This window comes from Nicotiana tabacum, chromosome 3, assembly GCF_000715075.1.
Source record: "Nicotiana tabacum cultivar K326 chromosome 3, ASM71507v2, whole genome shotgun sequence".
NCBI classification, from domain to species: Eukaryota; Viridiplantae; Streptophyta; class Magnoliopsida; order Solanales; family Solanaceae; genus Nicotiana; species Nicotiana tabacum.
The window spans coordinates 41,705,293-41,777,381 of NC_134082.1; the positions used below are offsets into that span (position 1 = coordinate 41,705,293).

The following is a 72,089-nucleotide window of genomic DNA, read 5'->3' on the forward strand; positions in this document are numbered from 1 at the left end:
GTAACGACCCGACCGGTCGTTTTGAACTTTTGAACTTTGATCGCCAGTTCCCGGGCATGACTTGCCTCGTGTAACGTATTATAACTGATGTAGATCGTTGGTTTTGGTTTTCAGGAAAAATCAGTATGAATTTGAAGGAACAGTCTCAGTTGAAAGCTTTGAATTTGAAAGGTTGACTAAGAGTTGACTTATTTGTATATGAGCCCGGATCGGAAATTTTATGATTTGTATAGTTTCGTTGGGTGATTTATGACTTAGCAGCGCGATCAGAATACATTTTGGAAGTCCGTGGAAGGATTTGGCTTGAATTGGCAAAGTTAATATTTTGGCGAATTCCGGTTGATAGGTGAGATTTTGATCCGAGGGTCGGAATGGAATTCCGAGAGTTGATGTAGCTTCGTTATGTCATTTGTGATGTGTGTGCAAACTTTCAGGTCATTTGGACGTCGTTTGGTCGACTTTTTGATCGAATTCAGATTTCGGATGTTTTGGAATTTTTAGGCTTGAATCCGATGGTGATTTGATATTTTGATGTTGTTTTGAGCGTTCCGAAGGTTGGAACAAGTTTGAATTATGTTATGGGGTGTGTTGGCATGTTTGGTCGGTGTCTCATGAGGCTCGGATATGTTTTGGAAGAGTTTTTGGAAGATTTTACCGTTTTGAGCATAAGCATGTAATGATCCAAAGGTCCATTTTTAGTTCTAGAGATCAAAATTTGATTTTGAGACTTCCAAAATTTTGATAATGAATTATAGGACTGATATGGAAAGTTTGGTCTAATTTCATCAAGTCGCGATTGGGTTTTTGACACGAAACATGAGTTAATTGTTTAACGAGCGAAATGGGTAATAGAATTAGCAAATGAGACCCGAATTGAGTTTCGACTGAAGGGCTATGTTCGTATTATTATTTGTGACTCATAGGAACAAGAATCATCGAATTCTGAGTTCGTATGATGGAGTTAGAGCCTTTTTAGTGAAAAGAAAAGCTGCTGTAATTTTCTGGGCAGTTTCTACATTTTTTGCACGTGTGAACAGTGACCGCACCTGCGTGAACAGTACCCATGTACAGTACACGTGAACAGTACGTGAACACTACACGTGAACAGTAAAAACGAATGAACAATACCCCTGAAATTCTGGACAGTTTTAAGTCTAGCAGTCCGGTTTTTTGTCATTTTTTTTGGCTGCCAAGCTCGGGTTTTGGGCAATTTTGAGCGAGAAATCACGGGAATTCTTGGGGTAAGTGTTCTTGAATCCCTTTTGATTATATTTCATGAATAAATCTTCATTTTTGGCGTTAGATTATTCATATTTGAAGAGAAATGGAGGAATTTTCTAAAATTCCATAAAGATGAATTTTTAAGATTTGAAAGCCAATCCGATGTCGGATTTTGGTAAAATTTGTTTGGTTGGACTCGTGGTTGGATGGGGGTTCATATTCCGTGGCTTTTGTCATATTCCGAGATGTGGGCCCCACGGGCGAATTTTGAGTGCAATTTCGGATTTTTAATGGAAAATGTAGAATTTCATATGGAATTAATTCCTACAATTTTTATTAACTGAATCGAATTATTGTGGCTAGATTCGAGGCATTCAGAGGTCGACTTGAGAGACAAAGGCATCGCCAGCTAGAGGATTAGCCGGTTCGAGGTGAGTAATGATTGTAAATGATGTCTTGAGGGTTTGAAACTCCGGATTTGCACATCGTAGTGCTATATTGAGGTGAGACACGCGCTGGATGATGAGCGCGGGGTCTTTTAGTACCAGGGATTGTGACTTGGTCCATCCCGATTGATGATTTTACCGCATATTTGATTGAAACTTATTTGTTATCATTATGATTTGGGCTAATTGCCATACTTGGGCTTCGTGCCAATTATTTGAATCCTTTGGGAATTTTTATCACTATTTCCTCACTGTTTTGGTTTATATTTAAACTCAGTTCTGCTGATAATTATTGTTTTACAAACTCAGCCGCTTTTATGCAGATTTGAAAACTGAAATGATATTTCTAAATGGTATTTTGGGCTAAGAACTACTGTTTTACAAATGCCCGAGGGGCTTATGATGATTTTCGGACTGAGTGAGACCGTGGGCCATATGTGAGGATATGTTGAGTGATATGAGGCCGAGGGTCTGAGATACTATTTATGCCACGCGGTGGCTTGAGTGATGTGAGGCCGAGTGATATGAGGCCGAGGGTCTGAGATACTTTATATGCCACGCGGTGGCTTGAGTGATGTGAGGATATACTGAGTGATGATGCTACGAGGTGGCTTAATATAGCAGTTGGGCCGTAAGGGGCCCCTCCGGAGTCTGCACACCCACAGAGCGCGGGTACCCATTGTTCTGAGTGATTGATACTATGCCCAAAGGACTGATATGAGTGATTGTGAGGTAGCCCAAGGGGGTGATATTATTCTGAGAGTGAGCCCGAGGGGCTGTTACTGAACAGATATTGAGCGCAAGGGGCTGTTACTGTTCTGATATTGAGCCTGAGGGGCTAGCACTGTTCTGATATTGAGCCCGAGGGGTTGGCACTGTTTTGATATTGAGCCCGAGGGGATGGTTCTGTTGATATTATGCCCGAGGGGCGGTTTGTTGTACATGTTTTGCCCGAGGGGCTGTTTACATTTCTATCATTTTTGTTACTCACTTGTAAACTACTTGCTTTACTTGTTGGAAAAAGGGAGATTTTCACTTGATTTCTCACTTCTTTACTGTTTAAAGTGATTTTACTACTTCAATATGGAATACCTTGCGTTTTTACGTGATTTCTTGCCTTCAGTCTTTATTTATTATTATTACTCACTGAGTCGGAGTACTTACATTACTCCTTGCACCTTGTGTGTAGATTCAGGTATATTTTGGCTGATCGGAGGCAGAATCATCAGAGTTTAGCAAGGTAGCTGCCGGCGTTCGCAGCACTGCTTTTCTCTCTCCTCATTTCATTAGTCTGTATTTGTACACTCCAGACTTTCAATTGTATTTATACCCTAGTAGATGTTCGTGACTTGTGACACTCCGGTTAGGGATGTGTCGGGTTGTGCTTCCGTTAATTATATCATTAAATCATATTTAAACTGTTTATTAATGTTTAACTATTTTTGAAAAGGCGATATGGGTTTGTTGGCTGGCCTTGTCTTCACGAGAGGCGTCATCACGACCGGAGCGGGGTTTGGGTCGTGACAATGTCAAACTCATACAATTCAATTGAAGAATTTATAGCATCCATAAAAATCAGGTCAGTGATCATATTGTCAAATTGAGAGACCCTTCTAAAGAAATGATTGAAGCACTCCAAAACAAACAAGAGGCAAATGTTTCTTCCCACCAAGACTCTAAAAACACTAGATGTTACTAACTTACTATATATGGTTTGGCAACCCATTAGCACATTACACAACTTTGCAAGATGAAAACCTAAAATGCATAATAAGTATTATTTGTTAAATTAATTAGAACTAGTAGCTCTTTCTTCACTGATTCATACTCTTCCCTTTTCCATTCCTTGAAATGGGAAGTGTTGGGATACTCTGTTCATGCAAGAAGTAGTTCTTCGGATCCACCTTAGTTTTCACTTTCACTAGCCTATTGAAATTGTCCTTGAAATACTTGTTTCCCCAAATACTAGCTTGTATAAAACTAGAACTCCCATTCTTGTTCATCCCTAAATCAAGATCTCTATAATTCACATAAGCTTGTCTAGGAAACATAGAAGCATAAGGGGTCATGTAATTATAAAGTCTTCTGATCCAATCAAAATGTTTTGTGGCTAATTCTTTATCAGGGTCATTCCAAAGTGTTAAGTATTGAACCATGTAAATGACACCTTTTCTATGAGGAAAAGGGGTTTCAGATTCTGAGATTTTAGCCATCATTCCACCATATGGATTCCATATCATTAATGGTGAGTCTTCTTCCAATAGCCTTTTCCATAACCCTTCAAGACCATCTTCAGGAATTGGCTCTTTCACAAAATCTGATTTTGCTTTGAAGTAATTCTTGAACAAAGATTTCCCTTGAAGGAGTACTTCTGGTGGGGTGTTACTTGGATAACCAGCAATGTACAAAATGGACTTAATCCAACTCATTTCTGTACAATCTTTTTGTGTCAATCCCAGTTCAGGAAAATTCTCATTCATTATTTCTAAAAGTCTGTCACTTCTACCAAGAAATAATGAATTATAAGCCATTTGGATAGTCTTTTCACCTTTTTTATCTTTCTTGTCAACCACATTCATGATCACCCTAATGAAGAGATCTTCATAAATCTTGTCAGCAACTTGTTGCCATTTGTAAATAATCTTTGTCCCATTTTGTTCTAGTGTTTTTGAGACAGTAAAAACTGTTACAATTGATGGAACAGGGACTAACCTTAACTTCCAAGAAAGTATAATCCCAAAACTAGCTCCTCCACCTCCTCTAATAGCCCAAAACAAGTCTTCCCCCATACTCTGCCTATCAAGAATTCTACCATTTGCATCAACAATTCTAGCATCCTCAACATTATCTGCTCCTAACCCATATTTTCTCATCATAGTACCATATGCTCCACCTGTTATGTGTCCACCAATTCCCAAACTAGTACAAAGACCAGCTGGAAATCCATGAGTCTTGCTCTTTTCAGAAATCCTATAGTATACTTCACCAACAGTTGCCCCAGCTTGAGCCCAAACAGAGTTGTCCTCTATGTTCACCTCGATTCCTCGGAGTTTTGAGAGATCAAGAATAATGAAAGGAGACTCCATTTCAGAAATGTAAGAGAGACCTGTTTTAAAAAATAGTAAGAGTATTGAGTTAAAAGAAGGTCGTTCAAAATCTTCATCTTATTTCATGAAAGACATGTTCGTTTAAATTTAAAACTTAAATTTAGATTCAAGATTAAATAAAAGTGAAAATATCAAGTCTTCTAATTTATGCATGAAACCTTCAAACTCATTTTCGTCTTTCAATGTGGGATAATCCCACTTTATATATATTTAGGGCGGGAGGTAGAGTTTAGGTTACAGGTTCGACCGAATTTAGTAATTTTGATCTAAATCTTGTATTTACCTTAAGAAATTTATTAAATATATGCAAATTATTGATTTAGAACCCAACAACATTACTGAATCCGTAAGCTTCAAATCCAGACTCTACAGCCAAAGGCGAAGCTAGAATTTAAACTTTATGGGTTCTAAATTCTAAGATAGCAACATTAGGTGTTAGTAATTGGGTTTTGAATTTAATTTTTGTACATATTTAATAAATTTTTTAATACAATATATAGGGTTTGCAGTTATTGGGTTTGGTCTAACCCATACTTTGGCTTCTACCTCTGCATATATTACAATATATAACGTACCTTCGTAATCATGGCCTCCACTTCTAACTCTAAGCTGAAGACCAAGCTGTTTTGAGCAAATGACAGCAGCTTGGACATGGGATTCTGCCATTGGTGTAAAAATAAGCTGAGGTTTAGGAACAGAAGGCACTAACAATCTGAGATTTTGTGCTGTGGATTGTAAGATTGTGGTGAACGAAGCATTGGCTGGGGTGACGAAAGCTGTGGAAAAAGGGACACAGTAATCAGAATTCTGGCAAACACATTGGTAGAACTTTTCGTTGGTTGTATCTGAAAGAACATTTGAGGAAAATGGCAATAAGACTACTAACAATGAAAGAAAAACAAAGTTTAATGATGTCATAGTTGAGGTTCTTGAATGCTTTAGCATTGTGCTTTGGATTGGTTATGAAAATTTGAGGAGGGTGATGGTATTTATATATTGATGAAGTAAAGTTAATGTGCGATGATGACTCTATATGACATAATGCAAGTGTCAGGTTTCAAGGTTTGAATAATGTATTCTAGGTTATCAGGATTTAAGAATGGATGGTACCAAGTAATTGAAGATGAATTTGAATTATATACACTGGTAGCGTAAATATTGTTTTTATATGATTAGTGAATTTTAACATGTGATAATAAGTTAATTACCATTTTAACAAGATTACCAGTAATGTTATCAAAAAAATTACATGTAATTACCTAATAAATGAACGCCATGCTAGAATTAACATGTGACAATAAGATATGAGCTTCTGTACTTCTGAAGATGTTTAGGAATGTCCCACGAAGCTCACAATTAATATAGGATTTGAAAAGATACTAATTATGTATAATAATCAGAACTTATCTTATACAAATTACAGACAGTACATACGAGACAAGACACCTACAAGAACAAAAAACAAAGCATGGCGTTCAAGATGGAGAAGCTCAGACTTAACGTAAGAGCAACCATTTCTTGCTACTCAAAGAAAGAGAAAACAGGAAGAGGATTACACTTTAAGCAAATAAACAAATAGATAAAGAGATAGAGGAAAAAATTAAGACATGTTTATCACTGCTAAAGATTGTGATGGAATAGTTAGGAACCCTCCACTCTTATACAAGTATTGGACACTTAATTAGAAAAAAACATGTTTATCATTTTATTGTTCTAATTGGCATCATTTTAATCTTATTATTCTTATGAAATCATGAATTGGTGCCTTCTACGCATTTCCTTTCTACAATGATCTTAAGTTAATGCACAATAATAATTGAGTTAATATTCAAATATTTATAGATATTTAATATATATATATATATATATATATATATATATATATATATATATATATATATATATATATATATATATATATATATATATATATATATATATATATATATATATATATATATATATATACCTCTTCTATGTTATTTGTGGTTACTTGACTTGTTGGGGTGGTTGGAATGGTTTTGAGGAAGTTTCAAAGTGAATTGGCCGGGACACCTAGTCCCAAGGTTGGAGGCTTAAGTTGAAAGAGTTGACCGAAGTTTGACTTTTGCGTAGACGACTCCATAATTGTGTTTGGATGATTCCGATAGCTTCATATGGTAATTCTAGACATAGGCGTATGTCCGCATGTTGATTTTGAGATCCGTAGGTTGATTTGGTGGTTTTGGTGAAAGTTAAAATTTTGGAAGGTTATGAAGTTTGACATGAAGTTGACTTTGTTGATATCGAGTTCGGGTTTTCGTTCCGTGAGTATGAATAGGTATGTTGTATCATTTGGGACTTGCATGCAAAATGTGAGGTAATTTGGAGTTGATTTGATATAGTTCGGCATGAATTTTGGAAGTTGAAAATTCATTAGTTCACTCGCACCTGCTATGGATTGGCCGCAGGTGCAAGGCCGCATAAGCGACAGCTTGATTGGAGAAGTGAAGGTGGAGTTTGCTGAGGGAGTCCGCAGATGCGGACAGCTGGTCACAGGTGTGCATTGAGTCCGCAAAAGCGGCTAGAATCCCACAGAAGCGAATGAGCGGGGAGTTAGTGGTTTCCGCATCTACGAAGTAAATTCCGAAGATGCGATGTCGCAGGTACGCTCTATTTGACGTAGGTGCAGTTTTGCTGGACATATTTTATAATCAAGGGTTTCATTAATTTTCTCATTTTGGAAGTTGTGGAGCTTGGCTAATGACGATTTTGTGAGACATTTTGCTGCAATTGAAGAGGTGAGTAAAGATAATTCAATTTTGTTGATAAATATTGATTGCCCATTGATTATTACACCTAGTTTATGTGAATTTAAGGTGAAATTTGGGGATTTTAGGCTATGTTACTGGAGAGTGAGATTTGGTGATTTGAGTGTCGATTTGTGGTTAGAATTGGATGAAATTAGTATGGCTGGACTCATCTTTGAATGGGTATTCGGAATTTACAAATTTTATCGGGTTTCGGGGTGCAAGCCCGAGGTTAAATATTTGGGTTGACTTTGCATATTTGATTCAAGACCTTAACTTTATCATTTGGAATTATTTCTGATCGCTTTTATTGACGATATTAAGTTGCTTTGACTAGATTCGAGTCACTGGGAGGCCGATTCGTGTGGTAAGGACTTTTTGGAGTATTGATTTGCGCATTTTGAGGTATGTAACATATCTAAACTTGGATTTGAGGGTAATTACCCATGGGAACCATGCTATATGAGGTGTATTGGGGTGACGCACATGCTAGGTGGCAGGCGTATGAGCGGGCATCATAGTAATCATGATCCGAGTTGACTTTTAGACTATTACCGAACTTGTTTTGCTAGCATATCTTGTTATATTCGTATTTTTCCTACTTGTTTGATTATCTGAGCCTTGATTCATGTTAGAAATCATGTTTAAGCTACATAATTATTCGGTTGAGATTTAATGAGGACTATTTCTATTGTTTTGAGCTATCTATCTTAACTGTAGTTATACACACTGTCATGGTTCTTCATTTGTATATCATATCTCAATTTCTGCTTATTATTCGCAGTTACATGGCACATTGTTGTGGCTTTCCATATGTATAAAACACCCCATATTTTCATACGTAAGAGTACGTCGTAAGTCAATTGATGTAAGTTCAGAAATAAGATTATATTTGAAAGTATATAAAGTAAGTTAATCCTATTACCTTGGAAGTTACAAATATTTAAGATCAAGAATAACAAGTACCAAGAGGGTTGGAAGGCTTAGAAGCTAAACGAATTGAAAAAAATAAGTTTCGTCGAAAGTCGACAAGTTGGGAATGTTATGACATGTACTTTTGGGGTGAGACTAGAGTGTTTAACATGATAAGGAGGTTATATTATGAGTTAATATAGTCGTATGTTGAGTTTTGAAGTGAAGCGAGTTGTGGAAGAAAAGTTGGCGAAGGTCATCATATGTTACATTCATAAATGTGCTAAAAATTAGGTCAAATATAGCAGTGCTTTTCTCTAATATAACAAGTATTATAGTTCTATTAACCTATCAAATTTAAGATCTATGAGTCTAGTTTCCAACGTAATATACCGTTCATCGATACAACATCGTAGTATAGAGATATTCGCGTTTTCGCAAAACTGCGCAAACAGCTCCCTATAGGATCTGCTTAGGCAGTTGAGATATCTTGATATATATGGTACGCCTAAAGCCCGTTTTAACTCATTATTATTTACTCTCATCAGACCCTAGACACTAAAAAACTTTCTCTCAAAGTTCTCTCATGATCCAAGACCCAAACCAAAGGCATACAACACAAATAAAGTGTTGGGATCTCGTGTCACTAGTGAGTTTCTTGACCTTCTTGTGGTTGCTGATTTGGATGTGGTTACAGCTTGTGTGAGGATTTGTTTAAGTCCTGTGAAATACTCTCTGAAGGTTTTCATATCAATCCTATGTGATTTGAAGTCTTCCAAAGTGATTCTAGTGTCGAGAAACCCGAATTGATTTATAGTTTCGCTTCCTTGTTCTTATGGCTGCGTTGGAAGGATATTTCGTGGTGAAGTAAGCTCAAATTGGAGTTGTTATATCTGTTTAAAAGTAAGGAACCTCTTAATCTACATGTATTTAAGCTTATCCAAGTTACGGTTAAGTCGTTGAAGCTATAACTTGTGATCGATCGAAAGGCTTATTAGTAATGTTGTTAATTGTTGGACTGTTTGGGAGGTGTTCTTGCAGCGTTTTACGGCTGGAAAATTTATGGAATAACCTGAGTATATTGTGTTGTTATTATCAATATTTTCTTGTATATAAATAAGAGGGAAAGAGTTCAAAATATAGTGTTATTAGACATGAACCGAGCTTGCCTCTCGACGTGTTATTGTGCTAGTCGTGTTCCATATAGCTATTGGTTGTTGTTTGGGCTGTTTGGTGACTTTTAGTAACTTATGGAATTTAGTACAAATAGGAAAGATGCTTTCCATTTTCTTGTAGAATATGGTTTTGACATATGAGAGTAACAACGCTTATGTGATGACGACGAAGTCGGCTTACACATTGGAGACGTAAGAAGACCATAATGAGCTTGGTTGACAATCGGAAAGAATATTGCAAAGGTATGTTAAGGAACATCCTTCTTTCTTTTGGCATGATCTAAAGTAAAATGAACGTAAACAATATGCTATTTCATAACGGGTCTACTCTTAGCAACTACCGAGCCACGCTATAGTTGGCCGGGTACGACACCTATTATGCAACCACTAATTAGTTGGGTTTTAACGAGTTCCACGTGTCCAGGTACAATTCCACCGAGCCTTATGATAGTCTGGTACGTTTTTACCGAGTTGTCTTCGATACCGGGTACGACATGATGGTGATGATTCCTAAAGAGGCGTATGTTTTTAAAAGTTTATGTATATATATGTATCATGATTTTCATGTTAGTAGCCCTCAGAGGCACTCAGATGCTACAGGTTGTATCTCATATATCTCTCGTTACATTATAGTTCTTATTTATATTTTCCTGCCTTACATACTCGATACTTTATTCGTACTGATGTCCTTTTTGCTTGAGACGCTGCATTTCAAGCACACAGGTCCTGGTAGATAAGGTAACAATCCTCCTAGTAGGCTGTTAGCTCAGCGGAAGGTGTTGGTGCACTCCACTTGTTCCAAAGTTGCCTATTTGGTCGGTATGCTTTGGACATATAATGATTGATGTGGCGGCGACCTATCCCGACTTTATGACACTTATGTACTCTTATATGCTTGTAGATAGATGTCATGTATACTTGTATGGCCTTGTCGGCCTATGGTTTGAGTGTAAAAATGATAATGTCGGCCTTATAGGCTGGTATGTCACATGTATCAGTTTTTATATCATGTTGTGTCGTCCTATGTCGAGTATTCCTCTAGGTTTTATTCTAGTTATCTCATGATGGCCTTTCCGGTTTACTTACCCATGATAGTACGATAATAAAGATATGTTACGTTGGTACTCAATTGAATAAGGCACCGGGCATCCGTTGCGGCCCTTCGGTTTAGGTCATACAAACTTGGTATCAGAGCAGTTCTGTCCTAGGTAGTCTACAAGCCGTGTCTAGTAGAGTCTTGTTTATGAGTGTGTTGTGAACTACACTTATAAGAAGGAAGCTATAGGGCATTTAGGACCGTCACTCTTTCTTCTTACTCTAGATCATGTGGTAGAGCTTAGTTATAAGAATTCAAACTCCTAAATTCTATTTAATTTGTAATTATCTAGAAAGATAATTGGTAAGAGAATGAAGGTGGTTGTGGAATAGTTTGGTTAGAGGAACTCAATTTTTCATCATGCTTGTGATGAGTATATGTAAGGTCTTCAGTAGATCATGCATGTACCAAGACGTATGAGTTTCTTGATAAGGAGACCTAAGGCATGAATATCTATCTACCCATATGGTAAAAAGCAACGAGAGAATCAGAAGGTAGATACAAGTGTCAAAAGCAAAAGAAGCAAGGTGAAGAAGGGTACAAGATACCAAGTTAGTGAAGATTATGAGTATTTACAATTCAGGCAGATAAATATAAGCATTCTGAGTTACTTTTCAACAGTAATAGAGATATGTACACTTGACAACACCCATCTCAGTTATCCCCTGTTGGAGCTAACAGATATAGTTTAAGAGAAGGATGAGGTATCAGGATCCAGATAGGGTTAGAGTAACCCAAAATGGTTGATGAGTTTCTAGTGTTAGCTGACATTTCCGAAAGATATTGCAAGCATGATAATAGTTCTCCTAGTGAGACACCCATATAGTGCACTCTAGAATAATGTATTTAGATATGAATACTAGAATGTCAAAACAAATTAGAAGATTGGTACTGGAATCCTAGAAGGAATGAATTTTTACCTTTGTATGGCTCCCGTCCCTAGTAAAGAGAGAATGTTAGGCGACCCAAAGAGGCAATGGATGGATCAAATGGATCTGAAAGAGAAAAAATATTTTGTTGAAGTTTTCATAATAAGGCGATAGATAGAAATATTAGCAGGAACATAAAAAGAGAGTAAATGAAGAATTATGAGTAAGATGGGATAAATGGGTGATAACGGTAAATCAAAATATGATAGGATGACAGAGTCTATAGTCAAGTGAAGGAAAAGACAAGAGGTGACAGGCCTTGAGGCAATAAAAGAGTATAGGACAAAATTAATATCCTCAATTAGAGAAATGAGTTGGTGACTCCAACGTGATTACTAGAATGAAAAGTTAGACCTCGGAGTAATAAAAATCAGTATGGTCTAGTGAATAAGATAAACTGAAAATGAATTAGGGACCTAAGGATTTGATAATAGTCGATATCGTGAGAATTTTAGGGACCGCATTCTGACGATAATAGAATGGACAACAGAAGAATAACCTTTAAAGGTCATTCAGGAAGACGCTACCCTAAATCAAACACTGTGAGCAGAGTTAAGCTTAAGGGACTAATGGTTCCAACTACACTAGGTGTCACCCTCATGCGTAAGGAATTCAGTTATCCTTGGTACAGAAAGGTTATCGCAAGGTGAGTAAGATGTCAGTGAAGATGTGAAAAGAAAAATGCCAAAGATGAAGAGGTAACTGTGGAATAGTAAAGGAAGAATATGGTAAAAAGGAGAAAGGAATGAGATTCCATTTATTCAGATCTTACACATATGTTACGACTCTAGAACATTATCCAAACACGACGCCGGTAAGAGGCAGTAAGGTTTCCCGTCAAGGATGTTAATTGGTAAATAAGTGTGAATGGACACTTGATACTTAAGGAGCTAGTGCGAGGGGTAAGTTAAGACCAAAAAATAAAAACCATAACCCAATAGGGGTACATAGAATATAGATATGAGAATGGATCAATGAGTAGTCTGTAGTTGATTCAGGAAAAGTCTAGTTATGGATAGATAAGAGGTCATATATATGTCAACAGATCATGTAAGATAAACACATTGAACCCCATCATAGGGAATTCAGTCTCACTGATACGAGATCGCAATCATTGAAAATTTTTCAGAGAGAAGTTGGGGTACTTAAATGTACTGATTAAGTTTTACGAAAATAAGAGAGAGTGACACTAAGGAGACAATAAAAATTTGAGTTCAGTACTAACCTTACGAGCACAATGGCACGGAGGTATGTAAATAAGGATATTTATAGGCGAGTAAGAACATCAAAAATTCTATTACGTATACGATGTAATAAGCTCGCAGCTTTACAAGGGTCAGAGGGTCTCCCCTAAGTACTACAATAAAAGACTAGTTGAGGAAACAAGAAAGTAGGCTTCAACCTAAGCTTAGTGACCTAAAGAATAAATGATCTTATAACAAAAGTTTCACTAAAACATCGTATGCACTCTATAAGAAAGCGGCACCTACTGTGACTAATGAACGGGAAGTAAAATCAAAGGAAATATTCGAGATCATATGGGTTGCATGGAATTCCAATATGTGCGGGAACTAAAATAAGCCATGTATTCATGCAAAAAGTGGTATAACAACTAGGATAAGTAATAGCTTACATTTAAAGACAGCTGAGTGATGAGTGGTGATTCTACCACTCAATCTAGTCTCTTTCCTTAGCATTTATGTCCTTTAACTTTAATATGAGGTCATTTACGGTATGTATTGTTAGATTTTCAAGTAAATAATTTTATGAAGTGATTTGAATTGAATTGAAGTGGAATTGAGCAAAAGAGGGTGAAAATAATGCAAAAACTCCCCTGTGATTCTGCATCTGCGGAAGAATGGTCGCAGAAGCGACCCCGCTTCTGCGGTAGAGTCTAAGCTTCAAAGAAATCGCATATGCGAGTCATTTTTTGCTTTTGCAGTAGCGCATCTGCGCTTTTGGAGTCCGCATCTACGGTGTCAAGCATATTTCAACATTCCGCTTCTGTGATAAGCTATCCGCATCTACGAGAATTTATCCGCATATGCGGTCAACGAGCATCAGACCTGGACAAATTAGGAATTTCACATTTTCTCCTTCCCAAACCATTTTTATACTCATCCAAGCAGATCTTTGGGATATCTTTTTGGCTTATTTTTAGTTCCATAAAATAGATAAGAACAAGTCTTGAAGCTAGAATTTGCACACACTTGGGTTTTGAAGATTTCAAGCTTGTGGTTAAGGATTTCTTACCCATTTATGTTTATTTCTTCATTTTCTTGCTTTGTATTGTATATCTAAGTGTGTATTATTTATTTCCAACACTTGAATTTTGTTTATGGAAATATTCATGTTTAAACTGTGGATTAAATACCTTGTTGTGCTTATGTATTGAATGATTTTTATCCTTTTATGAAGTGAGTTATTGTTTCTTTAATAATTCTTGTTCTTTAATGTTTCCAAAGGGATTAGCTAACCCCAGGACTCGCCCATTAACTCCGAATTAATTGTGGAAAAGATAATTTGGGGTTGGAAAAGATTAATTAACAAGAACTTGAGGCTTTAACCCTCATTTTATAGATTCTACCTAGGGGTAGGATTAAACTACTTGTAGCCATTCCGGGTGTGCTTAATCTCTTAATTGTTTTAGGGATAATTCAATTAGGAAGTCTTGTTGGTCTTCGGAAGAAGCTAATTGAGAATTATTATCCGTGGCTAATTAACATAAACTCGCTCATATTTGTAAAACCATGAAATACATTGGATCGTTACTTGAGTGTAATTCCCGATGCATCCTTACTTGTAGCCATTGATTATTTTACTTGCTTTCTAGGTTATTTTACATTTCCGCATTTAGATATAAAACATTTTCAAAACCAATTCTAAGTGTTTGACATTGCGCGATAAATGATAATTTTTTTACATTCCTAATCGGCTACACATTGTTCTCTATAGGATTCGACCCCGACTCATAGTTGGGTAAATTATATTGCATGTGACCATGTACATTTACTTTTTAGTAGTGGATTTGGATGCCATCAAAATTGGCGCCGTTGCCGGGGAACAGTTTGGCGTAATTTAGGTTGTTTGAGAAATAAGCGTAAGTGCTTTGGTCCAAACTTGTGAATATTTGTGTAATTATTTTTCTTACCTAGGTCTATTTTTCTTGTTTGTTTCTTGTTTATTTTCTTAGTTTTGAAAAATGACATCATTAAATGAAATTTGGTCGAATGATAGTTGTTCTTACTTTGATGACCCTTGTCCTTATTGTGGAGGACCACACTCGTGGCAAAATTATTTAAATTCTCCTGGGGGTGGATTGTGCACACAATCTCAAACCCATGAGTTGAGTATTTGTGCTAAGTGTGGTTTTTAAAATGGTCATTGGGATGATTGTGCATATTTGTCCTTCCCTTCCCCAAGCCCCCGCTATGATGATTCTACTTTTTGTGATGAAAATTATAGGGCTATGGAAGTGGAAGAAGTTGAGCATGGCCGAAATGAAGAGTTCAAGATCATGTTGGAATACCTACTTGAAGGAGGAAACAAAGAACAAAGTGCCTTGGAGGAGCTTTGGGAGAATAGTCTCCAAAATGACTTGGCACTTTGAAGGTTGCACTCACAAATGGGAGAAATGCTTGAAGCTTTAGAGGTCCAAAAAGCCTTGGAAGCTAATGAGAGCCAAGAATTTTTCTTAGATGTGTAAGCCGAGAATCCTTCCTTGGCACTTGATCAAAACCAAGAAAAACTCTCAAATGCTAAAGATGAGAAGATGATGCTCATGTTGGAGACCATTCTTGAAAATGAGGAGAAACACAACTTTGCACTCGAGGACTTGAAACAAGGCTTGTCTTACAATGATGAACATATTCACACTTTGGAAGAGCAAATGAAAATATTGGTTGAGGCTCACTATGCCCACCAACTTGAGAGTGTGGGATAAAGCCAAGAAGAGTCCAATTCTGAGGAAGAAAGTGAGCTTTACTTTGAGGATTCAAGAATTGAACATCCGCCAACCGACTCCATAAGTATTAATGATGCCGAGAAAATATGGAATTAGAGTCATTCGGTGTAAATGAAAAATTGGTTGAAATTGACTCTAATTCGGGGGAAAAGCAGGATGTCAAAATCCGAGAAAAATTGCAAGTTGGAGGTTTGAAGTCACATTCCAAGCATTTTTCAACATTGGAAGTCTGTGGTGATATGGAAGTTGAACTACACGGATCAATGAAGGATTGTGAGGAGGAAAAACTCATATCATACATCCTGCAATTTGAGGGAACAAGAAAGGAAAATGACATTCCTCACATAAGAGCCAAGAAGAGCAAAATGAAGAATTTAAGGCTTGGCTTAATCATCGACTTACCACCACCCATCGCTCATGGTCACAAGCTTGATTCCAAGATAGTTGTCCAGTTCATATCATCCAAGTGGCGAGAAAAATGATAAAGTTGAGTTGCATCGCGCCACGACGTTAAATGCGGCGCTTAGTGGGAGGCAACCCATCGGTTTTTCAAAATGTTTAGTAATTTTTGAAATTTTCTTTTTTAGAATAAATTAGTATATTATTTTTGACTAATATGCCAAGTTTCAGATTTTTTAGAGCTAAATTAAGGAGTTCGGGATGTAGGAAGTGCACAAAAACAACAACTACAATTCTGGGCACCAGTTATTTGGTGTAACCGCATCTGCTGAAGTTTCCTTGCAGATGCGGTCACGTAGAAGCACACTTTGCACCATAGAAGCGGTCCATTACGCAGAAGTGGGTCCCTGGCCGCATACGTATCTTCGCAGAAGCGGTATAAAAACTGCAGATGCGAAAATCGAGTAGTGTTAAAAAAAATTAGAAGTCTGTATACTCTGCATACTGCTCTTTGCCCAGGTATCCTCTGCATCTATTCCCCCAGCCCTAACTCCCCCAAGCTCTTACACTCTCCAAAACATCCACTACTCCAGATTTCTACTGCACTCACACGAGACTCAAGTATTTTCTTTTAAGTCTCATCTACTTCTCTTATCTTTTCTCTCTTTCTCTCTTCTTCTTCATTGCCAACATACCTACATATTTTTTATTTTATTTTATTTGATTTTTTTATTTTCTATTTAATTGCTGTTAGTTTTAGGAAGTGAGGGAAATTGGTTGAGAGATTCATATGTGTGTGCTGCACTTGTTGAAACAAATTTGTGGGAAATATGAGTAACCAAATTGTGTGAAGAAGAGGCTATGTTAAGCTGCTTGCAAGATGTTCAACAAAATGCTTAAAAGAAAGTTTCTTGCTAAATACCGTAAAATCGGTCTCAATAGAATCATAATATCATGTAGTGCGACTAATTTAGAAGACTTGAGTATAAATTAGGTGCCAAAATCGAGTTAAGAATTGAAAGATATGAAAAAATCTTGGCGTTTCAACCATTGCCTGAGAACCACAGATGCGGTTTCGCACCTGCGTCGACTGTTTCGCAGGTGCGATTTCTAGAAACTTGGGCAAAACTGCAAATGCAGTGAACTTTTCGCAGAAGCGAAACCGCTCCTACGGTTACTGTTCCGCATATGCGAAAATTGGGCAGATTGCACAATTCCAATAGCTTTGCAATAAGGCCTTCCCGGGCCCGTTCAACCTGATTCTTTGGTCTAATTGCAGTGTTTTGAATTGCTTAACATGATTCTATTTCCCGACTGACTTTGTTTTGATTTTATGAAGGTACTTTGAGCTAAAATGGACCCGAACATAAGTGAAAATGCCCCACAACAACATGAAATTGAGGAAGAGGTTGAGGAACCGTTTGATGAATCACGCTTCATGTCGGCTGACTGTCAGCGTAGATATTTGGACAACCTCGTCAACCAAAGGATAGTGCTTGAAAAGGGGATCAACGAAGAAAAATTGGCCGAGAAGCTCCCGGATTTCTATGCCCGTCTTCATACCTCCGGATGGTCATGCTTCATTCCCACTACATGCAAAGCTAATGAGGAGTGGTTCGCGAATTCTATGCTAACCTTAAGCGCACAGACTTTGCCAGCCCACAACTCATCATTCGAGGAAAATTGGTAAGGTTTGGGATAGAACATATAAATGACACTCTGGGGATTCACAACTATCCAATGGAGTCGGTGCAAGAGAAAGATCAACGTGACAATGGGGAATGGCTTGTCTCCAAACTCTACCCTCCAAGCATGAGAGCCAAATGGGGAAACAAGAGAAAAGTCTCGAGGTCAATTGACTTCACAGTTGAAGCAAAAATGTGGTTTTACATCTTATGCAACAGGGTGTCTCCTTGTGGAAACGTCTCAGATGTCTCCTATACCAGGGCTTTGATTATTGCATGCCTCTTGGACGACATTCCTGTGAATGTCGGTTACTATGTTCTGTGGGAGCTGAGGGAGTATTTGCGGGACAAGGATGCAGGGATGATGTTCCCTTCATTGATCACACAACTCTTTCATCCTTCCCGGGTAAAGAGGGGCAGCTGTTGGTACCCAATATTTCTGTGTATATTTTTATATGAAAAATACTTTCAAAATAGCATATGTATGCATATATAAGTATTTACAAATATTTTTATTATTTTTCCTTAATTTTAAAGGCTTTTAAAATCAATTATATTGCTTTATTTTATCAAGAAAAATCCAATAAGTGTCCAAAATTATCATTTTTGGTGATTCACTTGTTGAATTCTCATATTTATGCTAAACTACAGCTCAGATAATTTTTGCATATTTTTACAAATTTATTTAGTTTTTTTTAAGATCAACTGCATGTAATTGCAATATTAGCTTCATTTATGATTTGATTGCATTTATATTTATAAAAATTAAGTCCAACATTTTTTAACTGATAATTATATGTTATTAATTATTTCAATACTTTCAATTTATTTCGAGAATTTAATTTGCTATTTTTTATAAAATAAATAGGAAAAATGGCTATCTAAAATCTAGCCAGATTTTATTTCAATTGTAGCCCAAATTCTACCCCAATTAAACCCAATTGAACCCCAGCCCAATTCCTAAAATTACCCGACCTACAGCCCGTTTGAATGACCCGCCCGCCCCCCTTTTAATCTAGGCCATTGATCGAAATGATCAACGGCCACATTTCAACCTTAGCTTTTTTAATTCACCAACACCCCAACCCTAATCATTTCCACCTACCAGCCGCCTCTGAACCCTCCCCCCCCCAATTCTCTCAAACTCTCTCGAAGCTTCTCAAACCCTAGCCGCCTTCCACCGCTTTCGCCCTGAAAGCCACCGGAATTCATTACTTCCAAGGCTATGGAAACCCAACACCGGCCTCCTATGGCTCCCACGCACCTGATTTCTGAAGATTTCAAGCCTGACCATGAAGAGTCGTACCCAGACCTCTGTCGATTTGAAGTTTCATGGTTATCTCCGGCTTTGCTCCGGCGTACCATGGTTGTTTGGGCCTGATTCTGACCTCTCCGACTCAGATCAGTGACTTTTCAAAGCCTTTCTCATTTCTAGGGTTCCTTTGAAACCCTAACCCTTCGAGGTTTTCTCCGATTCTTTTAGATCTGTTGTGTATCTATGCTTTCCCTAAGTTTTTCAAATAATTTCTCTGGCTTTTCTTTCAAAATTACTTTCGGAACCATTTCTTTTCCGATCTAGGGTTTTCTGGAAAAATGTTTAAGTGTTTCTCTGACTTTCTTTCTTTTTTCTTTTGTGTGCATCTGCCTCTACTATGTTCTTATATTTTTTCTTCTACCATGTTCTTATATGCTTCTTCTATTGTGTTTTCTATATCCTGTTCTTGTATGCTTCTTCTACTGTGTTTTCTATATCTTGTTCTTGTATGCATCTCCTACTATGTTTTCCTATACTATGTTCTAATATGCTTTACTGCTGTGTTCTGGTACTTCCTTCCACCATGTTCTGATATGTTTCTCCTACTATATTTTTCTACTGTGTTTTTAAGTGTTTTACTATTTTCCTTATACTAAGTTCTGTTTAAGTTTCTTCTAAAAAAAATTCTCAGCATGTTTCTGCTACTGATCTTATCAGTCTTTTCCATTATGTTTCGTGTTAGCTTCTTCTACTATATTTTCTTTGAATTCTTCTGTTATGCTTTGCATGTTACTTTTCTATCATGTTTCTCATGAGTTTTAGTTGCTGAGAGGAACATGGTAGAGGTTTTAGTTCTTTCTGAGACCTCTGAACATATTTTGAATCTCTAAAATGAGTTTCAAAACATTTGTTCTTCATATGATTCCAGCTCTTGCTAAGCTCTTCTGACTGGAACTTCTACTGATTTTACAATGACACCACAGTCTTTTTCATGCTTAACATGTTCGTATGCTCCTTATATATGATGAGTTTCCCTTTAAAATGGTTTTCAAATTTGCAATTAGTTCAAACCTCCTTCTGAATATGGCTTGATTGATTTCTTTCCATTGTTTGTTGATTTTCTCTATGATCGGCCTAAGTTAAAACCCTTCTTCATCTTTTCTGACTCGGTTCATTCATGCAAAATCTCAGACCCTTTTGATTTATTACTTGTTAATTGATTTGCTTACCTTATTTGCAAAAACTGTGTATTTCAAAATCTTGTCCTTAAATAACCTTTTATGTACTTGCCCCTAATTGCATGTTTTGCACAAAGTGTTTATTCAATTTCTTTCCTTAAATGGTTTTTACCCGTTTTGAATCTGAATCCCTTAATTAAAGGGAGTCTTGTGTAATTGATTGACAATCAGTTCCTCAACTATTTTCTTACCTTATTTCTGCCTGATTTTACACTATAAAAGGCATGACCCTCTTCACAAACAATAAGACACTTTCACAATCCTTCTGAACTCTTACTTACACATAATAGTATTCTCTCTTCTTGTCTGCACTGTGGCTTTTACAAGACTCATGCGTTTTCTCTATTTGTTTCTTTGAAATTGGTATGTCCTAATTTAAGCTTCAGCATCATCACGATGTGTTCATTTACAACTTTTATATCCATGTCTACTTTACAGTTTCTGCTGTGCATCCTTGCTCCCTATCCCCATTACCCCTATGTGTTTGAGAGTTGTGACTTAAAGCATGACAATGTGAGTTGTTGCCCATGAATAATGTTTGAACCAATGGGGTCTTAACCTCTAAGCAAACAGGCTGGAGGGTGTGCCGGAATCTCCCATTGCTGGTTATGCCCATCCCTGCTTTTCTTTTGCTCTTGCGAATTCCCCCATTCCCCTACACCCTTATGTGTACTGATTTTAAGTTATTCCCCTTTTCCCTTTCCCCTTTCAGAATGCTACTTTCGCACTTGCACTCCCTCTTAGTTCCTAAGTTCTTCCCCCTCTTGTGAGCCTTGCCTTGGGACCTTGAGTTCCCTCTAAACTTGGACACCTGAGGGCTGGCCCTTCCACACTGCACTATGGCTTAATCTGGTGATACATTTGGGTGTAAGCACTGCTTGGAGTTCTTATGAAACTCTCAGGGAACTCTGACACATCCAAATGAGAGAAAGGCTTTGAAATAAGATCTTTGGAGTTAGTTTACTTCATACTTTAGACAGGATGTCTGAATCAGGCTCTCCTTGGTTGTACTTTTTTTCTTTACTTTACTCTTTCTGGGCTGTAATAACTTTGTAATAAGACTCTCAGGGATGGCTAGTGAAAAGGGAAGGGTAACTATGTATGCAAAAAGGGGTAGATAACCTAACTATAGGAGTTTATGAATTCCTGCATTCTCATATAAACACCATGTCTATAGGAATCTTGCATTCTCATATAGATACCATGTCTCTAAGAATTTCTGCATTCTCATGTATAAATACCATGTCTATAGGAATCTTGCATTCCCATATAGATACCATGCCTATAGGTTATTTCTGAATTTCTGCATATCATATAGATATCTTACCTATAGGAATTTCTGAGTTTTCTGTGTATCATATAGATATCCTGCCTATAGGTTCTTTCTGAATCTTGTATATGCATTCCTCATTAGGCAAACATGTTTAGAGGTCTTAAATAATCAACCACAATTAGATATCATGTTCATAGGCTTTAAATGAAATTTAGCATCTAGATGGCATGCCTATAGGATTTCTGCATTTTTTACCATGTTTACAAAAGTGCCCAAAATCGACAACACATAGAAAGCATGCCTATAGGAATTTTAATCGAATCTGAACCACTTCACTCGCTTATAAGTCTAAAACTAGTAACAGTGACGCATGATCTTTTGCTAAAGCTCACCTTTCTTTAATAACAGACGGTTTTTTCTTAAATCAGTATGTATTCATGTTTACTTCATTGTTTTTGGAATCAGTAGATATCATGCCTATAGGGTCTTCATCTAACACTTAGGCAAACCATAGGGTGATAGTTTATAAACTGAATCAGATTTTATATGCTACAACCAGCAGGCAGGCCTGATTCGGGCTTCTTATCTGAACTATGTAATAAATCAGTCTGCCTCAACCTTATAAGTTTTAATCAGACCCTAAACAATACATGCAAGTCATACTACATTATGTGCTTTTTTTGGTTTAAAAAAGGTCCGTTTGAGCCCTTTTATTTGTTCATATGCTTCCCCAAACTTGCTATATGTGTTTTTTTTGTCGCCTTAGTGTTTTACATTTTGAAACCACAAATAAGCCCAATACCTCCTCCCTTAAGGATTAGTAGTCCCAAGTGCCTTTGGGGCTAAAAGGATTGGAGCGAGTAATAGCATGCAATAAGTAAACGAGACCATTCCGCACTTTAATACTTTAACGGGGTGGGAAAGGGTAGATATGGATATGATGACCATGCGATAATATCACGTGTAGCCCCTCATTGAGGAGTGATTACCGGATGTTATGTGGAGTGATCCATATTATTAATAAACCTAGGACCCCCTTCCCTTTGTATTCTTTGTTTCTTTTAAATCTTTTTTTAAACCATTTCTTTTAAGAAAACCAACTCTTTTAAGTTCCTTTTTCTTACTTTTGTTTATTTGTAACCATTACGTGAAAATTCCCTCTTATTTGAAGCCTTTATTTGCCTATGTGTTATTTGCACTTAAGTCACAACAATAGTTTGGCCGGGAACCACACTAGTGGATCCTGAGGGGTGCCTAACACCTTCCCTTTGGGATAATTTCAAGCCCTTACCCAATCTCTGGTTACTCAAAAGAAACCCCTCCTAGTGTCCTAATGGACTTTAATCATTAGGTGACGACTCTTCAATTCAAAACCCAATTCCCGAAAGGGAACGAGTTGTCTCCCAAATGTCATAAACCCGATTTCATGAGAAAAAGGGGGCGCAACACCGATGGCTAATGCCACACCTCCTTTTTTTACCTACACCCCTGGGAAGGGTGTATAAAGGGAGTTTTTTTCCAACTTAAACTGAAAATCGAAACGGGATTATTTTTATTTAAAATTCAGAGTCGCCACTTGGGATAATTTATGGTGTTACAAATTACCGATTCAAATCCCGAATCGAGGAAAAGATTGACTCTGTATTACAGTCCGCGAACCAGAAATCCGAGTAAGGAATTCTGTTAACCCGGGAGAAGGTGTTAGGCATTCCCGAGTTCCGTGGTTCTAGCACGGTCGCTCAACTATTATATTCGGCTTAATTATCTGATTTTAAACAATTATGAACCTATGTGCAAATTTTAGTTTTAATCGCTTTTATTTATTTTTTAAAGAAAATTGCAACGTTATTAAAACACGTCTCGAACCACGTCACATAAATGCACCCGTGGTTTTTGACATATTTTAACATCGTTGAGATTTGGATTTGGGTCACATAAATGTGCACCCGAATTTTAGCAATTACAAATCACAACTACGTCACGGGAACTGTACCCGTAGCCATGATAATCATTATTAATCGCGCCTAAAGCAACTAGCGCTATGGGAACTAACTAAATTTGCTCAGATTATATTGATAAAGGAAACAAATTTTACAATACCAAGTCTTTAAGACCCAAATGCATTACTGTTACCATTAATTATCATAAGAATGATCAAATTGGAATTCAAGTTTCAAAGTCAACCAAGAAACTAAGATATACACAAGCATGCAGAAAGTCACCAATTACACCAATTAAAGTAACAAAAGGCACCAAATTCGAATGATAAAATTCTCACTTGAAACATGGTTAACGTGGCAGCATTTTCATTAAAATTCAACAAGTAATTCTCACAAAAAACTAGAAATTCGACCGGCAACCTGAGCTTGAGCAGAGAACGCAGCAGAACCTCGTCGGCAACTCGAACTAAATGGAAATCTGGAATGCAAAGAAGCTTGAACGCCAAAACAGAGGCTGAAAAGCGAACGTAACGTTGGAAACTCAACTTTACAATACTGTTTCGAAGCTCGGACAATCAGACACAAACTCAAACAGAAAACGTTGCAACGCTGGAACCTCGCCGGAATCTCGAACTATCTGGCACTAAGATCTCGACTACTTGGGCACTAAGATCTTCATCTCTTGGAACTATCTGGCATCTCCCCAGCTGCCTCAAAACCCGATATGGAGCATAAGGCTGGATACTCCTGAGTCCCATCAAGAGGAAATGACGCCCGGTGGCTGGCATGTATATGACCTCATCCACAGACAGCCATCCAAATGTCCACTCTATTTGGTTTGCAGTGATGGAACGGAGGCGCACTTCCCACTATGTGACCCCTTCCGGCTGGCTGATCCCGTTAACCTTTGTGTAAAATTCTTCTACGCATGTTTTTTCTGTCGATCTATAGCTCATACATTGAGGACAATGGCATAAGTGTTCGATTACCCACACCTGTAACAACACGTTGTACCCCTCAAAAAATTCTCCTCTAGCTTTACAGGCTGTGAGAGCGCGGAAGATTTCAGCTACTATCATGGGTGCGAGGGTGCTGTTGGCCTGAGTAAGAAAAGTGCTGACAACTCCGGCTATTCGTATGTCAATATTCCCATCTTTTCTAGGAAACACCAAAAGTCCCAAGAAGACCACCATAAATGCGAAACACGTGTGTTCTTCCCACTTTAGGCGGTTTCCTTTGCTGCAGATTTTATTTTCCAGCTTGTTGAACCTTCCTACATGACCATATCTGTTATATATAAACTGCAAAGTACAAAAACCAGCTGGCAAGTCTGGGTTTTGGACCCCTGCTTATTTTCAAAAAGTCTAAGAACCTGTGGACGACTACGACCCTTGGAGCAATCAGGTACTGGTATCTCAGGGGAACTTTGGGATTCCTAATACATCCGGCTATTTCTTCCAAAGTTGGGGTAAGTTCAAAATCTGAGAAATGAAATACGTTGTGGGCTGGGTCCCAAAATGTAACCAACACCTTTATGATGTCCCCCCTAAGATTAATTTTCAATAACCCGGTAAGGCCTCCCAAGTATTGATTGATCGTGTCTTGTCCCGATTTACCAAAATCATCCCACCACATATGCAACTCCAAAGGGATTTTGTTCACGACTGCTATTGGCAAATTCTGACTTGTGCTCATTCTGCACATTTATTAGGGTGGTTAAGCAAAAATCACGATTCAATTCACTCAAAACAAATTGATACTTTTTCATTTAAAAATAAAATTCGATTTTGCAAATATGGCCTTTCAGCACCTCAGAGTCGAAGATTTTAAGGCTGTGTTGGCTAACCGGTGAAAATCTTGAAAAAATAAGCACAGGTGGCTGTTCTTGCAAAAACACCCTTCCGGCGCCCTTTTAGGGACATTCGGCTATTTTTGATAAGAATGGAATCACCCTAATTATTTGCAAACAAAAGTAAAATATTTGTTGTTTTGGGTTATTTTTGCATAAAGGAAGTTGGACCCGATGGGAGTTGCCTACGTATCCCACATCCGGTGGGAATCAAACTGGCGTAGTTCGGGCAAATTTGTCAAAATAAAACCAACTATATTTCCTTTCTAAAACATAAAAAATTTCTCTCTTTTTTTCTTTTCTTTGAAAACTACAAAAATTCTCTCTTTTTTTATAATATTTTGGCGGAGTTTCGGTATGTTTGAGACATTGGTTTTTCAAAAAGACACTTATCCCTCTCAACCATCTCATTAACCCTTCTATTTTTTCCTTATAAGGCGGTCAACATGCAAATCCGAAGCAAATGAATGCACAAGTAGCAAATAAAATGCATCATCATGGTCTTTACATTTCGGGTACACCTGTCCTAGACAGACCCAACCCCTGTGTTGAGTCTCCAAAGTCAAAATGCACATAATGCAAACAAACGTTCCTACTAGGGACCCGGCATGAGGCTGAGTTATTCTAGGTTCAAGACCTGGGTATATGTTCTAGACTGTATACCCGAGCAGTCAACTCGAGTCGAGGAGGGGGCTACGTACCGGGAACCAAAAGGCCATCCGGCTTAGTAACTTGTCTGAGCCTCTTTCTTATTTCAAGGTATGACACTAATAGAATAGGGAGTCTCGACCAGCGAGCACATCCCCGAATATGAGAAGAGAAGGGTTTCATAACAGTTTATATACAGTTCAGATAATATCAAAGCGGTAAAAGCATCACTTAGCACATTAGGCCCAAACATGTGACAAAATCAGATAATAGATAAAACCAAATACAACAATTCATCTAAGCTCAAATTCTGAACCCTGAACCAAAGATTCTGGGTTCGGTCCCCAGCAGAGTCGTCAGAGCTATCACACCTCTTTTTTTTACCTACACCCCCGAGTAGGGTGTATAAAGGGAGTTTTTTTCCAACTTAAAGTGACAATCGAAACGGGATTATTTTTATTTAAAATTCAGAGTCGCCACTTGGGATAATTTATGGTGTCCCAAGTCACCGGTTCAAATCCCGAATAGAGGAAAATATTGACTCTGTATTACAGTCCGCGAACCAGAAATCCGAGTAAGGAATTCTGTTAACCCGGGAGAAGGTGTTTGGCATTCCCGAGTTCCGTGGTTCTAGCACGGTCGCTCAACTATTATATTCGGCTTAATTATCTGATTTTAAACAATTATGAACCTATGTGCAAATTTTAGTTTTAACCGCTTTTTTTAATTTTTTAAAGAAAATTGCAACATTATTAAAACATATCTCGAACCACGTCACATAAATGCACCCGTGGTTTTTGACATATTTTAACATCGTTGAGATTTGGATTTGGGTCACAAAAATGTGCACCCGAATTTTAGCAATTACAAATCACAACTACGTCACGTGAACCGTACTCGTAGCCATGATAATCATTATTAATTGCGCCTAAAGCAACTAGCGCAATAGGAACTAACTGAATTTGCTCAGATTATATTGATAAAGGAAACAAATTTTACAATACCAAGTCTTTAAGACCCAAATTCATTACTGTTACCATTAATTATCATAAAAATGATCAAATTGGAATTCCAAGTTTCAAAGTCAACCAAGAAACTAAGATATACACCGGAATGTAGAAAGTCACCAATTAACGTAACAAAAGGCATCAAATTCGAATGATAAAATTCTCACCTGTAACGTGGTTAATGTGGCATCGTTTTCATTAAAATTCAACCAGCAATTCTCACAAAAAACCAGAAATTCGACCGACAACCTGAGCTTGAGCAGAGAACGCAGCGGAACCTCGTCGGCAACTCGAACTAAATGGAAATCTGGAATGAAAAGAAGCTTGAACGCCAAACAGAGGCTGAAAAGCAAACGTAACGTTGGAAACTCAGCTTTACAATACTGTTTCGAAGCTCGGAAAATCAGACACGAACTCGAACAGAAAATGTTACAACGCCGGAACCTCGCCGGCGACCTACGAATGTGCTGTAACAGGACTCTATCTCAACAGGAACGTTACACCAAATGGAACGACAAACTTGAAAGTCAGTCGTCAAACTCAAACGAACTCTCCACGAGCTTTAAACAAACTCCATTGACGAAACAAACTTCCGTCGCCAATTTCTGGCCATTTCCGGTGGTGATGGAGTTCAGTCGATGAAGAACAAGACTTAGGACTTTGATAGGTTTTAAAATCGGAAAATGGATATGGTTGCTTATTTTTTAGAGCTTCTTTGTTAAGCTCCTTGCTCAAGGCTTCTTAGGTCTGTGTTCTCTCCATCGGGAAAGAGAGATGAGAGCTCGTTTTTGTTTAAGGTTTTTCGGTTCCTTTTCTGGGTGAGTGTGTGTTGGTTTTGTTTTCTGAAGATGATGCATGTGGCTCGTTCTCTGTTCAAAACGCTGAAGAAAATGAACAGGCAAGGGAGGGTTGGAGAAGACGATTCGGGGGGGGGGGGGGGGAGGGGTCGTTCCTTGCGCAGCTTTTTCAGTTTTTTTGTTGTCCTTCCCCTTTCAGATTTTCGTTATCTTCTTCTTATATTGTAGAGTCTTGGTCTAGATAGTTGTAGGGTTTTAGGTTAAGGGGTATGAGCCTAGGAATTATGAGCTTGTAAATTATGGGCTATGTCCAAAATTAGGCATAAAAATGGGTTGCTCGAGCCCAAGTTCTATCCTTTCCCCGCGAACAAAACTAAAAATATGATCTCAATTATTAATTAGCCCTAGGTGTTAACATAAGACTGACCTTTAAAATAAATTATCTTTTTTTTGTTGGTATTTTTCAGTATTAAAATTGACTACAAAACATTAATGGAATAATTTTTGTAATTTTCATTTTTCTTGTAGTAAAATAAAGTAAAAGATTCAAAATTAATTAAAATAGTTATATTAGGCCTAAATTAAATATTTACGCACTAAAATATGAAAAATCTTGGGGTGGGTCAAAAATCACATGTCTACAGCTACCAGCTGATAAACCTTTTCACCCACTGAGAGTGATAGGAGAGGGTAGTGCAGTCAAAAGCAAGAAAAGGAAAGTCACCACCATGACTGCTGGTTCAGAGTCATCTTCACAGGCAGTTGCACCTGAGCGAACATTCGGGGTGCTAAACTCCGAGCTTGCATCTATTCGGGAGTTAGTGTCACAGCTTCCGAGTGGGCCTTCATCCTCCCAGCCTAGGCCCTTATACTTCTCTAGGGACAAAATGAAGAGTTACTTAGATGCACAGTTGAGTCAGAAAGATTCTCAAGAGAAGATGGCAGCATCAGTGACCAGACTTGAGGCAGCCTACGGCACTTTGGCCAAAGCACATGCAGATCTCCAGTCAGACTTCGAGAAGGAGAAGAAGAAGAAGAACAATAAGAAGAGCAAATTCATGATAAAAATGTGGAGAGGCATAAAGGCCATATTCAAATGGGGAAACCCAGGCAAGAAGATACCAATGGCGGAGAAAGATGATAGCGAGGAGTATTCCTTTATGACAGAAGTTGTTGGTGATGGTGATGATGATGATGAGACTGATGCTGATGAGGCCACAAGTTTAGAACACCATTGATCAGTCGTCTTCCCACAGTCTGCTAGTCTGATGTAGACCTCAAGGAGACCCTCAAACTATTTATGCTTTATTTTTGATATTGTGCAGTGAGGACACTGCAATGTTTTTATTTGGGGGTGGCTGTACGAGTATACTGTATTCATGTTATGATATTGTGTGCCCTTGTCGGGCTTATTTTATTGCTATGGATATTGTGTGCCCTTGCTGGGCTTATTACTGTGCTATTATGGATATTGTGTACCCTTGCCGGGCTATTTTGTGTAGCAGGTGCTCTTGCTGAGCTTGGTGTGATTAATCTATTGTTATCTTTCTTTCGTTATTTATTTTCTTTAGTAGCTTGTTGTTATTAATTTAGTCACTTTTATTTTAGTATCCTTTTTAGTAGTGTTGTTTTCTTTTATTTTTATTTCCTTAAGTAATATTTCCTTGGGTTTTCTTCATGGTACGGTTCTTTCCCAAGGAACATTTTTGAAGTGAATCGGGTGAGTTTTCCCTATTATAGATGGCGTGACAACTTTCTTAGAGGAATTAGTCTTATTTTGCTGGGAGAAGACTTTTGGATTATTTGGTACTAATAAAAGTAAACTATTGTATGTGAAATGTGAATTAAGAATACTCCTCTGAATTTTGGTTTTGAACTAAAACAAGTAAGTTTCATGGTGAAGAATAATTTTTGTGATAAAGTTTTGGCTATTTTAGTGACTCTTTGCCCACTAGTTTGAATAATATTGCTCTAGATGATATTATTAGAAAATGAAATTGATCCATCTTGATTAATTCATGTGCCATGTGTGTTAGTGTTTGTACAAATAAATCTTGTGTTTACTTCTATCATCTAGAACTTGCCCGGTTGGTCTTTCAACGCTAATGATAGTATGTTTGGTTGGAGGGATGATCTTAGGCATTCTTTGTTTTATTTGCAAAACCGCTTTAGCCTTTCAAGCCTATCATTGCATAAATAATATCACTAGTACCCTATTTGGGCCTTTAACCTTTTTTTGGCCACCTCACTACAAACTTTTTCCCTTTTGTAAAATAATTCCTCTTTTGAACCCGTCCCTCCTTGAATATTGAGAATGAGCAAAAAGCCTAAGTTGGGGGTGTGGTGTCAAAGTGGAAATTGGTAAGGTTGTACATTGAGTGTAGGAACATATACCTCAAAGTGTTCTTATTAAATTATTCAAGCTCCAAAACAAAAAATGTGCATATAAAAAAGAGAAATATTTGTATGTATATTAATATGGAGACTTGAAGAAAATTTGAGAGGTATTTAAGGTGGTTCTATGTTGGTAACTAGATGCCAATTAGGCTATGTGGTTTGAAAAGAAACAAAGTGCAAAAAGAAAGACAAATATGAGTAGTGTTCAAGGAGGGTGAAGTCCCTTATATCCAAATACTTATCCGATCCTTCCCTAAACCTACATTACAAGCTTAAAATGTCCTTATGGGACCTCCAACCGAACATTCTTGAATAGGTGATGAATTAAAATAAGGGCAAGCTTATGGTATGAGATGTTGTAACACTTGAAATTCTTTGTGCGAGTGTGTTTTTGTAAATTTCTCCCATATGTTGTATTGCAAATATAGTGATTTTAGGACTTTCTTTCTTGTGAGGGCACATAAATTAGGAAGGATTAGTGAAATTGAGTAAGTTGAGCATATGTAGTGGACTAGTGCTTTTGAGTCACTTCTTGAGGCTTATTCTTGTCACTTGAGTATTTTTGAAACTCCCTTGCACATTATTGAAGTTGTTTTTAAATGAAGGAGTCATTCGGGAAAGATACACATACTTGAGCCTAATTATTAGTACCAACCAAAACCCTAAGTATGGTGCTTAATTGGAGAATGTGATTTGTAAATAATAGCAATACCACTTGTGTTTTAAATGGTAAATCCTCATTGAAGTGTTGATTTTGATTTTCTTGAGGACAAGTAAAAGCTTTAAGTTGGGGGTGTTGATGAGTGGTGATTATACCACTCAATCTAGTCTCTTTTCCTTAGCTTTTATGTCCTTTAACTATAACATGAGGTCGTTTATGGTGTGTATTGTTAGATTTTCAGGTAAATGGTGCTATGAAGTGATTTGAATTGAATTGAAGTGGAATTGAGCAAAAGAGGGTGAACATAATGCAAAAACTCTCCTGTGATTCCGCATCTGCGGAAGAATGGTCGCAGAAGCGACCCCATTTCTGCGTGAGAAGACCCGCTTCTATGGTGGAGTCTGAGCTTTGAAGAAATCGCATCTGCTAGTCATTTTCCACTTCTGCTATAGCGCATCTGCGCTTTTGGAGTCCGCATATGCGGTGTCAAGCATATTTCAACATTTCGCTTCTGTGATAAGGTATCCGCATCTGTAGAACCGCATCTGCGATAATTCATCTGTAGATGCGGTCAACGAGCATCAAACCTAGGCAAATTAGGCATTTCACATTTTCTCCTTCCCAAACCATTTTTATACTCGTCCAAGCAAATCTTTAGGAGATCTTTTTGGCTTATTTCCATTTCCATCGACTAGAGAAGAACAAGTCTTGAAGCTAGGATTTGCACACACTTGGGTTTTTAAGATTTCAAGCTTGTGGTTAAGGATTGCTTACCCATTTATGTTTATTTCTTCATTTCCTTGCTTTTTATTGTATATCTAAGTGTGTAGTATTTAATTCCAACACTTGAATCTTGTTGGAAATATTCATGTTTAAAGTGTAGATTAAATACCTTGTTGTGCTTATGTATTGAATGATTTTTATCCTTTTATGAAGTGAGTTATTGTTTCTTTAATTATTCTTGTTCTTTAATATTTCTAAATGGATTAGCTAACCCTAGGACTCGCCCATTAACTTCAAATTAATTTTGGAAAAGATAATTTGGGGTTGGGAAAGATTAATTAATAAGAACTTGAGGCTTTAACCCTCAATTTATAGATTCTACCTAGGGATAGGATTGAACTACTTGTATCCATTCCGGTGTGCTTAATCTCTTAATTGTTTTAGGGATAATTCAATTAGGAAGTCTTGTTAGTCTTTGGAAGAAGCTAATTGAGAATTATTATCTGCGGCTAATTAATATAAACTCTCTCATATTTGTAAATCATGAAATACATTGAATCATTACATGAGTGTAATTCCTGATGCATCCTTACTTGTTGCCATTGATCATTTTACTTGCTTTCTAGGTTAGTTTACATTTCCGCATTTAGATATAAAACATTTTCAAAACCAATTCTAAGTGTTTGGCATTGCGTGATAAGTGATAATTCTCTTACATTCCTAATCACCTATATATTGTTCTCTATGGGATTCGACCCCGACTCATAGTTGGGTAAATTATATTGCATGCGACCGTGTCCATTTACTTTTTAGTAGTGGATTTGGACGTCATCACTGAGAAGGCACGAAAGGAAATCTATGGTACTAGTAATTTAAAGGAACATTGCGAGTAGTATAAATAGATATTTGTAAGTCGCAAGCTAAAGTATGGTAGAGCGACAAGGTATTAGGTAGATAGGAGTAAGGTTAAGAAAATGTGAGCGAGAAGGTGACACGAATAGGTAAGGCATCAATATTAAGCCTATCAAAACAAGAGAGCTAATGGTTTTCGTAAGTTACAGAAAGCTCATTATAGCAAGAATGAACTAAAAGGAGTTTAAAACTAGGAGCATTTAGAAGAGACAGAATGTTGCCCTGGGTGTAATTTTTATAGATGATAAGAGGACGATGTTTAGGCATTCGATTGAGTAATGATTCAAATAGAAGAGATTTCATGAATTGCACGGGATTAGAATACCCCTCATAAGATGTTCACGTTGGGATTCTATGAAATCCTGTTATTGAAGTATAGTATCGTCCCTAGGTGGATCAGACAAATAACTTCAGATGTTTCCCGATGAAACGTGAGCCCTAGTGATATTGTATAACGTAAGAAGTTTCAGGTTATCAGTGGTAGATTATAGATCAACATTATGGTGTATAAAAAATAGATGGATAAAAGTTTCAATGAATGAGATGAGATTAAGCTGTAATTCTTAAGATGAACAGTAATGAGGAAGCATTAAAAGACTTAGATTTATACATATAGGATAAGCAGCGAAAAGTAACCTAGAGTTAGGTAGCAATCCTCGGTAATAATAAACCGAAGTAAGTGTCATGACATAGTATGACCTACCTAGATGTAGTAAAGCTATAAGCATAGATGTTGGCCCAAGTAAAGGTGAAGTTTTGAAGACTGACAAAGGAACTCAGACATGGACCAGGTCCATCTTGTGAAGCCTAGTTATGATCAACTCAAACATGTGAGATGCACGTGAAGGAGATAAATCAAACTTATCAGAAGTGATATCTCCTGATCATGATAGAAAAAGTTGCATATTGGATAAGGAGAAAGGCTCCTTGCATAAGAGAACACGGTTTAGTAAAAGGATAGAGTTAGAGTATGAGATCAACTAGAACTCTTCTACCATGGAAGAGTAGCATCTATGTCCTAGTCAATCTCTAATTGCTAACTCCTTAAATATTAGTGTTGTTCTCTTTTACAGGTAATGCACATAAGCAGAAGTTAAACGTGAATTGATAGCAAAATAACAAGACAAATTTGCAAGAAATTTATGTGTGATTCAAGCATGCAAACCTGAAGCTACTTGAACTAGATAGAAGAACCAGTTCCAAATGTGTATCTTTTATTCAAGTTCAATTGTAGTAGGTGATTTTACATTGTACCTTTCAGCTTATTTAGAAACAATTGTATTAGGTACCTAAAGTTTTCAAGTTAGAGTTAACTTGAAGTTGTTGTGACAGTTGAGGCTGTGTACCACAACGGGATTAGAGTTAATCCTAGATTTACAAAAGATTTTTTGTAAATGCAATTTTTGGCTCAATGATTTTAGTGGAGAGTTTGGGAAAATCCTACTAGAAGGTAGGTCGTGGTTTTTTACCTTTGAACCAGGTGTTTTCCACGTAAAATCTCTGTGTTCTATATTTTTTTAATTTATTATTCCGCAACAATAGTAGTTAGAACACCTAGAAGAACCAGGGCCTTCTATAATCAAGTTAAGTGAAAATTGGGTACCACACAAATCACCCCCCCCTCTTGTGTTTTATTGAAGAATAAAAAATAAATTGGTATCAGAGCGGGTTATCCTTGAAGAGGCTAACACCTTAGGAACAGATCAAGATGAGTGCACCACCTGAAAACTAGGAAGGACAATCCACTGCTAGGCCTCCACTCTTTAATGGCCAGTACTATTTCTGGTGGAAGAACAGGATGAGAGACCATATCATATGAGAAGACTATGAACTTTGGGATATTTTTACTGATGGTCCCCTAGCTACTACAAAGAAGAATGCTGAAGGAGTGGACGTGGAAAAGACGAGGGCTGACTGTACTGCTTAAGATTTGAAGAAATGGGAAAAGAATGCCAAGGCCAAGAAATGGCTTGTGTGTGGACTAGGTCCAGACGAGTACAAAAGAATTCAAAGATGTACTACTGCTAAGGAGATCTGGGACACTTTATAAGTGGCCCATGAAGGAACTCCTCAAGCAAAGAGATCAAGAGGAACACTGTTGTATTCTCAATATGAGAATTTCACCATGAAATAAGGGGAAACCATCCAAGAAATGTACACAAGATATACAAAACTAACAAATGGATTTAAGTCTTTTGGAAGAATTATTCTTGAAGAAGACAAGGTTGAGAAAATCTTGACAAGGGTCTTGCCAGTAAATTGGGAAAGCAAAATCACAGCTATTCAGGAATCAAAGAACATTGCTACTCTCAAGTTGGATGAGTTGATTGGAAATATTACTGTCTATGAACTGAGAAGGCAAATTATGAAGATGGATGTACTCAAAAGGAAAGAAGCCTAGCTCTCAGAATAGTTGAAGGTGTAGACTTAGAGGATGATGAAATGGCTATGATCACAAAGGATTTCAAGAAGTACATAATGAGTGAAAGTGTTCTTCAAGAGGTGCAACCTTCAACAAACCAAGGGCTCCTGAAAAATAGACCAACGAGGCCTGCTACAAATGTGGTAAGACTGACACATGATCAAGAATTGTCCTCAGTGGGAAATTGAATGGAAGAAAGAAAGGGATGAATGAAAAAACAGGAAGAAGGAACATGTTCAACCCAAGAAGAACAATGGATCAACAAAGGCTATGGTTGCTGCTTGAGGAGAAAGCTTAGATGAGGATTCAGAAGATGAAGTTGGAGATGAACAAGCACTTATGGCCATTGGGGAATCAGCTCGATGAACAAGAGGTAAGTGTGATTCATCTCGAAGACAAGAATAAATTTTTGTCTAAAGAAAAGTTATCTGAATTACTGCTAGACTTCATTGATGAGTCTGAGGTCATAAACAATGATAAGGAACAACTGTCTAGGGAATGTGTGATCCTCAAAGCTAAGTGAAAAAATCTGGAACTCATGTATGTGAAAGTGATAGTAAAAATACTGAGTTGAAGAACCAGGTTCTTGATCATGACACAACTATCTTAGAAATTAGATCTAAAAATTTGAAACTAAAATTAGGCATAGGCAAAAAGAAAGCTGATCACTCACACCTCACCTTAGAAGAAAATCTAGGAAAAATGAAGGATGCATTATTGTGATGGTCCAACTAGTCATCTCATGAGTTTCCGCTCTATTTCCCCCATTTCAGCTTCTTACTTCTTTGTTTATTGGTTCTATGTGTGATCGGGTTTGTTGGCTCGGACTCAGAAAGGTTTTGGTAAGGTTTGAGACACTTAGTCTCTTTTGAGGAAGCTTAAGTTGGAAAAGTCAACTAGATATTGACTTATTGTTAGATGGCTCGGATGTGAGTTTTGATGGTTCAGATAGCTTTGTGAGACAATTTGGGGTTTAGGAGTGTGATCGAAATGTGTTTTGGAGGTCTGGAGTAGATTTAGGCTTGAATTGGTGAAATTAGATTTTTGGCATTTTCCAGTTGATAGGTGAGATTTTAATATAGGTGTCAGAATCAAATTCTAGGAGTTGCAGTAGTTCAGTTGTGTCATTTGGGATGTGTGTACCAAATTTCAGGTCATTCGGACGTGGTTTAGTAGACTTTTTGATCAAAAGCATAATTTAGAAGATTTTTGAATTCTTAGGCTTGAATCCGATGCGAATTTGGTGTTTTGATGTTGTTTTGAGCGCTCCGAAGGTTGGAACAAGTTTGAATGATGTTATGGGGTATGTTGTCATGTTTGGTTGAGGTCCTAGGGCCTCAGGTGAGTTTCGGGTGGTCAATCAGACCATTTCATGTTTTGGAAAAACACAGAAAACTGCTGTTCAGTGTTGCAGAGAAATGACCTTCACGTTCGCGAGTAGGCCCTCGCGTTCGCAAAGGGTTAGCAGACGAGGCTGAGGATTTAGCCTTCGCTTTCATGAGAGAGGCTTCGCATTTTGTGAAGGGCTGGGATCTTGTGCATCTTGTTCGCGAGGGAGGCTCCACGTTCACGTAGAGGAAGTTGAGCAGCTGGGGTTCAGGTGGAAATTTTCATCGCATTCGCAGGAAAGGGAGCTCGTTCACGAAGGTTGGGCTGAGGAACCATCATGTTCGCGAGGGACTGGTCGTGTTCGCGTAAGAGGAAATTTGGTCAAAGTTGTATTTTGCTTCGCTAACGCAAGGCGTTGACCGCGTTCGCGAAGAAGGTTTGGAGGCCTGGGCAGAATGTTTAAATAGCCATCTTGTCCACGATTCTGGGGTTAACTTCCACCATTTTGGAGCAATTTTGGAGCTTTTTGAAGAGTATTGAAGAGGGATTCAAGCGGAAACACTTGGAGGTAAGATTTATGGATTTAATACTATATTCGTATGCGAATTCTACCTAATTAATCATGGAATTTAAGCCTAATATTAAAGAACTAGGGATTGTAATTGGAGACCTATAATTTGGGATTTGAGGGGTCGTTTGAGGTTGGATTTTGATGCTTTTGGTATGAATGAACTCGGGGAGTGATAAGGAGTCCATCGATGTAATTTTTATCGAAATCCGAGATGTGGGCTCGGGGGTCAGGTTTGGCCAATTTCGGGACTTGTGTTGTAATTTGATTTCTTTCGAGTGGGCTTTGTTCCCTTAGCATATTTTGATGGTCTTGCACTGATTTTGGTTAGATTTGGAGCATCCGGAGGCCGATTCGAGGGGTAAAGGCATTGCGAGCTAGAGATTTACACCGGGTAGAGGTGAGTAATGATTGTAAATATTGTCCTGAGGGTATGAAACCCTGGATTGCACATTGCTATGTTATATTGAGGTGACACACACACTAGATGACGAGCGTGGGGTTGTGAATCATTGGGATTGTGACTTATTCCATCCTAAATGGCTATTTTACTGCGTATTTGACTGAAAAATGTTTGTTATCATCATGCTTTGGGCTGAAAGCCATATTTGGGCCTCATGCCAACTAGTTGAACCTTTAGGGGATTTTTACTGATCTTTCCTCACTGTTTTGACTTTATACTTGTACTCAGTCATGCTATATTCTACTGTTTTCATAACTCGGCCATGTTTACTCTGCTTTAACACTTAAAATGATATTTTGGGCTGAACATCATGTTTTACTGTTTCCCGAGTGGCTTGTGAGATTCTGACTGAGTAAGGCTGAGGGACTATGTTGTGAGGAAACACTGATTATGATTATGAGGCCGAGGGCCAGAGATTTGTATGCAATGAGGTAGCTTGTTGATATGAGGTCGAGAGACTATGTTATTATGCCACGAGATGGCTTGATATTGCGCTTGGGCCATAAGGGGCCCCTTTAGGAGTCTGCACACCCCCAGTGAGTGCGGGTACCCATTGTGATATGAGATAGAGCTTGAGAGGCTAGTAATATTCCATGTGTTGCCCGAGGGGCTAGTTCTGTTGGTATTGTGCCCGAGGGGCGGTTCTTTACGTGTTTACCTTTTCTAGTTGCCTATCATTTACTTGCTTAATTGTTTAAAAGGTATTTTAAAAGAAGCTTAAACTGGACTAAAGTAACTTCACATATTTTTACTGTTTTATTTCTTTTACTGGCTTTTACTGCTTCTTTATAGCTTGTTGACGTTCCTTACGCGATTTCTTACTGCTCAGTCTGCGTTTATTATTATTACTCAGTGAGTTGGAGTACTCACTTTACTCCCTGCACCCCGTGTGCAGATTCAGGCTCTTCAGGTCCTACTTGCGAGGGTTGAGAGAGCTTCTTGCAGATTCCAGAGATTTACTAGGTAGCTACCGGCGTTCGCATCCCGGTGCTTCTCCCTCTATCTTATTTCCTTCTATTTTAGTTATGTAATAGTTGAGTAAACTCTTTCAGACTTGTAGTATTATTATAGATGCTCATGAATGGTGACACCGCGATGTCGGGCTATGTCTATTCCACAAACTGTATTGCTTTACCTTATTTAGGGATTTTATTATTATGTTAAAGACTTAGCTTTATTACATAATTTCTTAATAATGAATTGGGTGTGTGTCGTGACAAGTTGGTATTAGAGCCTAGGTTGCATAGGTCTCACATGTCATGAGCAGGTTTAGTAGAGTCTCGCGTTGACGTCTGTATTTATCCTCGAGAGGCTGCAGAACCCTTAGGAAAAAAAACTTCATATTCTTGAAATTCTTGTCGTGCGAATCTGTTGATCCGAGTGCTAAACTTCTGTTATTCTATTCTCTCACAAATGGTGAAGACACGCGCTACCAAACAAGATGGATGACCACCGGTACCACTAGCTATGGCCACTAGAGGCCGAGGATGCAGTCATGGTTGCGGTAGGGGCAGGGGTGTGGCCCGTGCAGCGGCTAGGGCAGCACCTGCAGATCCTCCAGCCGCCCCAATTTAGGATCAAGTCCCAGTTGTGGATGCTCCATCAGCACCAGCTCAGGCACCAGCTGTGCCCATTGTGATTCCGGGTCTTCAGGAGGCCTTGGCTCAGATTTTATCAGTATGTACTGGCCTAGCTCAGGCGGTCTTAGTTACTATAGCCATAGCCTTTTCTCAGGCCGAGGGAGGCACTTAGACTCCCGTCGCTCACACACCTGAGCAGGTCGTGCAGGGACATCAGACACTGGGGGCGCATCTAGCCCAGCCAATTGCAGCTGCTCAAGACTATGTAGTTCCTGCCATGCCAGAGGACGAGCAACGTAGGTTGGAGAGGTTTGGTAGACTTCAGCCTCCAACTTTCAGTGGTGCAGAGGGTGAGGATGCCCAGGGTTTCTTGGATAAGTGTTAGAGGATGCTTCGTACGACGGGTATTCTGGAGACCATCGGGGTCGCTTTCACTACTTATCAGTTTTCTGGAGCTGCCTTCACTTGGTGGGAGGCTTTTGAGAGGCGTAGGCCTGTTGGTGCAACACCCTTTACCTGGCAGCAGTTCTCTATTCTCTTTTTGGAGAAGTATATGTCGTAGTCTAGTAGAGAGGAGCTGTGTAGGCAGTTTGAGTGGTTGTGTCAGGAAGATATGACTATGATGCAGTATGAGATGAGGCTCTCTAATTTAGCTCGTCGTGCAATTTGGTTGGTTGTAACAGATAGAGAGAGGATTAAGAGGTTTGTTGATGGCCTCACTTATCAGCTTCGTATTCTCATGACCAGAGAGAGGGTGATTGCTGCTACTTTTGAGGAGGTTGTAAACATTGCTCGTGAGATTGAGTTAGTTTGCCGCCATGAGCGAGAGGAGAGGGAGGCCAAGAGGGCTTGGGGATCTGGTAGTTATAGTGATGCTCCGTCGAGAGGTTAGTTTTAGCATGGCAGAGGCCATCCATTCAGGCATGCTCGGCCAACTCGCCCAGGTTATCGTGGGGCGCCATCGGGTCATGGTTCTCATAGTCCTCATCAGGGACAGTCATAGCTTAGTGAATTTCCAACTCAGAGTTCGTCCCGTGCTCCATCAGTTTAGGGCTTTTCTATGCTAGGTGCATCTGCTAGTCATTCTGGTGCTAAAGGATTCCCTCAGTCCCCGTCTCCAGCACACCCGGGAGTTGCTATGAGTGTGGAGAGATGATTCATATGTGGAGGCAGTGTCCTCATCGTCTTGCGATATCATCTTAGTAAAGGAGTCAGCATTAGTTTCAGCGCCAGTTACTTCACCACCACTCACCCATCCAGCTAGGGGTGGAGGTCAATCAACTAGGGGTCGCCCTAGAGGGGGAGGTCGATCCGGTGGCGGTCAGGCCCGTTTTTATGCACTTCCAGCTAGACCTATGCTATTACTTCTGATGTTGTTATTACAGGTATTGTTTCAGTTTGCCACAGAGATGCCTTTGTATATTTTGATCCCGATTCCACCTTTTCTTATGAGTCATCATACTTTTCTCGTTATTTGGATATGCCCCGTGAGTCTCTTGTTTCACCTATTCATGTATCTACTCCGGTGGGTGATACTATTGTTGTAGACCATGTGTACCGGTCGTGTGTGGTGACTATTGGGGGTCTGGAGACCCGAGTGGATCTTTTACTATTATGTATTGTGGATTTCAATGTTATTTTGGGCATGGATTGGCTATCTCCGTGTCGTGCTATTCTGTTCTGTCATGCTGAGATAGTGAAATTGGCTATACCGGGTGTGCCATGGATTGAGTGGCGAGGTTTGACTGATTATGTTCCCAGTACGGTAATCTCATTTTTAAAGGCCCAATGTATGGTTGGGAAGGGTTGTCTTTCATATCTAGCCTTTGTGAGGTATGTCGGTGCAGAGACTTCCAGTATTGATTCTGCTCCAATGGTGCGGGATTTTCTCGACGTGTTTCCCGTAGACCTGTTGGGCATGCCACCGTACAGGGATATTGACTTTGGTATTGACCTGATGCCGGGCACTCATCCCATTTCTATTCCGCTGTATCGTATGGAACTAGTGGAATTGAAGGAGTTAAAGGCGCAACTTTAGGAACTCCTTGATAATGGGTTCATTCGGCATAGTGTATCGCCTTGGGGTGCACCAGTTCTATTTATGAAGAAGAAGGATGGCAAAATGAGGATGTGCATTGATTATAGGTAGTTGAACAAAGTAACAGTTAAGAACAAGTATCATTTGCCTCGCATTGATGATTTATTCGACCAGCTTCAGGGAGCGAGAGTGTTCTACAAGATTGATCTCCATTCAGGTTATCGCCAGTTGAAGATCAGGGACTCAGATATTCATAAAACAACTTTCAAGACCTGATATGGTCATTATGAGTGCTTGGTGATGTCTTTTGTGCTGATCAATGCCCCAGAAACGTTTATGCATTTGATGAACATCGTGTTCTGGCCTTATCTCGACTCATTTGTCATAGTCTTTATTGATTATATTCTGGTGTATTCATGTAGTTAGGAGGAGCACGCGGAGAATTTGGGAGTTGTGTTGCAGAGATTAAGGAAGGAGAATCTTTATGCAAAATTCTCTAACTGTGAGTTTTAGCTCAGTTTAGTGGCATTCTTGGGGCACGTGGTATCCAACGAGGGTATTCAGGTTGATCCGAAGAAGATAGAGAGAGTTGGCCCAGACCGTCCTCAAGCAAGAGAATTGCAGCTTTCTTAGTTTGGTAGGCTATTATCGCCGGTTTGTTCAGGGGTTCTCATCTATCATATCGCCCTTGACCAAGTTGACTTAGAAGGGTGCTTCATTTGTCTGGTCGGATGAGTGTGAGGAGAGCTTTCAGAAGCTCAAGACAGCCTTGACCACAACTCTAGTGTTAGTATTACCATCAACTTCAGGTTTATATACCGTGTATTGTGATGCTTCGAGAGTTGGTATTGGGTGTGTGTTGATGCAGAAGGGTAGAGTTATTGCTTATGCTTCTCGTCAGTTGAAGCCCCATGAGAAGAACTACCCCGTTCATGATTTGGAGTTGGTTGCCATTATGCATGTGTTTAAGATTTGGAGGCATTATTTTTATGGTGTGTCTTGTGAGGTGTTTACTGATCATCGTAGCCTGCAACACTTGTTCCAGAAGAAGGATCTCAATTTGAGGCAACGGAGGTGGTTGGAGTTGCTAAAGTATTATGATATCACTATATTGTACCATCCGGGGAAGGCTAATGTGGTGGACGATGCTTTGAGCCGAAAAGCGGTGAGTATGGGGAGTTTGTAATATATTCCAGTTGGGGAGAGACCTCTTGAAGTTGATGTTCAGGCCTTGGACAATCAGTTCGTGAGGTTAGATATTTCTGAGCCTAGTCGGGTATTGGCTTGTGTGGTTTCTCGGTCTTCCTTATATGATGGCATCAGAGAGCGCCAGTATAATGATCTGCATTTGCTTGTCCTTAAGGATAGAGTGCAGCACGATGATGCCAGAGATGTGACTATTGATGATGATGGGGTATTGAGGATGTCGGGCCGGATTTGTGTGCCCAATGTAGATAGGCATCGGGAATTGATTCTGGAGGAGGCCCATAGCTCACGGTATTCCATTCATCCGGGTTCCACGAAGATGTATTAGGATCTGAGACAACATTATTGGTGGAGAAGGATGAAGAAAGAATTATGGGATTTGTGGCTCGGTGTTTCAATTGTCAGCAGGTGAAATATGAACATCAGAGACCGGGTGGCTTGCCTCAAGGGATGGATATTCCATAGTGGAAATGAGAGCGAATCACTATGGACTTTGTAGTTGGTCTCCCACGGACTTTGAAGAAGTTCGATGCTATTTGGGTGATTGTGGATCGGCTGACCAAGTCCGCGCACTTCATTCCTATGTGTACTACCAATTCTTCAGAGCGGTTGGCAGAGATGTATATCCAGGAGATCGTTCATTTGCATGGTGTCCCAGTTTCCATCACATCAGATAGGGGCACTCAGTTTACTTTGTAGTTTTGGAGGTCTGTGCAGCAAGAGTTGGGTACTCCGGTTGAGTTGAGCACAACTTTTCACCCTTAGACGGACGGACAGTCTGAGCACACTATTCAGATATTTAAGGACATGTTGCGTGCTTGAGACATTGATTTAGGAGGGTCATGGGATCAGTTTCTACCGCTTGCATAGTTTGCTTATAAAAACAGCTACTAGTCTTGTATTCAGATGGCTCCATATGAGGCTTTGTATGGGAGGCGGTGTAGATCTCCAGTTGGGGATAGACTTGGTGCAGGATGCTTTGGAAAGGGTGAAGGTGATTTAGGAGAGGCTTCGTACAGTGCAGTCGAGACAAAAGTTCTTCGCGAACGCGGTCAACGCCTCGCATTCGTGAAGCACAATCCAACTTTGAACAAATTTCCTCTTATGCGAACGCGACCAGTCCCTTGCGAACACGATGGTTCCTCAGCACAACTTCACGAATGTGCTCCCTTTCCTGCGAACGCGATGAACAATTCCACCTGAACCCCAGCTGCTCAACTTCCTCTACGCAAATGCGAAGCCTCCCTCGCGAACGCGATGCACAAAATCCCAGCCCTTTCGCGAACCTGGAGCCTCCCTCGCGAATGCGAAGGCTAAATCCTCAGCCTCGTCTGATAACCCTTCGCGAACGTGTAGGTCATTTCTCTGCAACATTGACCAGCAGTTTTCTGCATTTTTCTAAAACATGAAATGGTCTGATTGACAACCCGGCCTGGGCAGAATGTTTAAATAGCCATCTTGTCCGCGATTTTGGGGTTAACTTCCACCATTTTTAAGCGATTTTGGATCTTTTTGAAGAGGATTGAAGAGGGATTCAAGGGGAAAAATTTGGAGGTAAGATTTATGGACTTAATACTCGATTCTTATGCGAATTCTACCTAATTAATCAAGGAATTTAAGCCTAATATTGAAGAACTAGGGCTTGAAATTAGAGACCTAGAATTTGGGATTTGAGGGGTCATTTGAGGTTGGATTTTGATGCTTTTGGTATGAATGAACTCGGGGAGTGATAAAGAGTCCATTGATGTAATTTTTATCGGAATCCGAGATGTGGTCCTGGGGGTCGGGTTTGGCCAATTTCGGGACTTGTGTTGTAATTAGATTTCTTTCTAGTGGGCTTTGTTCCCTTAGCATATTTTGATGGTTTTTGCATTGATTTTGGTTAGATTTGGAGCATCTGGAGGCCAATTCGAGAGGCAAAGGCATTGCGAGCTAGAGATTTGGACCGGGTAGAGGTGAGTAATGATTGTAAATGTTGTCCTGAGGGTATGAAACCCTAGATTGCACATCGTTGTGCTATATTAAGGTGATGCACACGCTAGATGACGAGCGTGGGGTCGTGCACCATTGGGGATTGTGACTTAGTCCATCTCGAATGGCTATTTTACCGCGTATTTGATTGAAAACTGTTTGTTATCATCATATTTTAGGCTGAAAACCATATTTGGGCCTCGTGCCAACTATTTGAACCCTTAGAGGATTTTTACTGATATTTCCTCACTATTTTGACTTTATACTTGTACTCAGCCATGCTATATTCTACTGTTTTCATAACTCAGCCATGTTTACTCTACTTTAACACTTAAAATGAAATTTTAAATGATATTTTGGGCTGAGCATCATGTTTTATTGTTGCCCGAGTAGCTTCTTAGATTCTGACTGAGTAAGGCCGAGGGCCTATGTTGCGAGGAAACACTAATTATGATTATGAGGCCGAGGGCCTAAGATTTGTACGCCACGAGGTGGCTTGTTGATATGAGGCCGAGAGCCTATGTGATTATGCCATAAGATGGCTTGATATTGTGCTTGGGTCGTAAGGGGCCCCTCCAGGAGTCTGCACACCCCCAGTGAGCGCGGGTACCCATTGTGATATGAGATAGTGCCCGAGGGGCTCGTAATGTTCCATGTGTTGCCAGAGGGGCTGGTTTTGTTAATATTGTGCCTGAGGGGTGGTTCTTTACGTGTTTACCTTTTCTAGTTGCCTGTCATTTACTTGCTTAACTGTTTAAAAGTCATTTTTAAAGAAGCTTAATCTAGACTAAAGTAACTTCACATATTTTTGTTGTTTCATTGATTTTACTGGCTTTTACTGCTTCTTTATAGCCTATTGACGTGCCTTACGTGATTTCTTACTGCTCAGTCTGCATTTATTATTATTACTCACTAAGTTGGAGTACTTACTTTACTCCCTGCACCCCGTGTGCAGATTCAAGCACTTTAGGTCCTGCTTGCGAGGGTTGAGAGAACTTCCTACAGATTCCAGAGATTCACTAGGTAGCTGCCGGCATTCGCAGCCCAGTGTCTCCCTCTATCTTATTTACTTCTATTTTAGTTATGTAATAGTTGAGTAGACTCTTTCAGACTTGTAGTATTATTATAGATGCTCATGACTGGTGACACCCCGATGTCGGGCTATGTCTATTTCGCAAACTGTATTGCTTTATCTTATTTGGGGATTTTATTATTATGTTAAAGACTTAGCTTTATTCTTAATTTCTTGACAATGAATCGGGAGTGTGTCGGCTAGCCTTGTCTTCATGAGAGGCGCCATAATGATCGGGTCCGGGTTTGGGTCATGACAGTTTTACAAGAGAGATGAGCAGATGAGAGTCCTTAAAGAAGATCTAGTCAAGGTGAAGCATGAAGTAGAGAGAACTTGCAAATAGAATAAGTCCTTTGATGCACTATCCTGGCTACAAGAGCACCACAGTAGCAATAAGAGAGGACTTGGCTATGGGACCCCAGCACCTAAGTGGGATCCCAAAAGCAAGTACATCACACTTCCTAAGAACAAAATCTGCACACACCGTGGCAAGACTGGTCATTACAAAAGTGAATGTAATGCAAAAGAAAAGGCCGGTCAAAAGAACGAAATCTTTGTTCAAGAGAAAAATAGGTTGCCTGGATGGGCTAAAAGGAATTTAATTCACCCTTTTGCCTATAGAAAGGGACCCAAACTAGTTTGGGTTCCTAAGACTAACCTCTGATTTCATTTTGCAGGTCCAGGTGAAGGGAAGTAGCCAAATATGGTACATGGATAGTGGCTGCTCAAAGTGGCTGCTCAAAGCATATGACTGGAAGTAAGAACCAGTTCCTTTCACTTGAGGACCTAAAAGGAGGTAATGTCTCATTTGAAAATGGGAAGAAAAGTGAGATCATTGAGGTTGGAAAGGTAGGTAATATAGACTCACATTTCATTGAAAATGTTTACTTGATAGATGGCTTGAAATATAGCCTGATCAGTGTATCACAACTATGTGACAGAGGTAACATGGTAGCATTAACCTCTACCAAATGTTTTGTGATTAATCATACCACTGACAAGATTGTTTTGCAGGGAAAAATAGTTAACAATATTTACATTGTAGATTTTTTCACTCTTTTAGAAAATGAACTCACTTGCTTATGTGTGTTGGACAATGATCCCCTCCTATGGCACAAAAGACTTGGTCATGCAAGTCTAAATCAACTCAATAAATTAGTCTCCAAGGACTCGGTGATAGGGTTACCTAACATCAAGTTCAAGGAAGACAAAGTTTGTGAGGCTTGTGCAAGGGGGAAACAAGTAAGATCCTCTTTTAAAAGCAAGAAAGTGCAAAGCATGACCAGGTCGACGGAACTGGTTCATATGCATCTCTGTGGTCTAATGAGAACATTGAGTAGAGGTGGTAAGAAATATGTGATGGTACTTGTTGATGATTGATGATACCCAATTTTTTCCCTATATATTTTCAATATGCAAAACACTTTCAAAATAGCATATACAGGCATATATAAGCATGTCCAACTGTTTTATTACTTTTTCCATAATTTTTAAGGTTTTTAAATCGATTTATTTCCCTTTTTATCCATAAAATTCCCAATAATTATTTCCAAAATCATTATTTGATAATTCATTTATTGAATTTTTATATTTATGCCAAAATATGGCTAAAATAAATTTTACATATTTTTGCAATTTCATTTATTATTTTTAAAGCTAAATTGCACATAATTGCAATATTAGCCATTTTAAGGTTTAATTGTATCTTATATTCATAAAATCGAGTCTTGTATTTTGAATTGTTAATTGTGTGTTATAAATCATTTTAGCCCTTTAAATTTAGTTTTCAGAAATCATTTATTATTTTTATAAATTAAAAAGGGGAAAAAGTGGCTATTTAAATTTTAGCCCAAATTGGCTTTCAAATCTAACCCCAAATCAAACCCAATTCCCCAGCCCAATTTTAATTTTAACCCGACCCTAACCCTTTTAAGATCAACCCAAACACGGATCCCCACCTACCCCTTTTAATCTAGGTCGTTGATCATTCAGATCAACGACCACCATTTCACCTTACCATTTTTAACTCAAAATGACCCCTAAACCTAAATCATTTCTACCAACCCACCGCCCTTGAATCCCTCCTCCTCTCAAGCTCTATCTGAAAACATAAGGCTAACCCTAGCCGCCGCCACCCAAATCTACCATAATCCCCTTTTATCTTCACCTAATCCATGGATTCCCAAGGCTGTTTGAGAGGTATGCCGGTCTCCTATGGTTCCTGGTTGTTTGTATCTGTGATTTCATGGACAGATCTCAAGTGGATCTACTCCAGTCTTGGCTCAACTTTTATCTATGGCCTTTTCCCGGCCACCCATGGCCGATCGAGTCAGATCCATGGCTTTTCCCGCTAGATCGGTAACTTTTCAAAGTCTTTCTCACTTTTTATGGGTTTTTCTGAAACCCTAGATTTAAGAGCTTTCCGATTTTCTTTCAACTCTATCTTAGATCTGTGCATGTTATGAACTTCTTGGTGTTTTCTGAAAGGTTCTTTGATTTTGTTTCAAAGTGACTCTTCGTTTTCAAATTAGGGTTTCTTAAACTCTTTTTAAAAGATCTCTTCTCCGATTTTCAGTGTTGTTTTATGATTTTTATATGTTTAAATGATTTGTTCATGTTTTTCAACTACCTGGTTCATCGTGTTAAAACCTTAGCTATTTTTTGGGTCCTGAAGCTGTCTTGGTTTGTCTTGCATGTATATTGTTTCGACTGAACTCTTTGTATTTAGATCCTTTTCTTTGTTTACTTGACTGATTCTAAAGTTCATACCTTTTAACTCAGCTCTGTTAAAACCCTAATTCCTTATAAATTTTTCTTGTTCTTCACTTATTGCTATGAGTTTAAAGACTTTTCTTGTTTATGTGTGTTGATCTCCTTTACCTATTGCTATGTGCTAGACTGTTTCCTTCATTTTTTTGGTTCTATGTGACTACTTGACTTTGTTGACTACTGTGCTTCGAGTAGGTTTCTTTTACTACTGAATCCTAGCCTACTCCTGCTACTATTGTATGTTTGTGTTGCTTCTTTTGGCAATATGGTTGGCCTTGCATGTCTGATACTCTTGTTCATTCTTCTCTATTTATATGGCAAAGTGCAGAATCATGATTCTTTCTTGATTTCCTCAAGTTATGATTGATTGCAAATATTTTCTCATAAATCCCTGGTTTCACTCGTTTCGTTTAAATTGATTGATTCCTTTACTTTGATGTGATGTTTTACCTTTGCTGAACCCTTTCCCCAATTAAGTATATTTTTGTACCTAAACTCAATTGTATATTCTATACTTTTACTATCCCTTATATGGTAAAAAATCAATCTTTCTCAAATTGATTTTCGTTCCTTAATTATTCCTGTTAGTATCCGTTTGAGCAGTAATTCCTTGATTAAAGGGAAGTACTTGTATTATTGGGATTATGATTGCAATTATTTCCATAATTGTGCAAAACCTTTACTTATTACCTTGTTTTTTACTCATTTTCAAAGCTATAAATACACTACCCTCTCATCTCTAAACACAAACTACTGAGTTTAGAACACACACTTACACACTCAAAACTCTCTCTCTTTCTATACTGCTACTTGTGCTACTACTTTGTTTAGTCGGCTGAAAGCCAAGGCTAAACTGTGGAATCCTACTTGCTTTACCTTTCTGCACCTTGCTTTCTCTACTGGTATGTCCTAGTTAATTTTAAAGTTTCAACAACAACATGCTTCTTTAATTAATTTAGTTTCTCTCATTCTCGTCTACTTCTGCTTGTGGTTCTGCAGTCATGTTACATTACCAGCATGCTATAATGTTTTCCCTTCCCCTTTAGATTAATACACTCCCCTATGTGTGTTTCAAGGCGTACTCTATCAGTTACTTATTGTGTACTTGCTATCTTATGAATCCCAAACCCCTATTCCCTCTATGCGTTTGTGTTCTTTTGGCTGGTTTGTGATCATGCCAGTATCAGCTATTGCTATGCATGTCTAAACCAGACCCCTGCTGGGGTCATGTGCTTACAGACAAATGTCTCCCCAAAGACCATTTGACCCTCCTTGTATGACTACTAATTCTGTGTGTAATCCCATCTTGAGAGTTTGAGTTTTGTTCACTACTACAACTGCTTTCAATCACCTCTGTTACTGATTACATTCAAAATGGAATTGCCAGTCCAGCTTTTAAACAAACTCTTTTTTCAAACTATGTAAAGCACTCTCACCTACTCCTAGAATCTAGATTCTGCCCCTTTTGTGTGAGCCTTGCCTTGGGAACCTTGAGCTCCCTCTGAACTTGGACACATAAGAGCTGGCCCTTCCACACTATACTCATTCTGTTTGGTTATGCAAATCTGGGTGTGAGCACTACCCTGGATCCTTTGAGGTCCTTTACTCCTAGAAAGGCTTTGGAACAATATTGGCTTTTGAGGTGGTTCATTACATAACTTAGAGAGGAAGTCAAGATCAGGCTTCCTATGGTTGTAATTTCTTATTTTTCACTTCTTTTGTAATTAAATCATTCGGTCTGTAATAATTTGTAAACAAGTACGGGGTTGGCTGGTGAAAGGGGAATGTGTAAATATGCACGCTTTAGCTATCAAAAGGTTAGAAAGCATGTTACTAGGTTTACACTCCTACTTGCGCAATAGACACCATGCCTAGGACTCATTTCATGCATTAGAGATCATGCTCCTTAGGATTTACACGTACTATTTTCAGCATGTCCATTTCACTATCATATGACCTAGAAATTCCTGCATTTAATGCGTTAATAATCAGTGTTTTTCTACGATCATGTTCCTACTACCATGTACACTTAGAGATCTTGTTTTAGGCTAAACAACACTAACAAACATATCATCTCTGCATATTCTGGTAATCATGTGCACATAGAAATCCTGCTTAGGATTCTGCATATACATCACCTTGTATCTCTGTACATTAGATACCATGTCTTTAGGATTTCATTTATAGTCGCTTAAGTACGCTTAGGCTAACTATGGATGCATGAAACAATTTTATTTAGTTTTTTTTACAACCAACTGGCAATAATTCTATGTGCTGAACACCTAGAACAACATGTCTTAGGTAATAATAAGCTCCAAATTGTCTTAGCAATTCTGAATAACTATTGAGACGCCTAGGTAAGCCTTACCTAGATAAAACTGGAGCTGCATTTATTTAATTATCAACTGCTACAACCAGTAGGCATGCCTGATTCAGACTTCATTTCTAAGTTATATAATGAATCTAGTTCTGACTTAAACACCCTGCTTTAGGATTTTTAAATTCAAACCTTAACTGTGTATGTGTCGTGCTGTCTATGTGCACTATTTGCGGAGGTATAACTAAACCTTCTATTTGCTTATATGATTCCCCTAATTGCAGTTTTATATGTTTTGTATGTTGCCTTAGCATTTTACCTTTGAACCTAAGGGTCAGCCTAGAACCTCCTTCTTATAGGAATAGGAGTCCTAAATTCCTCCAGGACTGATAGGAATGACACAAGTAACAGCATGCAACGGAGGTTGAGACCAACCATCTCTTTAATTACGTTAACAGGGCGGGAAATGGTAGATATGTATATGATGACTGGTGCGCAAATCCCACGTGTTACCCCTTCTTCTGAGGAGTGTCATACCAGGTATTGCATTGAAGTGATCCATATTGCAAACAAACCTAGGACACCCCTTTATTTTTTTAAAAGTATGCTTAGGATATAACTCTTTTCAAAACATTGCTTTTATTGTTTTCAAACATTTATGCATACCCTATTATTTGAGCCTATTTTTTTACTTGCTAATTGTACAAATTTACAAAAAACTATCTGGCCGGGAACCACACTAGTGGATCCTGAAGGGTGCCTAACACCTTCCCTTTGGGATAATTTCAAGCCCTTACCCTATCTCTGGTTATCAAACATAGTTGTAGTTGAACCATATAGGTGCCCTAACGCGCCTTAAAATCGTTAAGTGGTGACTCTTCAAATACCCAATTCCCAAAAGGAAATAAGTCCTTACACCTCATGAATGTCGAAACTCGGAACTCCTCTCCGACGAAAGGGGAAAAAAGGCGGCGCGACAGCATGACGACTCTGCTGGGGATATTTAGGCTTTTACCATTTCAGATTGTTATTGTGAATTTGTACCCATCCTTTATGTGCAACTATTTGTTTAATTCCTTTAAGCATTTAATTTCTTTTTCAACAGAAAAACTGACATATCTTCCTTTTTTCCTCCCTTTATTGATGCTTTAAATTATAAAACTGATGTATTTATCGCTTTCTTAATGTGGAAATACGTGCCAACATGTTTTTAATTATTGCATAATCATACTCAACATCATACTCCACTCATGCCAAATAAATACTATAGCAACGCTTTTAAAGAGTGGTTGTGCTCTTCCTATAACATTACCCCTAAATTCGGAAAGGCATATTTGCGGTAAAACTAGTCGATCAGCGGTGCAGTTGACTTTTCTGTGCTTCCCCCTTGAGTTGTCCGCTCAAGGGTACCAGTCTAAAACCCCATAGAAACCTTACTCTGTTTAAATTGTGCATGTATCATGGTCAAACCTAGTCGGGTCAATTATGTTGTCCTCATAATGATCCTTTAAGATAGCCTTGTCCAAAAGTCCACTAGGTTTCCCTAAACCTATACAGACGTCATCGCATTCTGTGCATCTATTTGGAGAACTAAATACCTCATGCTAATTGTTGATATTAATAGTCGAGTCTGGTGGGGATAAGGTCCTAACCTTGTTTACATTGCAGAAAAATGAGGCACGAGGTCCCCAGCTTCGGTATGGTTAGCATGCCCCCACTTTTGCTAGACTGGTGGAAGAGTCTTCCATCAAATGACCAAATCAATGAGTGGAAAGAGAGGGCCGCCAAAGCTAGCAAAAAGTTGGAATATCTAGAATACAGCCTGCTGGAATTGGAAGAAAAGGCGAGGAAGAGAGTCACCGACTGCCAGAACGCTGAAGGAAACGAAGGAGAACACCTGGCAAAGGCTTTTACTGGTGAACCTACGCGAATTGGAGGATTTGATCAACGAGAGCATTCAACCTGATGAAGGTCCTTCTGGGACCAAATAGATAGGAATTTATTTTTTCATTTTATGAATGTAATAAGTCCAATGGCCATTATTGACTTTTATTGCTTGTTTATTTAGTGTCGATTTGGGATACGTCTATTTTTATATATAAGATGAGGCATTTAGCCTTCTAAGTTCTCCAAATCAATTTTTCGCTAGGCCTACCTCGGGCACAAAGAGGTTCCCAAATTAGGACACGTTTTACATTCCGCACTATGTGTTTAAATACTGCAATACTTTTTATGATCCTCACTAACTTGATTACCTTTTGTTTTTATTTTTTTATTCCCCTCCCCAAATGTTAGTTCGTGCATTCTGGCATCGTCATCTTATTTTTCAAGATCTAGGGGCCCTCCACCCACTCCCCCTCTTAGTCCTGTCAAAAGCAAGAACAAAGGCAAGATGGAAGATTCGAACAACGTTAGGAAGGAGAACCTAACCGAACGGGTTGAGACCACTAATGACCATGGTATTTGGGTTCCTAGCGAGAATGTGTCACAACTTGAACAGAAGCTGCTGAAATTTCAAGAAGAGCTCGATCAGGTTCAGAATATTCTAAGCCTGTCATTTTCCCTCAGCACCCCAGATATCAACTTCCCCAACACTCAAAACCCTACACCTCCTCAAAATATCCCAAAACAACTGAATCATCCTGCTCCTCACCATCACGTTGCTCCACCAAAGAATCAAGGCAACACCTGACATACCCCAAACAACACTCCGCTACTCATCCCAGAACCCCAAAACTCCACAAACGACCATTTCCACACCCACACACCAGGCCAGCATAACACCCCTATCTACGTGGAGACCATGACACACTCTACCCAACCTATCTCAAGCATACCTGAGTCTGATGAAAAGGATCTGCTTATCAAGAACCTGGCCGAGGAACGTAAGAAACTACCAGCTAGATTCAGGGCGTTGAGGGAAGCAAAGGAATAGAGGGGTTGAACAATGAGGATCTTTGTATACAACCTAATGTTGAACTGCCCGAGGGGTACAAACCTCCTAAGTTCAAAATATTTGATGGTACGGGTGATCTAAGGGTCCATATGAGGAAATATTGCGACAAGTTGGTTAGAGTAGGGAAGGATGAAAGGATCCGCATGAAGGTGTTCATGAGGAGTCTGAAAGGAGATGCATTATCTTGGTACATCAGCAAAGATCCCAAGAAGTTGTCAAGCTGGGTAGGCATGGCGTCTGACATTATAGATAGATTCAGGTTTAATATAGAAAATGCGCCAGACGTGTTCTGTATTTAGAATTTGAAGAAGAATCCCACAGAGACGTTTCGCGAGTATGCTACTCATTGGAATCGAAGCTGCTATGGTCAGACCTGCCTTAAAAGAGGAGCAAATGAACAAGTTCTTTGTCCGGGCTCAGGACCCAAAGTACTATAAACAGATAATGATGATCGAGAACCACAAGTTCTCTGACATTATCAAACTAGGTGAAATAATTGAAGAAGGTATCAAAAGCGGGGTGGTTACAAACTTCGAGGCCTTGCAAGCTACAAATAAGGCCTTACAGTCTGGTGGTGTGTCCAAGAAGAGGGATGTATGGGCCGTGATGGTTGCACAAAGGACCAAGTCTCCCCTCAAATACCAAACTTACCCAACACCTCCACTCATATATCAGCCAACCCCAAATTACCAAGCACCTTCACCCTCATACCAAGCTCCACCACCAACTTATCAGTCACCTCCACCTACTACAAATCAACCTACCTCCCCTAGATACTCCCAACCCGCTCATGTTTACCAAACCTATAATGCTCAACCATCCCATTATCATTCACCTCCTGCACGCTAAAATATCCCTAGACCTCAACCTAATTTTGATCGCAAACCTCCAAAACAATATACAGCCATCGCTGAACCCATTGACCAGCTGTATAAGAGGCTCAAAGCTGTTGGTTATGTCACCCCCATCCCTGAAGCAACCCCTGAGAATCCTTCTTAGTGGGTTAACCCAAACAAAGCCTGTGCGTAGTACTCCGGTATGAAAGGGCACACCATCAATGAATGTCATTCCTTGAAAGACAAAATCAAGTGTTTGATTGACAACAAGATTATTGTGGCAAAAGAACCCGCTCCAAACGTCCGCAACAACCCCCTACCAAACCATAAGGGTGGAGGTATTTACATGATTGAAATAAAAGATGACTGGGTTCCCAAGGGATCAATCGGGTTGATCGCAGAAGGTGACGACCCAAAGAAACCAGCAATTACTCTCAATCCAATCATAGTCTAGATTCAACCATCTGAGGACGCTGAGGTGAATATGCCCGTACCAAAAAGAGGTTGCAGTGCACCCACACCATTTGAGGTTGCAGTTTTGCCACCCAAGGCACATGTTCCATTTAGAGTAAGGATAGCCACGTCGATCCCAGTGACGATGTCAACAATGACACCATTCTATACGAAGGATGTACCCTGGGACTATACAGCCGAGGCGAGGAGGAAAGGCAAGGTCAAAATTGAGGAAACTGTTGCAGCACAGGGTATGACAAGAACTGGTAGAGTCTATACCCCTGAACATGGTGAGTCAATCAAGAAGGCCTCCAATCGGCCACCCATCATTGAGATAGGTCTAGACGACCTTTGGAAGAAAATGCAGGCCAAGGAATATTCGGTCATCGACCAGTTAAACAAAACGCCAGCACAAATATCCTTTCTCTCTTTGCTGCAAAATTCTGAGGCATACAAGAATGCTCTGTTAAAGGTGCTAAGTGAAGCATACGTACCAAGTAATATCACTGGCGGGGAAATGGCTAACATGGTAGTACAAGTGATGGAAAGCCATAAAATCACCTTTCATGAGGACGAGCTGCCACCTGAAGGGTTAGGGCCCAATAAGGCACTGGATATCACCGTGCAATGCAAAGATTATTTCATCACCAGAATCCTGATCGATAGAGGTTCCAGCCTTAACATTTGTCCGCTGGTAACACTCAAGAAATTGGGTAAAGGGCTGCATGAGATAAACGATGGGGCAATCAACGTGAAAGCCTTCGATGGTTCTCAGAGGTCCACCATTGGGGAGATTATCCTATGTTTGCAGATGGGACCAACATGTTTCGATGTCGATTTCCAAGTGATAGATGTACCAGCATCTTACAACCTGTTGTTGGGACGACCATGGATTCATACCGTTGGGGCCGTAGCATCAACACTACATCAGGCAGTAAAGTTCGAATGTAATCACCAGGAAGTGTTCATTCACGGCGACAGTAGCAACCATATGTATAGTCGCCAGACCATTCCGGCGATCGAGGGAAGAATGAAGCTGGGTAGAGAGACTTACCACCACATTGAATGGGTCAATGCTATCGACAAAGACAAGTGGCGAGATAACAAAATCAAGTGTATACTGAATTAGAGTGGGTACGAACCTGGCAAAGGGCTCGGCAAGAACCTTCAAGGAATCGCTAAGCCCATAAAACTCAAGAACCATGGCACTACCTTCGGTTTAGGATATGAATACCCCTGGGAAGAATTCAACAACTGGTCGTCACTATGGCACGGTCCTTACTATCCACTGGAGCAGCCAATACCGCATCTGGAGCAGACTTTCCAATAGGCTGACGTTATTTATGGGTCAGAAGAAGAAGAAGCGCTTGCAGCAATGAAGAATTTGTTCCTGGAAGACAGTGGTATGGACTGTTGTGTTATTCTCGAGGAGGAATGGAAGGAAGGCCCTTACATACAGGCGGTAAGCAGAGGGGCATATCTCAAGAATTGGACTATCAGAACAACCAAAGCCCGACGTGCCTCTGGGTAGTAAGGCTAAAATAAGCATTATTCATTGTTTCTACTAAATGATTTTCTTTTCGCATTTTCAGTTTCCGTAATAAGCAATTTATCAAAAGCATTTTGACTTTTATTATGAATAAACACTTATTACTATCGTTTTCTCTCATTACTTTACGTATATAGCATTATTATTACTTGTCTTGATGAACCAATGACTGTGACATGCAATGAGACAACGCAACAAACGAACATTGATTCAGAGGAATATGACATACCTGACGAGATTGTTAAAGAAGTTGAGAACTTTAAGAACAGACCTAAGTCCAACCTAGACGAGACCGAAATTGTCAACCTGGGAGATGCAGAAAATGTCAAGGAAACACGAATCAGCGTTCAACTATCACAATCAGAAAAGAATGAATACACAAAATTTCTAAATGAATATGAGGACATATTCGCCTGGTCGTATGATGACATGACTGGCCTGAGTACATCTATTGTGGCTCACAAACTGCCAACCGATCCAACGTGTCCACCAGTAAAGTAAAAGCTCAGAAAGTTCAAACCTGATATGAGTCTAAAAATCAAGGAAGATTTCATCAAGAAGGTCAAAGCTAAGGTTCCCAGGGTAGTAGAATACCCAACATAGTTTGACAACATTGTGCCAGTGCCAAAGAAGGATAGAAAGGTCAGAGTCTATGTCGACTACCGAGATCTCAACCGGGCCAGTCCGAAAGACAATTTCCCTTTCCCAAATATACACATCCTGATGACAATTGCACCAAGCATGAGCTGCAGTCATTTGTAGGTTGCTTTGCCGGTTATCACCAGATATGGATGGATGAAGAAGATGCAGAGAAAACGACTTTCATTACGCTGTGGGGAATATACTATTACAAGATGATATTGTTCGACCTAAAGAATGCAGGGGCCACCTACATGAGGGCCATGACTATCATTTTCCATGATATGATACACAAGGAGATTGAGTTATATGTGGATGATGTTATTATCAAATCCAAGGGGGCCACTGCCCACATAGGAGATCTGAGGAAGTTCTTCAATAGATTGCGAAGGTACAACCTGAAACTAAACCCCGTAAAATGCACATTTGGGGTTCCTGCTGGGAAATTGCTTGGGTTTATTGTGAGCCGTCGAGGAATATAACTGGATCCATCGAAAGTCAAAGCCATTAAAGAACTACCACCACCAACGAACAAGAAGGATGTGATGAGTTTCCTGGGAAGGCTTAACTACATCAGCTGATTCATAGCATAGTCTATAGTTATCTCTGAGCCAATCTTTGAGATGTTAAAGAAGGACGCAACGACCAAATGGACTGATGACTGCCAAAAGACCTTCGATGAAATCAAGGAGTACCTATCAACACCGCCAGTCTTAGTCCCGACCGAGCCAGGTAGACCCTTACTACTCTACCTTGTATTGTTGGATGAAGCTTGCGGTTTTGTTCTGGAGGAGCAAGCCATTTATTACTTCAGTAAGAATTTCACCCCGTACGAGCCCGATATTCTCTATTGGAATGCACCTGTTATGCTTTGGCTTGGGTAGCTCAGAAGCTGAGACATTAATTCTGCGCCTACACTACATATCTCATATCAAGAATGGATCCCTTAAAGTACATCTTTCAGAAGCCCATGCCCACCGGCAAACTAGCCAAGTGGCAAATCCTGTTGAGTGAGTTCGACATTGTTTACGTAACTCAGAAAGCAGTCAAGGGACAGGCACTAGCAGACCACTCTACTGAGAATCCCGTGGATGGATAATACGAACCCCTAAAAATGTACTTTCCTAATGAAGAGGTATCATTCATAGGAGAAGACATCACAGAATCCTATGACGGTTGGAGAATGTTCTTCGATGGAGCAACAAACTTCAAAGGAGTTGGCATAGGAGAAGTCGTAGTATCAGAAACTGGTCAACATTATCATATGTCTGCCAAACTTAGGTTCCCGTGTGCCAACAATATGGCCGAGTATGAAGCCTGCATCTTAGGACTCAAAATGGCCATTGACATGAACGTTCAGGATTTGCTAGTGATTGGAGATTCAAACCTACTTATACATCAGATGCGAGAGGAATGGGAAACCAAGAACTCTAAGATACTCCCGTATCTACATCACGTGCAAGAATTGAGAAAGAGGTTCACAAAGACAGAATTCCAACATGTTCCCAGAGTCCAGAATGAGTTCGCCGATGCATTGGCTACCCTGTCATCTATGATACAGCATCCAGACAAGAATTTCATTGATTCTATTCCAGTGAAGATCCATGATCAGCCAGCTTACTATGCCCATGTTGAAGAAGAAGCAGTCTGAAACCCTTGGTTTCATGATATCAGGGAATATTTGAAAAAATGAGAGTATCCAGAGCATGCAAATCTTACTCAGAAACGCACACTTCAGAGATTGTCCCACAAATTCTTTATCAACGAAGGAATCCTGTATAGGAGGACTCCCGATTTGGGACTACTAATATGTGTTGACGCGAAGAAAGTATCCAGGATACTAGAGGAAATTCATGCTGGGACCTGTGGTCCACATATGAACGGTTTTGTCTTAGCAAAAAAGATACTCTGGGCTGGTTACTTTTGGATGAATATTGAAACAGACTGCATCAAGTATGTCCGGAAATGTCATCGCTGTCAGATTCATGCAGACATGATAAAGGTACCTCCGAGTGAGCTCAACACAACAAGCTCACTGTGCCCGTTCGCCGCCTGGGGGATGGATGTTATTGGACCAATCGAGCCTACCGCTTCCAATGGACACAAGTTTATCCTAGTAGCCATCGATTATTTCACCAAATGGGTTCAAGCAGCATCTTAAAGAGCAGTAACTAAGAATTTCGTGGAGGACTTTGTCCGCGACCGCATTGTTTGTCGATTCGGGATCCCAGGGTCAATCATTACCGATAATGGCTCCAACCTCAATAGCGACTTGATGAAAGCTATGTGTGAAACCTTCAAGATCAGACATAAGAATTCCACAGCCTACAAGCCTCAAATGAATGGGGTTGTAGAAGCCACCAACAAAATATAAAGAAGATATTGAGGAAAATGATAGAGAAGCATAAATAGTGGCACGAGAAATTATCATTTTCTCTATTAGGGTATCGCACCACAGTCTGCACATCAACCGGGGCAACCCCTATATGCTGGTTTATGGTACAGAGGCTGTCATTCCCATTGAAGTAGAAATTCCTTCCGTAAGGATCATACAAGAAGTTGAGCTCGATGATGCGAAGTGGGTAAAAGTTGTTATGAACAACTAGCCCTTATAGACGAAAAGAGAATGAATGCAGTCTTCCATGGTCAACTCTATCAGAACAGAATGTCCAAAGCCTTCAACAAGAGAGTCAAGCCAAGACAGTTCACACCGGGGCAGCTGGTGTTAAAGAAAATTTTTCCGCATCAAGATGAAGACAAAGGGAAATTCTCTCCCAACTGGCAGGGTCCATACATGGTTCACCGAGTTCTGACAGGAGGAGCCCTCATACTTGCAAAAATGGACGGAGAAGTCTAGCCGAGGCCACTCAATTTAGATGTAGTCAAGGGTTACTATGTGTAATCATTATGCTTTCCTTATATGTCGTAATTGAACTACGCCTGACCTGATTCCCGTTTAAGAGGGGATACGTAGGCAGCCATATGGGTTCGTTCACAATTCAATAAAATTCCATTTCCCCCGCAATTGTAAACTGGGGCAGAATTTTGAGGAGGACCCTCAAAATTCCGAAGTAAGTTCAGCCGATTGCCGTACGAGCGGCAGTCAGAAGTACCAACCCATCAAACTGGGGCAAAATTTTGAGGAGGACCCTCAAAATTCCGTAGCAGGAAAGGTTGCTACAGATATTTTTTACAAAATCATACACGTTTATTATTGAAAGTGCTTTGTTTAGCAACGCTACCCCAATGATACAGACGATATCACCAGATCAAAGCCGAACGAGTCAAGCAAGGCTAGCGGGGATACAAACTAACCTTCCCCCTTACAAAACAAATAATTTTTCTTTGGATGCAGGCACTAGGATTGCAAAATCACTAAACATACTGTACGCTTGAAGGACAAAAATTGTTCGAAATACGACTCTTAGAACCATTACACTTGCCAACATTTGCTATCAGTACACACTAGTGATGTTCCGTATGTCACAATGCTCCCAGTAATCACATCGCCGCAATCTGCTATCAGCTAAGAAAAATCTACTATCATTTGTCACTTTATCTTGCACAAGGCTACCATTCTGCTTTCCGAGACTAAACGCTGTCTCTATCTGCATTCGCATTGCATAAGGCTACCATTCTGCCTTTCAAGACTAAATGATGTCTCCATCTGCATTCTTATCTCTGCATAAGGCTACCATTCTGCCTTCTGAGGTTAAGCTCTACCTCAATCTGCATTCATGCATCAGGCTACCATTCTGCCTCCCAAGAGTAAATGTTGTCTCCATCGGCATTCTTATCTCTGCATAAGGCTACCACTCTACCTTCCGAGAGTAAATGCTGTCTCCATATGCATTCTTATCTTTGCATAAGGATAACATTCTGCCTTCCGAGACTAAACGTTGTATCCCTTTACATTCTTGCATAAGGCTACCATTCTGCCTTCCGAGGTTAAGCGCTGCATTCGCATTGCATAAGGCTACTATTTTGCTTTCAGAGGCTAAGCTCTGCCTCCAATTTTTTCCGAAACTAAGCGCTATGTCAAGCACAATTCATCTCGCTTTTCCTACGGGCTAAGCTCTGCCCTTCAATTCGCAAGACTAAGCTCTGTCTTGTCTACATCATACTACTGCATTTTTCATGGGCTGAATTATCGCCAACTCATCTAAAGGCATCATCGTTCGGAGGCAACATCTTCATATCTCGAGAACACCATGTCATGGACCGAGGATCACTTTCAATATTTTGCATATCATTATTCATAGGCGTCATGATTCAGAGGCACCATCCTCATAGCCCGAGAAGATCATTTCATGGCCTGCGAATCCTTTACATACGCTTCATGGCCCAGGTCGTCATGGTCTGAGGACGCCATCCCCCATCATCCAAAGACAACATTCATGGTCCGACGGGAATTTGCATCATGTTTAAATTTATGCACAGTATACGCTTGTATTGTTTCTAATTGCAGATAAACTAGCAAGCAACAGCCAACCCGACAGGAGTGGTTCCGCTCCAATTCCCTCAGCCATATCGAACCTTATCCATTCCTGTAAACTGTTCACTCACCCAGCCCTAGGTATTGCGCCTGTTCTTGAAAGGTCTTCATCGGTACACTCCGCCGATGGATCCCGAACTACGTACGAACTGATTTCTGTAAAACCAGGGATATGTGGGCAACTCAGAAGCCAGGGTGCACCCTAAATCTTCTTCAGACCATTTCGCTCGGTCAAAATTGGCCATCATAGCTTTACCCGACAACTCTTTCATCCTTCCCAAGTAAAGAGAGGCAGCTATTGATACCTAGTTTTTTTCCTATATATTTTTAATATGAAAAATACTTTCAAAATAGCATATACAGGCATATATAAGCATGTCCAAGTGTTTTATTACTTTTTCCATAATTTTCAAGGTTTTTAAATCGATTTATTTCCCTTTTTTATCCATAAAATTCCCAATAATTATTTTCAAAATCATTATTTTTATCATTCATTTATTGTATTTCTATATTTATGCCAAAATATGGCTAAAATAATTTTTACATATTTTTTCAATTTTATTTAGTATTTTTAAAGCTAAATTGCACATAATTGCAATATTAACCATTTTAAGGTTTAATTGTGTGTTATATTCATAAAATCGAGTCTTGTATTTTGAATTGTTAATTATGTGTTATAAATCATTTTAGGCCTTTTAATTTAGTTTTCAAAATTCATTTATTATTTTTATAAATTAAAAAAGGGAAAAGTGGCTATTTAAATTTTAGCCCAAATTGGCTTTCAAATCTAATCCCAAATCAAACCAAATTCCCCAGCCCAATTTTAATATTAACCCAACCCTAACCCTTTTAAAACCAACCCAAACCCGGATCCCCACCTATCCCTTTTAATCTAGGTCGTTTATCATTCAGATCAACGACCTCTATTTCACCTTACCATTTTAACTCAAAACGACCCCTAAACCCTAAATCATTTCTACCAACCTTCCGCCCTTGAATACCTTCTCCTCTTAAACTCTCTCTGAAGATCTAAGGCTAACCCTAGCCACCGCCGCCCAAATCTACCATAATCCCCTTTGATCTTCACTTAATCCATGGATTACCATGGCTGTTTGAGAGGTATACCGGTCTCCTATGGTTTTTGGTTGTTTGTCTCCGTAATTTCATGGATAGATCTCAAAGGGATCCAGTCCAATCTTGGCTCAACTTCTATCTATGGCCTTTTCCTGACCACCCATGGCCGATCGAGTCAGATCCATGTCTTTTCCGGCTAGATCTGTAACTTTTCAAAGTCTTTCTCACTTTTTCTGGGTTTTTTCTGAAACCCTAGCTTTAAGAGATTTCCGTTTTTCTTTCAGATCTATCTTAGATCTATGCATATTATGAACTTCTTGGTGTTTTCTCAAAGGTTCTTCGATTTTCTTTCAAAGTGACTCTTCGTTTTCAAATTAAGGTTTCTTAAACACTTTTTAAAAGATCTCTTCTACGATTTTAGCGTTTTTATGATTTTTACTATGTTTAAACAATTTGTTCATGTTTTTATGCTACCTGGTTCATCATGTTAAAACCTTTGGTACTTTTGCGTCCTAAAGTTGTCTTGGTTTGTCTTGCATGTATACTGGTTTCGACTGAGCTCTTTGTGTTTAGATCCTTTTCTTTGTTTAACTCGACTGATTTTAAAGTTCTTACCTTTTAACTCAGCTCTGTTAAAACCCTAATTCCTTATAATTTTTTCTTTTTCTACACTTATTGCTATGAGTTTAAAGATTTTTCTTGTTTCTCTCTGTTGATCTCCTTTACCTGTTGCTATGTGCTAGAACGTTTCCTTCATTTTTTGGTTCTATGTAACTACATCACTATGTTAACTACTGTGCTTCGAGTAGATTTCTTTTACTACTAAATCCTAGCCTACTCCTGCTACTACTGTATGTTTGTGTTGCTTCTTTTGGCAATATGGTTGACCTTGCATGTCTGATACTCTTGTTCATTCTTCTCTATTTATATGGAAAAGTGCAGAATCATGATTCTTTCTTGATTGATCTTGATTTCCTCAAGTTACGATTGATTGCAAATATTTTCTCATGTATCCCTGGTTTCACTCGTTTCATTTAAATTGATTGGTTCATTTCCTTTGCTGTGATGTTTTACCTTTGCTGAACCCTTTCCCCAATTAAGTATATTTTTGTACCTAGACTCAATTGTATACTCTATACTTTTACTATCCCTTATAAGGTAAAAAATCAATCTTTCTCAAATTGATTTTCATTCCTTAATTATTCCTGCTAGTATCCGTTTGAACAGTAATTCCTTGATTAAAGGGAAGTACTTGTATTAATGGGATTATGATTGCGATTATTTCCATAATAGTACAAAACCTTTACTTATTACTTTATTTTTCTACTCGTTTTCAAAGCTATAAATACCCTACCCTATCTTTTCTAAACACGAACTACTAAGTTCAGAACACACACTTACACACTCAAAACACTCTCTATTTCTCTATTGGTACTTGTGCTACTGCTTTGTTTAGCCGGCTGAAAGCCAAGGCTAAACTGTGGAATCCTACTTGCTTTACCTTTCTGCACCTTGCTTTCTGTACTGGTATGTCCTAGTTAATTTCAAAGCATCAACAACAACATGCTTCTTTAATTGCTTCAGTTTCTCTCATTCTCGTCTACTTCTGCTTGTGGTTCTGCAGTCAAGTTACATTACCAGCATGCTATAATGTTTTCCCTTCACCTTTAGATTAATACACTCCCCTATGTGTGTTTCAAGGCGTACTCTGTCAGTCACTTATTGTGTACTTGCTATCTTATGAATCCCAAACCCCTATTCCCTCTAAGTTTTTGTGTTCTTTTGGCTGGTTTGTGACCATGCCAGTATTATCAATTGTTGTGCATGTCTAAACCAAACCCCTGCTGGGGTCATGTGCTTATAGACAAATATCTCTCCAAAAATCCTTTGACCCCCCTTGTATGACTACTAATACTGTGTGTAATCCCATCTAGGGAGTTTGAGTTTTGTTCCCTACTACAATTGCTTTCAATCACCTCTGTTACTAATTACTTTCCAGTCCAATTTTTAAACAAACTGTTTTTCAAACTGTGTCACGCACTCTCACCTACTCCTAGAATCTATTGCCCCTTTTGTGTGAGCCTTGCCTTGGGACCCTTGAGCTCCCTCTGAACTTGGACACATAAGAGATGGCCCTTTCACACTGCACTCATTCTGTTTGGTTATGCAAATCTGGGTGTGAGCACTGCCCGGGATCCTTTGAGGTCCTTAGGGAACTCTGACGCACTCAGATATGAGAAAGGCTTTGGAACAATATTGGCTTTTGAGGTGGTTCATTACATAACTGAGAGAGGAATTCAAGATCAATCTTCCTATGGTTGTAATTTCTTATTTTGCACTTCTTTTGTAATTCAATCATTTGGTCTGTAATAATTTGTAAATAAGTACGGGGTTGGCTAGTTAAAGAGGAATGGGTAAATATGCATGTTACTAGGTTTACACACCTACTTGCGCAATAGAAACCATGCCTAGGACTCATTTCATGCATTAGAGATGGCTAGTATTGTAAATATACGCAAATTAACTACAAAATGTAAATGTAATTATAGAAAAATTTACTAAAAATATTTAAGTACTATTTTGGCATAAATACAGAATTTAGATGGCTTAATTACCACGAAAATATTTTGAAGGATAATTATTGGAAATTTTATGAGTAAAAAGGGAAGAAATAAATCAATTTGAAGCCTTTAAAAATTATAAAAAAATTATAAAAATGATTATGCATGTTTATATATGCATATATGCTACTTTGAAAGTATATATATTTATTAAAAATATAAAGGGAAAAATTGGGTATCAACAACTGCCCCTATTTACTCGGGAAGGATAAAAGAGTTTCCGGGTAAAGAAATGATGGCCAACTTTGACGGGGCGGGATGCTTTGAAAGAAAGAGGTCGGACTCCGGTCTTTGAGTTGCCTACATATCCCTGGTCATACAGGAATCAGGCCATGTGTAGTTTTGGATTCATCGGTGGAATATACCGATGAAGTCATTGCAAGAACGAACACGAGATACGGATGCGACTATGGTGAGTGGTTAAGGTTTGAGATAGTTGAAGTAACTGTAGCAAGATCGCTCCTACTAGGACTACAGTTTCTTGCTAGTCACCTATAGATGAAGATACTACGAACATGTATTTGTACAAAAATTTAAACATGATGCATATTCCCTTTTGGACCATAAAGGTTGTCTTTGGACGGTTGGGGATGACGTCCTTAGATCATGACGTCCTGGGCCATGAATTGTTTAGTGAGGGATTCTCAGGCCATGAAATGATGTTCTTGGTCCATGATAATGGTGCCTCCGAACCATGACGCCTTTGAATAATGATATGCAAATTTGAGGGATCCTCAGGCCATGGCATGGTGTCTTCCGGCTATGAGGATGGTGCCTTTTAGACTATGGCGCCTTTGGATAGATTGGCAATATTTCAGCCCATGATATGCAGTAATAAGATGTTAGTAAGATAAGGATTAGTCTTGTGAAATGAAGGGTAGAGCTTAGCCCAATTGAAAAACGAGTAGATAGTACTAGAAATAGAGCAAAATTTGTGCGAAGAGGAACAATGCTTAGTCTCATGTAGATGGGGAGGCAAGGATTATCCTCATGCAAATAGGGAGGCAATGATTAGCCTCATGCACATACGGAGGCAGGGATTAGCCTCATGCAAATACATAGGCAAGGATTAGCCTCATGCAAATGGGGAGGCAAAGATTAGCCTTATGCAAATAGGGAGGCAGGGATTAGCCTCATGCAAATATGGAGGCAAGGATTAGCCTCATGCAAGTATGGAGGCAAGGATTAGCCTCATGCAAGTAGGGAGGCAAGGATTAGCTTCATGCAAATGGGGAGGCAAGGATTAGGCTTATGCAAATAGGGTAGCAAGGATTAGCCTCATGCAAATATGGAGGCAAGGATTAGCCTCATGGAAATAGGGAGGCAAGGATTAGCCTCATGTACATATGGAGGCAAGGATTAGCCTCATGCAAGATAGGGAGGAAGGGATTAGCCTCATGCAAGTATGGAGGCAAGGATTAGCCTCATGCAAGATAGGGAGGCAGTGATTAGCCTCATGCAAGTATTGAGGCAAGGATTATCCTCGTGGAAGATAGAGAGGCAGGGATTAGCCTCATGCATGTATGGAGGCAAGGATTAGCTTCATGCAAATATGGAGGCAAGGATTAGCCTCATGCAAATATAGAGGCAAATATTAGCCTCATGCAGATGGAGGCAGAGATTAGCCTCATGCAGATGGAGGGTAGCAAATAAAAGTATTATATTTCTTAGCTGGAGATATATTTCGTGTCTGATAGCTTGATGGATAGTGATCTCTTTGTGATACATGTTGCTATCATTACATCGAATGTGCCTGTGTTCAAAGAAAAATTGTAAGTTTTGTGAGGGGAGGTTGGTTCGTGCTTCGTCTGCCGGCCTTACTTTGCTCCATTCTGAAAGCCCTTTCGCGTTCCCCCTAAGTAACACCTGACTGTTATGGAAATAGAATATCAAAAATATGCAATTATTGATAAAAATAGAGTCATTTAGAAACATATTGATATATTAAGTAATTTTAGATGAACTAATGACTGTAACACATCTCAAAGGCATTGAAGATCTCTTATATTGGAATTTTAAGGATCCTCCTCAAAATTTTGCCCCAGTTTGGTAGATGATCTTTTAACCGTTGGCGGATAATAGGCCTTGTTGAACCTTCTTCAGAATTTTGAGAACCCGTCTCAAAATTCTGCCCCAGTTTCTTAACCAACTTCTAACTTCTTGGCATGCGATGGCGTCGGCTGGACTTGCTCTGGAATTTTGAGGACCCTCCTCAAAATTCTGCCCCAGTTTCTGATCTTGGGGGAAATGGAAATTTTATTATGATATGACCGAACCTATAAGGTTGCCTACGTATCCCCTCTTAAATTGTAATCAGGTCAAGCATACTTCAATACATCAGATGTAAATAATCTAGGCATAGTATCTCTTGGCTGCGTCTGAATTGATTGGTTTTGGCCAGATTTCTCCATCCATTTCTGCAAATATGAGTGCTCGTCCTGTCAGCACCTTGTGAACCATGTACGGACCTTGCCAGTTGAGAGAGAATTTCCCTTTGCCTTCATCCTTATGTGTGAAGATCTTCTTCAACACCAACTGACCTGGCACAAATTGCCTTGGTTTGACCTTTTTGTTGAAAGATCTGGACATTCTATTCTAATAAAGCTGACCATGACATACTGTGTTCATCTTTTTTCCATCGATAAGGGCTAATTGTTCATAGCGGCTTCTTATCCGTTCTGCATCACTGAGTTCGGCTTCATGTATAATCCTTAAAGAAAGAATCTCTACCTCGACTGGGATGACAGATTCGGTTCCATAAACCAACAAATAAGGAGTTGCCCCGGTTGATGTGCGAACTGTGGTGCGGTATCCCAACAAAGCAAAGGGTAGCTTCTCGTGCCATTGTTTGTGGTTTTCTACCATTTTCCTTAGTATCTTCTTGATGTTTTTGTTGGCGGCTTCTATGGCTCCATTCATCTGAGGTCTGTAGGCGACCATGTGAAAATGACCTCATACTCTTTCAGGAACCGAATGTACTCTTTCTTCCTTGTCGGTGAGAAGTAAATGCTGATGCGAGTCTCCTTGATGGTCTCGATGGCCCCCAAATTTACTGCTTCGGTCTCCTCTAGATTGGACTTAGGCTTATTCTCAAAGTTTTTAACCTCCCTGACATTATCTTATTCATCTGAATCACTATTCTCATGTTGCATTGCCTCATTACATGTCACAGTCACTGGTTTATAGGAAAAGTAATAATAACGTTGTAGAAAGAAAAAACGTAAAAAAATAGTAATGAATAATAAAGAGCAAATGTATTTGATTAAAACCGAAAAAATCATCTGGACAAGTACGACTCGATGAATCGAGCATTTATTTTGAAACAAGTAAATCGTAAAACAAAATTACTGGAAATCTTAAATTCTTAGAATGGCTATAAAAGTAAAATTTGCCAAGCTACCCAGGGACTCGGCGGGCTCTGGATGGTGTGGCGGTCCAGTTCCTATGAATAGCTCCCTTCTTTACGGTCTGGATAGTGAGGCCTTCTTCCTCCTCCTCCTCAATTATGGCACTGCAGTCCATGTCCTCATCCTCCAAGAATAAATTCTTCAATCCAGGTAGTGCTTCTTCTTCTACAGTCCCCCATATTGTATCATCCTGGTGAAAAGCTTGTTCTAAGTGTGGCACTGGTTGCTCGATAGGGTAATATGGTCCACGCCATGGAGGCGACTAATTTCTATACTCTTGCCATGTGTACTGGTATCCAAGCCCAAAGATGGTACCATGATTTTTCAGCTGTATCGGTTTAGTGATACCTTGGAGGTTCTTTCCCAACCCTTTGCCGGCTTCATATCTAGACCAGGCCAATATGCTTTCTATTTTACTACTCCACCATTTATCCTTCTTGACGACATTGACTCGTTCAATGTGATGATAGGTTTCCCCTCCTAGTCTTCTTCTATGTCTAATGACCGGGATGGTTTGACTGGTGTAGATGGGGTTACTTCCATCTCTGTGGATGATCACCTCCTGATGATTCCATTCGAACTTTACGGCTTGATGTAGTGTAGAGGGCACGGGTCCAGCAGCATGGATGCATGACCGGTCCAACAGAAGATTATATGAGGCTGGTATGTCGAGCACCTAAAATTCGACATCGAACTAAGTTGGCCCCATCTGTAAGGAAAGGTTGATTTCCTCGATTGTGGCCCTTTAGGACCCATTTAAATCTTTCATGTTCATGCTTCCTACCCGTATTTCATGAAAACCTTTGTCCAACCTTTTTAGAGTGTCCAACGGACAAATATTGCGGCTTGAACCTTTGTCAACCAAGACCCTGGAAATGAATTTATCTTCAAATTGTACTGTAATATGCAATGCTCGGTTGTGATTCAACCCCTCAGGTGGTAGCTCATCTTCATACAATATGATCTTATGACTCTCTAATACTTGCCATACCATGTTGGCCATTTCTCCGCCAGTGATGTTATTGGGTACATAAGCCTCGCCCAACACCTTCAATAAAGCATTCTTATGCTCCTATGAGTTTTGCAACAACGACAGGATAGATATCTTAGCAGGGGTTTTGTTCAGATGGTCAATGATGAAATACTCTTTTGCTTGTACTTTCCTCCACATGTCATCTAGTTATGTCTCAATGATAGGCTGTCTGGTAGTGGCATCCTTGCTCGATCCTCCTAAGTGTTCAGGTGTATAGACCCTTCCAGTCCTAGTCATTCCTTGTGCAACATCAGATTCCTCTACCTTGGCCTTCCCTTTTTGCCGATCCTCAGCAACATAATCCCAAGGTATTGCTTTTAAATCTAAGGGAGGTGTGGTTGATACTGTCATTGTGAAAGGTGTGACCACTTCTACTTCAAATGGAGCGGGGGTGGATGCAGGCGGAGCCACCTCTACCTCAAATGGAACTGATGCAGCTACTCAACCTCGATTGGTGATGGAGTCTATACCACGATAGGAGTAAGTGTGACTGCAACTTTAAAGTCATCACCTTCTCGAATAAGCCCAATAGACCCCTCAAGGTCCCATTCTTCGTTTGTCTCTATCACATGTACTCCACCACCTCTATGATCAGGGAGGGGGTTGTCGCGGACATTAGGTGCAACTTCCTTTGACTGTATGACCTTGTTGTCAATTAGAGTCTGGATCTTATCCTTCAATGTTCAGCACTCAGCAATGGTGTGCCCCTTCATACCGGAATGGTACACACAAGTTTTTTTCGGATTGACCCATTGGGATGGATTTTCTAGTTCCACGGCGGGAATAGGAGTGACATAACCCACGACTTTCAACCTTTCATACAACTGGTCAATGGGCTCAGCAATGGCGGTGTATTTTCTGGGTGGTTTGCGGTCGAAGTTGGGTCTTGGTCTCGGATAATATTGGCGAGTTGGTGGTGAATGAAAATGGGATGGTTGGGAGTTATAGGTGTGGTAGATAGTGGCTAGTTGGGAATATCTGGGGAATGAGGGTTGATATGTGGGTGGTGGTGCTTGGTACATGGGTGGAGGCATTTGATATGTGGGTGGAGGTGTTTGATATGTGGGTGGAGGTGTTTGATATGTAAGTAGAGATTTCGGCCTTGAGCCACCATTACCACCCTAATATCTCTCTTCTTTGATATGCCGCCTGATTGTAAAGCCTTATTTGTGGCATGTAGTGCCTCAAAATTAGTTACCATCCCGCTCTTGATTCCTTCTTCGATTCTTTCTCCGAGTTTGATGATATTAGAGAATTTATGAATTTAGATAACCATCAACATTTCATAATATTGTGGATCTTATGCTCTGATGAAGAACTTATTCATTTGTTCCTCATCTAATGATGGCCTGACCTTGGCCTCTTCTGACCTCCAACGAGTAGCATACTCACGGAAAGTCTCAGTAGGTTTCTTCTTAAGATTCTGAATGTAGAAAACATCCTGTGTGTTCTCTGTATTGAACCTGAATCGGTCCATGAAATCCGATGCCATACTTACCCAATTGGGCAATTTCTTGGGATCTTGGCTGATGTACTAGGACAAAGCATCCCTAGTAAGACTCCTCATAAAGAGTTTCATTCGGATTTTTTCGTCTTTCTCGACCCCAACAAGTTTGTCTCAATAGGTCCTCAGATGGACATTAGGATCAACTGTGCCATCAAACATCTCAAACGTGGGAGGTTTGTATCCCTCCGACAGTTCTACATCTGGCTGTATGCATAGGTCTTTGTAGTTCGACCCTTCTATTCCTTTGCCGCCTTCGACACCTTGAACTCGGCTTGTCAACTTCTTGAGTTCTTCAGCCATATTTTTAATGAGCAGGTCATTTTCAGAGGATTTCGGTGTATACGAGGTGGTTTGGATGGAGTGAGGTATGGTTTCTACGTATATAAGGTTGCTTTGATGGGTTCCAGGGACTTGGGTGTAATGATAGTCATTAGTGGAGTTTTGGAGATTGGGAAGGGGTTGTGGTGAGTTTTGGGGAGTGTGGTAAGTGGTGGTTGGTGGGTATTGAATTAGTTGATTGTGATGTTGTTGCGGAGTTGGTATTGGCAATGGGTTGAGATTTTGGGGTGGAACTGTGTATTAATTTGGTGCAGGAGGATTTTGTGGACGTAGGTTTTGTGTGTTTTAGGGAGGTGTTGGGTTATTTATGTTCTATTGGTTGATGTTGGGAATATTTAGGGTGAGTGACAAGTTTGCCAAGTTGCGAAACTGCTCAAGTTCTCCTTGCAATTCTAGTATCTTTTGTTCCAATCTCAAGACTAGGTCATTTGGTGCCGGAGTACTACGTCCATCGGAAATTTCTGCGTTCTCAACATTTTCCTTTCGGATACAACTTAAGTTGTCCATTTTTGCTTTTCTTCTGCCTTTTGTGTTGCTTGGAGGAGGATTAAGTGGAGGGCCTCTAGATATGGTATGATACGCTGATGAGGCCATTATGAGTGAACCAACCTAAGGGGATGGGAATAATCAAAATAAGCAAAAATAAAAGGTAACAAGTCAGTGAGGATTCTGAAATGTTTGCAATATTTAAACACATATTGCGGAAATATAAATTCGTGTATTAATTTGGGAGCCTCGTTGTGCCCGAGGTAGGCCTAGCGACAGATAGATTTTGGAGAACTTTAGATACCAATAAATGCTTTATTTCATAATGTAAAAATAAATGAATCCCAAAATGATACTAAGATAATAGAGAAATAAGTCACTACTGGAACTTCGCCTTATTACATTTGGAAAGTGAGTAAACCCAATCTATTTTGTCTTACAAGGACCTTCCTAAGGATGAATGCTCTCGTTGATCAAATCCTCCAGATCGCGTAGTTTCAACAGTAAGAATGCCTTTTCCAAATGTCCTCCTTTGT

At 39.4% G+C, this 72,089-nt stretch overlaps 1 protein-coding gene and 1 long non-coding RNA gene across 2 annotated transcripts; both read right to left on the reverse strand.

The window, feature by feature from the left end:
- Positions 1-3,305: 3,305 nt before the first annotated feature.
- On the reverse strand, positions 3,306-5,854 carry LOC107789497 (monolignol oxidoreductase AtBBE-like 15). Its single transcript, XM_016611321.2, has 2 exons — positions 5,350-5,854; positions 3,306-4,773 (listed from the first exon to the last, which is right to left on the reverse strand). Exons 1-2 carry the CDS (start codon positions 5,717-5,719, stop codon positions 3,482-3,484), a joined length of 1,662 nt encoding a protein of 553 aa, XP_016466807.1. The 5' UTR covers positions 5,720-5,854; the 3' UTR covers positions 3,306-3,481.
- Positions 5,855-23,767: 17,913 nt separating this feature from the next.
- On the reverse strand, positions 23,768-27,923 carry LOC142174777 (uncharacterized). Its single transcript, XR_012703832.1, has 2 exons — positions 27,101-27,923; positions 23,768-25,125 (listed from the first exon to the last, which is right to left on the reverse strand). It is a non-coding gene; the product is annotated as an uncharacterized LOC142174777 (long non-coding RNA).
- Between the last annotated feature and the right edge of the window lie 44,166 nt (positions 27,924-72,089).

What these genes read in the sequence shown, in the direction of transcription:
- LOC107789497 (XM_016611321.2), bottom strand. Translation starts at nt 5,719, where the DNA reads ATGCTAAAGCATTCAAGAACCTCAACTATGACATCATTAAACTTTGTT. An exon ending in TGGAGGCCATGATTACGAAG is followed by an intron (nt 4,774 to 5,349) that starts GTACGTTATATA and finishes TTTTTAAAACAG; the next exon opens with GTCTCTCTTACATTTCTGAA.